Source organism: Tyto alba, unplaced genomic scaffold (genome assembly GCF_018691265.1).
Source record: "Tyto alba isolate M040663 unplaced genomic scaffold, T.alba_DEE_v4.0 Super-Scaffold_38, whole genome shotgun sequence".
NCBI lineage: Eukaryota > Metazoa > Chordata > Aves > Strigiformes > Tytonidae > Tyto > Tyto alba.
In genome coordinates this window covers 10,833,259-10,905,347 of record NW_024881313.1, presented here as the reverse complement: position 1 = coordinate 10,905,347, position 72,089 = coordinate 10,833,259, and the positions used below count along the sequence as shown (strand labels likewise).

General features: G+C 35.8%; 1 long non-coding RNA gene across 1 annotated transcript; it reads left to right on the top strand.

The window, feature by feature from the left end:
- The first annotated feature begins 27,092 nt into the window (after positions 1-27,092).
- LOC116961249 lies at positions 27,093-43,567 on the top strand. The gene is made up of 3 exons (XR_004406898.2): positions 27,093-27,177; positions 39,315-39,425; positions 43,485-43,567. It is a non-coding gene; the product is annotated as an uncharacterized LOC116961249 (long non-coding RNA).
- The last annotated feature ends 28,522 nt before the right edge of the window (positions 43,568-72,089 follow it).

Sequence of the window (72,089 nt, the reverse complement as noted above, 5' to 3'; positions counted from 1 at the left end):
GATGAGCTGGTATTGCAAGAAGATCTGGCAGCTATGGCCAACTGCCTGTGGGTGGCAGAGGGTCTCAACCCACTTCATAATGAGCTTTCTCAGATATTCTCAACTCCTTCACTATTGGCAATATTGGGAAGCTCAAAGTAAAAGGATGTTGATAGAACATACTCTCCCACATCAACTATTTCACCTACAAACCCCAACTGTCTTGAAGAGTTCTTTATACAGACACTCCAATAGAAAATCAAAGACAGAAGTAAAATATACAACATTTGAAAGGAGAAAAGGGACAAAATATTTTTCAATTGGTGTTTCTCAGAAAGCAGACTGCTCAGTCTTACATAGTGAGGTCATATACTTCTGCAGAATTGGTTAAATTAACAGGTACATTATAGGCAAAGTGGTGGTTGGGCTAGTACCAAAATTATTCTCTCATTGTGAGATATGGGAAGAGGTATCATTGATACAACTTGATGCATGAGAATATATCTACCACCAAGGACACAAGACAAGAGTCTATGGTGCCATTTTAGCTCTCTCTCATGTTAGATCTTGTGTTGCATCTGCCATTATTGTGCAGAAGTATCAAAAACCCTAGTTAGTCTAAAATGTAACTTAACTGCTGTGGAGTCTCTTCTATTAGAATTCCAGTAAGATGCTCTCTTGGACCAACTTTTGAGTTGTTGTCAGGTTAAATATCAATGACTCTAGCTATGGTAGCTGAAATACTTGCCATCTTTGACTGCCCCCATGGCCAATCTGGTAGATCAAAAGATAACAGAGACACCTCAATCACCCAAGACCAAAGTGGCTTGGCAAGTGTCGTTGGCAGCTTCAGTTAAGCAGCAAGGCTTTGCAAGAAGCACTGAGAGATGGATGTTCATTGCATTTCACTGGTATGCAACCTCAAGTAGTTGCCTTCAAAACTTCTATTTGTACCTGGATCATGTTCTGTTATAAAGAAGGCTGTTTCTTCATTTCATAGCACAATTTTCCTCTAATGAAGAGCATCTATTTACATTATCCTGAATGAACTGTAATTTGAACATGATATAATACAGAACAAAAAGCCTCCATTAGAGAGGGAAACTTGTTCTACTGGGCTTCTAAAAATGGCTCCACCGCCTGTTCATAGCAAAGATCCCTCACACTAATACAAAAGCCTTAATAAAATCCAAGATTAGTAACTGTAACAGAAACATGACAACTCTTCTTTCCTCTTTGAGTGAGGTTTAGTGTTTAAAATACAGCTGGCCTAATTTTGCTTGGAAAATCTCTTATTCTTTTTCCCTACATTTTCAAGCAAAAATTCTTTAAAATAAGTCTCTCCCATCCCAGTACAGGAATCTTTCCTTCCTCTTCCCTGTACTTTATCGGAGAGTGACATGTAACTTAACAGGTTCCATTCTGCCAAGATCTTTGGCTCTTATTCCACTATAGAAAATAAGGCAGCTGGGGTAAAATCAGGTAATAAAATGTGCTGAAGTCCAGTATTAAGTATAGTGTACGTGACTTCAGACAAATACAAGGCTTTCACTGTGATAAAGCTTGATTTTGCATCTGTTCATATTTTTATAGACAAAAAATGTTACTTGTAGATATCCATGATTTAAAACATTATTGGCTTATCAACTTTTACTTGAAATGAAACTTCTAATGTAAATGTAACCTTTCTCATGTGAAAGTTGCATATTATAGTTAATGAGCCAAATCCTAAATTCTTTGTGGGCCTTAGTTAAAGCTCCCACTGATCTCAGTGGAGGCTGAATTACTGGCTCATCAGTATTATTAATAGCAAACCTAAACAGTCTTTTAAGAAACTAATACAAACTCCCTGAATAAATTCATCATGTGAGCACATAATGCTGATGATTTGATGGACTGGGAAGTGCCAACCTTTTCTGCAAATGATCCTTGGTGTCACAGCCACTATTATGTAGGAGAAGAGACCTTTTAAGAAACTGAGTAAACTTGATGCATCCAAAATCATTAAACACCTGTTCCATTAATGACATGGAATTTGTCCTGTGTACAGTTGCAGCAGTTTCCATCTGACAGTTCATCTGAGAGAATTGGGCCTAATAAAGAGGGCAGAGGTTCTCAGCTAATGAGCAAGTCAAGGTTCTGATCTATTAGGTTAGATAGAAACTAACCTGTCTTTGAGACTTAAAATAAGACTGGGGGTTTGGCCTTGTTTTCAAACATTTATTAATCGTCAGTGGCTTAATCCTGCAGGACTATTCACCTGAAATCAGTGGAACTATTCACAGGAGTAAAAGTTGTACTATTGGGCCATAGAAGTACAGTATATTCCCTGTCTTCCTCCACTTCTCAGCCTCTCTTCCTTAACATGCTGGTTCATCATCATCCAGGGAGGATGAGTTCAGTCCTGCTTAGCCCTTGCTTAGCCTGCAAGAAATGTACTCATTGAAGGATGATTCTTTATAATCTGAATTCCTGACTAGTAGAAAAGCAAACTTTTTATATTTTTTTTTTTCTCAAAAAGTTCTGTTCTTACTAAAGTCATAGCTCAACATGCTCAACATGCTTAAGTGAATCTTTTTTTGACAAAAAAAAAATCAGTATTATTCAGTTTATAATTTATCTTTCTAGAAAACATTAATGAAAATATCTGTGAAGATCATTATTTTCATGGGAGAGCAAGTAAGTTCAGAGAGAAAAAAACGCCAGAAAGTATATTTTGCAGATATTTGTTGCCATGTAAAAAAAAAAAAACAAAACACCAAAAAAATAACAAAAAAACCCAAACGTGAATTAAAACTGCAGAATAATTTAACCCTGTGAAATAGTGACTAATGGAATTTGGACACTGTGCTGCAATGATGTCATCCTGGAGCTGCTTTGGTCACTGCTATTTTGTTCTCTGTGTCATGAGTCCTTTCATAATGTATACTGTCCCTGAGAAAGCCATGTTAAAATCTCATAAGCACTTATTTCCCCTCCACCTCTCTGAAATGCAGCCACTAAAACAATAACTGTTAATGTGAGTACCAGACTTTCTACTAATAGTTTCTTGAATGAGACTTGGTGATTTATTCTTATCATCTTCTAGAGAGGTGGTTGAGGTATGGTATACTTGGGATATCATAATACTTCGAAGTCATTATTGTAGAAAGAAGAGTGGAAAGAGGAAAATGAGCTGAAGCTGCACACATGTAGGAGGTAGTCATTGACAGAGTGCTGATGGGCCCACTGCAAAAAGAGACTCCAAAACTACAAGTTGAGCTGAAGACATGGACAATGTGGTTAGAAAGGCCTTTACAGACATCTCTTTTACGAGTCAGGCCTAGGAGGATTGTTGTGAAGTATAGTGTTTGGTAGGCTACATGTAACCTCTTGACCATTATTGAACAACGCCTGAACCTCCACTGATTGCACTATTGTAATGAGCTCTCCAGTCAAGGGAGCATATGAGATATTGCAGTTTTGTCACAGGTAGCAGATGTTCCCTGTATGAAATTACACTAATATGATCTGTAATTCTTTTAAAAAGTTGATGTAAACAAATAGAGCATTTTTTTTTCTCATTAATTCTTATGCATTTGCCTGTAGTATACATAGCCCTGTGCAAAAAGTAACAAGTCAACTGCGTTCCCTCCCACTGTCAGCATTGATCTTCAAGGAATACTCCTTTGGGTGGACATTCTTTGCCCTTAATCCAAGACCTAGTCAGTGTTAGAAAGGTCTGGCTGGCATAATGGTACAGGCATAGTTTCCTAATAGAAATACAGCTTCCATCTCCAGAAAGCATTTTGTCTGTACAGTTCATGCTGATAAAATAAGGTATACCACAAACAATATGCCACACTTGGTCAGTGTAACCGTCTAATTAAAGTGTTTGCTAGATAAAAAAATGTTGTTACATAATCTAAATAGAAGTTCTGAGTGTCAGCCTAGTTTAAGAGATTTAATTGCTGTTGGCCTGACTTAATATTTACCATTAATAAATACTGTGTCAGGTTGGTCTGTTAAAAGTAAGCAGAGTGGCACCAACTCCTGTATTCCTTAGATGGCACACTCTGAAGGCTAGCCTACCTTACAAATACTTAATCAGGTCAATTAAAGATAGCTAATATAGCGACAAAAGTTTGGTTTTATTTTCTATTGCATAGCTTGAATTCTAACCTGTTCAACGTGTGACAAAATAAATACTATTATGTGGCTACTAAGTCCAAGGAGTACAAATTTTGTTTTCACTTAATTTATTAAGCAAGTCTGGTTTTACAGTGTAAAACAGTATTATTCCAGATTGTGCTGATGTAGATAACTTTATTGCTACTGTCTACAAAATACTATGTATTTTCCATCTTGTCATCTTTACAAAAGTATAAGAAATTATTTGCAACCCTAGATCATATAGAGCCTTCTTTCAGAACCTGCTCACTGGTAGTTCTCCGACATCAACAGCAGCTTTGCTAAGGCAAAGTAAATGTCATAAAATGTTTTGTTCTACTGCAGACATTGGCAAATAATTGGCATCTGTTTTCTGTTGTCTAGCTGCCATTCTGTTTTCTGAAACAGAAGCTTCCATTTCTCATCTAATTCCTTGATGAATTCCATCTCTTATGGGATTGAATTGTTAGGAAAAAAATGTAAAACATTCTGTTAAAGGAAACATAAAAAGTTTCATAGTGATTTCCATGTAATTAATTGTTCAGACTGGTTGGGACTTCTTAAAATAATGCAAATAAAAATTCAAGAATGTTTATCTTGACAATTGGAAAATTCTTCAGCTGAATAATATAATTGTTTCTGGTTTTGTCTGGATGTTCTTGATAGATTTCATTGGAATTCAGTTACTTTTGTCATCAGCTTTACTATTTTACCAAAATACAACATGATATCTGTGTGTACAGTAGGTAGAGTTTTCAATTGTATCAAACTATTGGCTAACAGGCTATAAAATACTTACCAAAATATGTATTCAGCTCCTTACTACAAATGCTTTAAAGCACATAAAATATCACTCTGACTTCAGGAATTCTTTTGGCTAAGCATAACACATTAATACTCATTAACATGCTTTCAAATATATTGCCAGAATGGTAATAAAATCAACACCTTCTAATTTTTATAATGAAACTAAGCCAAAGTGCATTTGGTCTTGTTACTACATAGTGGTGTGCATGATACTTAAGATATCAACATAAACACTGAATAAAAACATAATTTCTTTATTAAGTGAAGACATGTTGCAATTTTATCATGAACTGCTATTGTCCAACTGCATAAGCAAAATGCACGATGAAGGACTGAGAGTCAGGCAAGAGGATAAGGAGTGAGGTCACCTTTTTTTTTTCACACTTAAATGTTTTCATAGTTTGTCACTGTTAGATACCAAATAACACCCAGAAAGTTAATTCCAGTCTTTATACTTGCTGCTTGCCATTTAGATATAATCTCAAATAGTCGCTTAAGTTTATAGGCTATATTTGCCTAGAGTAATGCATAAGCAGATACATTTTCTGCATTATTTCAGATCAGATCAACATACGTACATTAACAGTGGAATCTGCTCACAGCACACTTCATTTCAGTAAAATTCAAATTCTACAGCCTTATAAAATGAATTGCAGATTTCACCACTGCTTTGAAATGAAGAAGATTCAGTTTTAGATAATGTGAATCAGTGTTTATTTCTAAGTAGTATCACTAAACATTTTGAAGATAAAAATACATAAATGTAGACAGATATTTGTTTCCAGAGCCCTGAATCTGTAAGACTATATATCCAGGATAAGCTAAAATTTGTTGTGAGATCGTAGTCTTTTCATGTACAGTACATGTGAGACATTTCTGTCTCAATCTTATCCTGTGGCCTGTGTGAATTGCTGGGGGTTTTTTGTTTGTTTGTTTGTTTGTTTTTTGTTTGTTTGTTTGTTTTTCTGTCTAGTCCCTAGAAGGTTTAGAACCCAAATCACCGCAGATCTTTACCAGATACTTTACTACAATATCACAGTTGTGGTCTAGGACTGATAGGGCACTGACATGAAGAAAGAAAGCAGTGTTACTCTCTCAGAGAGCTTTGATGCTAGCAGGAAAACGTGGAGGAGTTTTGTTTTGCAGAGGCCTTATTAACTGCACCATTTATGAGATAAAATGGCAATAATTTCATTTACAGAATTATGAATCTGTACCATTGAAATAATGAGGTCTCGCTGAAGTAATTCTCTTGCTCCAAAACCTTGCTGTTTTGGTTTTGGTCAAGAATAATTGGCTGAGGCTTCATTTTAACTTTACAGTTAGTTACCCAGCATCCTCAGATTTGACCTTTTTCTTCAGTCTCAGTTACTGCTCCTAGTTTCACAGTATGCTTACCTCTCATTCTGTTTTACTTCCTCCTCCTTTAATCCTTCCATTACAAAATCTTTATGCTCTGTGCCAACTCTTCTGATATCAGAACGCGGACTGCAGCATTTCAAACTGATTTGATATTTTAAGAAATTTTCCTATGTTTTGTTATTCTGGTTCAATATTGAGAAAAACAAAGAAGAAAAAGAAGAGCAAACCCTGTGTTATAAAGGAAGAAAATGTGCTGCTTCTATTTTTTATAAAATTTTTTTGATATATTAAGCCTTGCTGCTGCTGTTTGTCTTTTAGCCCTCGTGACTGCAGCAGCACTATCACTGTGTTAGTGGTATTCACTTTTCTACTGTGATTTATAACAAACAGTTTTTGAACTCTTATCAAAGCATAAACATATTGTTACCATTCTCTTCATCAGGGAAACAGCTACATAAAAAGTTTACCCTGTAGCAGAATCTTATTCTGTGTGAACATTCTGGCCAATTGAAATTCAAACATTTTTCTGTGAAGTGCAAATCATGCAAGGAAACTGTTGCTATCCTGTGACTCAATAACCATTAAGCTGCAGTATGCACTTAAAGACATATAGTGGCATAGTATAATTCAGTGAAAAGGTAAAAGTTTGAGTAGTTCAGATTTCCCAGTTTATTGTAGCAGAATTGGTTCTAATAAATTTTGAGGTGTCACCTGAATTTTACTTTGTTAACAGTTGTAGGAAAGTTGTTTTCATGATACAGAACCTAAAACTTCTTCAATTTTTTATTTTGGAATATTATTCAGATGTATGCTTCAGTTTTCCTGCTATTCACTTTTTCCCACTGAAAAAGTTACGGCCCTACATTATCTAAGAAATTAATTATTTTAATTCCCCTAAAATTTCCTTTTTCAAATTAATTCCATGGAATTGTTATATAACATGGTACATTGTCTTAGAAGGTGCAGTTTGTTCATCCACCTTCAATCCTTTCAGTAGAGAGTCCATGCCATCTAAATCTCTCATAAGGTTTGTGGCCATATTTCTTCCCGAGTAGTAGGTTTATCTGTGGCATTCATATGAAATAGTAAGTTCATCAGGATCAGTAAAATTTCCGTGAGAAGTTTGCAGGTATGAGGAAATGTACCTTTAACATTTAAATAATTCAAGGCAAAGCATTTTTAGTGATTTTGATAAATCTGGAGAAAAAAAAATTCTGCACATTCACTCCCCAAAATTAAAGTAAAACATTTTATTTTTGAGGTTTATCCACTGTATTTTGGATGTTTTGACTTATTATTCTTTTATTATTTGACTTATTATTATTTCCTTCTTCCATCTGAAATGACTGATTTCTGTCCCCAAGTAAATTGCTTCCTTTTCTGATGTCTGTCTTTTCCTTGTAGATCAGAGTTCCAATATGGCCATGCTCTTGAAAGGGAAGCACTGAATACACAGCTCATTTATCAAGGCAAAAGTGTTTAACTATGACCTTAAGCACATGCTGCTGCTTGTTAGTTTAACTGAAGCTACACAAACACGATAAAAGGTAACTGACCTTTATTCTGTGCTCTAGGTATCTGTTTGATGATGATCTCACTTTGTCCAGTGGTTTAACAAGTGTTTACTTTTTAACTAACTCTCTGATTACATGATCCTCTTTTCCCTGACTCTCTTCCTTCATCATATGATACAGCTTTTTCTTAAGTCTCTGACATTTCAAGTGAGGGTCACTGTATTTATGCAGTGCCAAGAACTAGAAACAGTCTTACGTGCTGAGTGTGCTCTTCCCCATTGTTCTGCAAATTAGTCAACATGAAACCAAATAGTGATAATGTGTTGTTATGATTAAGGTTAATAAGCTACTGATTATCTCCATAGACTACAGTTTCAGACACATTATTTAAATGGATTGCTTTGTTGAGCTAGTTGATAAAAGATCCAAATTTCCCCTTGTGATAAAAGAAGTTATAAGCCTTTAGAGGGATAGGGAATGATTACACAACAGGAACAGTTTACCCTGTCCAGTACATTACAGATTTATCTTATGGTGACTATACACAGTATAGCTCCAGAAAACATTGTCTGGTAACAAAAGATGCTCCTCTATGTCTCTGAGACTGTCACCTGAAAAAAAAAAAAAAAAAAAAACAAACCAAACAAAAACAAACGAACAAACAAAAAAAAAAACAACAAAAAAAAACCGAAACAAAAGAAACTGTCTTAAGCAAACAATTATTAACTTTTTGGTGCACGCAACAAATTTAACAAATTATGGTGTTCAGTTAACCTTGCATTTTAAACTCGATCAACATTCAATGTCACTATTTGTACACAATCTGGTCTTTACCAGCAGTGATCTAAACATGAATTCAGTAGTTCAAGTCAACTATCTTTCAGTAAAACCACTGAAGAGAGGGGAGTTTATAAACTTCAAACAAACAAACAAAAACACCCCAAAGATAATTTTAACTGAGTCTTTGGCAAAACTACCAGCCTGCAAATACACTTCCTAACCTTCAAAATTAACAAAAGGTTTTAAAAGAACAAGGTTAAAAAACCCCTTATATATATGTTTATAGGATACGTAAATCTCAGAACAGAGACTATAGGTATAATTTTTTAAAATTATATATTTTTGACTAAATAGTAACTCTACAATTCATTTCAGATCATTTGTAACTTTGAAAGCATTGACCAGAATACCTTTTTCTTCTCTAGCTCTTGAAGAGGATAATTTCCTTTGAACTTAACAGTCAAATCTAGATTTCTCCTTATAACAATGCTTTGTGCTGTATTTTTCACTAGTCCCAGGAAGAAGAAGAAAAAAAAAAAAAACAGCACAGGAAGCTGGAAAAACTTTCTCTGTCTTTTTAGTCAACGGTTCTGAGCGCTACCAACTGGGTCATTACTGACAAGATTGTATCATGCTGGTTGACACATACCCCAAAGTAGAGTAGCTGAACATTGGGTTAAAAAAGGGCACTTGTTCTGCCAAAAAGGCAAGGTGTATTGTGCAAAAGTGCTTTGATAATCACTTATTAAGAATCCAGAGATGGCAACTCATATACATGTGTGTAAGTTGATAACCTTTGGGAACTTAATCCCCAGGGATCACAGCAGACAGTGGCAGAAAGGATCAAGGTCAGTGATAATGAAGTCAAAGGGATGGTGAAGACCAAATACAATCTAATCTAGACCTGAGAAAAAGAAGCTTGCAGTGGCTTCATTAAGCTATGTAGTGTACCGTACGACACCATATTAAAAAAGGTAAGTTAAATCTTCATCTTCCTCTCTTATATTTGCTTTAAGAAATCCTCCTTGCTTCTGTTTACCTTCTTGTTACAAAGCATGTACCTGAATTACTGAGTTCACAAGTGTCGAACATTTATTTTCAAATGTCTCCTGCTTATTTTATTCTTCCATAACCAACTCCACTAGACATAAATATGAAGTCATTAAAAAAAAAAAAAAAAGGAAAAAATGGAAGCCTGATACTAGATTGTAAGTATTTTTTAAGCATACAGGAAAATGCAGGTTACATGCCTGTATCACAGGGTGTTTATGTGAGAGAGAAGTAGTAAGATAATTAGTTCTCTTCTTGGGCATTTTTAAAGATGAGGTGAAAATTTTTTTTTTCTGAGTGAAATTGAAATAAAATATTTCACTGTTAGTAGCTGAATGCAAAATTAAAATTTAACAGTTGGTGCTGTAAATATTCAATTTTGCATGTGTAAGATAGGCACTTCAATAAATAATATGACACAATCTGTGTCTCAGCGTGTCCTTCCTACTTAGGCAACTTATTAAATCTATATATAACTACTTATATAGAATAATCAGCCCAACCACCCACTATGATCACTGAAATTATCATTATTACAGTTAGGATCAAGAAATTTCCCTTCTAAAAACTCTGGCCAAAATTCATAGGAGAAAATTAGGACTACAAAATTCACAGGTTGACAAGAATTCTGAAAATTATATACCGGGTGTACACAAGCTGCGGTTTTACTTGCAGTACTTTAAAAACTGTAGCCCATTACCATTTCACTATCTAGGTTAGGAGTAAAATCAGATCTTTAAATATATCAGACAGATATAAGCAAGTGATCTATCTTCTTCATTAAGATAATTCTCTCTTTCATTTCCTTTGAAAAAAAAAATCATAGAACAAATCTGAAAACTTGTTTAAAACCTCAGATGAAAAGGGTGAAGGACAGAGAAGTTCTGGCTCTTTTGTCATTTAGAGAATACAAAGAAACCACATTGTTTAAAAAGAGCCAAGAAGTGTTGTATCACTGCGAGAAGATTAAAGAAGATACTCTGTTTTGTGTTCTGTGCTATTGTAGGGTTGGAGCATTCTACCATGTCAGACAAGTCATGTGTTCTATGTATTGTGCAATACATCATGGGCCATTAAATATAAAGGCATGAACTTTCTATGAAAAATCATTACTTTCTATGAATCACTATGATCTAGGAGAATAATTTGGAGAGATATCATTACATGCTTGCCATGTTTTTACACTTTTTCTAACAGGCAATTACTATTAGTCACTGACAAAGTTGTGACATTGGACTACAGGGCTCTCTTTGAGTTCTTGATTGACTACAGCCTGTTTCTAGGACTTCTCACAGATCTTAGTACAAGTGGGACCTGGAGACACTGAGGCATCACTTTTGTTTGCATTGGCAGATTTTGAGTGTAGTTGTGGTGGGAATAGAAGGGCTGCCTCCTCTGCCAGCCCTCTTTCTGTAAGGAGTGGAAAGAGAATGGAAAAAGACAAGCCTACTGCTTGGGCACACTGGGGATATAAACTTCTCCTAAAGTATTTCAGAGTTGCTCCCTGGAACAAAAGGGGAGCAGGGAAAGGATGTCTCTTGGGAGTCATAATTCATGTTTCAGTCTGCTTATTGAATGGGGCAGCTCCTTGAAAGATTCATAGATTTTAAGATCATTTGTGATTGTCTTGCCTGGCTTGTGTGACACAAGGTATAGAATTTCATCCTTTCGGTGTTGCTTTCCAACCCATTAGGATTATATATTAGCCCATGTATATATGTACTTAATGATTCTCCAGTAATAAAAGAAATAAAAAATTAATGGCCATAAACACAATAAATTGTCTGGTGCTACTAAAGGCCAGAAAGTTCAGTGTTTCTTGTCAAGTTTTAAGTCATTTAAGAGGAAAAATAAATAAACTAAAAATACTTTGAATGCTCCTGATAGGCTTTCTTTCTGTAAATTGAAGGCAGTGAAGGGAAACAAAGCAGCCTATCCTATTATCTCTCTATTTGGGGGAACAGTATCCATTCCCCCATCTGTGCTGGCAGTGCCCTTTGCTGAGTTACTGCCACAGATGTAAGCAAAGGGGCACAGAGAAGAAGCAGAAGTGGCAGTATTATCATTGTAGAAGATGAATGTAGTGGCACTTCTAATTTATTTAGTATTCAGGATTTCGACTTTAATTAGGATTCTTTTGTCACATCATTCATCAAATGCACTTGAAAGAAATGGAAATTAACACCAAAGTTTCTTTTGCCTCAGGCATGCTTTTAGTACTTCTACTCGTTTGGTTTATTGTTGTTCAGTTCAGTGAAATGGTTTACTTATGATAGTTCACTTAGCTGTAACTGAATTTCAGAAGGCCTAGAGTGAATGCATGCTCTTTAAAAGTGCTGTTTTGTGAAGCCCCTGTAGCTACTAACATCTCTTTTATCGAAAAACAATTATTTCTCTCTCTCTCTCTCTCTCTCTTTTTTTTTTTTTTTTTTTTTTTTTCTTTGTGATGACTTACTTCTGTGTTGTATAATGTAACTTAGTATACCGGCTTTCACCCTAAGAAGTCACTATGAAGCTAGCTAGTAGATGAAGGCTTTGTGACTGCTGGAATGCTAGTAAGTCACAGACTGTCTATTACTTATAAATTGAACTTGTGTTTAGATAAAATAATATTTACTGAAATGATTCCTGTTTAAGATGAAGCTCGATATATCTACAATAATACTGTCTGCATGGGCAAAAGTTCCTACACTAATTATTACTCCAACACCATGCCTGCCACTGTAAAATTTACATTGTCCTGGCATAACAGCAGCTGTGTTGATAAACAGCAGTCCTTATATCCAGAGCTTCCAGCTCATATAGCAGAGGTCCAGTCAGATATTTAAACGCAAAGAATGTGAACCAATATTACAGCCTGAGGTTATTCATCGTATAAGCAAGGCTACTACTGTCATCACAAAAATGATTAGCTGGTGTCCAAAACTCATGCTTAGTTTTAAATCAAAGGTTTATTAAACAAGCATTTCGGAGAGCTCTGTGATTAATGAAGCCTGGTTTGTGGTGCTTGTGGAAATGGACTGCAGAGTTTAAGCAAGTGCAAATTCCGACTGTAGGTTTTCCTGCAGTTTTAGAATTTAAGGGTTTCTTCCTTCTGGATTCTCTGGTGTTCAGTGAGATGTGTAATTTTATGTAGCTTTTCCATAAGTAACATCGCTTTCTCACTCTCCCTCTTTTTAATGTTTTCTGGTTGCTGAATTTAAAAAAAAAACAATAGTGAAGTTCAAAGACACCTTGCCCTTTTTGCCATCATCTCATCTGTACCTGAAAGTTAAATGGACAAAGAAGTAGAAACATTTCTACGTATCCACTCCCACATCATTTTTCATAGGAAATGCTACTAATACCCAATGGTAATTTTCTGGACATATTTAAAACTTGCATAATAAGCCTTTTAAATAGGTCTAGAATATCTCTCCAGTTTTTGTCTATACTACAGAAGCTAGAAATTATACTTCAAAAGGGTAGACATTCTCTTAGAAAACATATGATGCTGCAAGTTGGATGTGCACTGAAAAGTTATAAGTATCACAAGGTTACAACACAGACAGTGCTTTGAAATTGGAGATAGTTTTATGCTCTAAGAAGTGTTTAGCACACTTTTCAAGGGAGCCATAAAATTATAAAAAAGAAACATTTGAGAAAACAAGAGTTACCTACAAGGTCATCTACATCCTGACTGAATCAACTGAACATTTAAACTAACATAAGTGGGAACAAGGCCAAACTCCTCACATGTTTTTGAACACTACCAAACAAACAAGACACTTTGTACACCATTGTTCAAATATAAGAAAGAAATGTGTTTCAGGACACTTTCTTTGTACTAACTGACTTCTGCAATATATTTATTCTCAAGTATAATGCACTATTTCTTACAACTTGAAATACATATTTTAAGTATAATGCAAATACAAATAATGGAGTATATGTGTTTGAGTAAATTCATCTAGTTATAGATTGTTTCAAATAAGTGGTACACTGAAGCACAAGTGTATTGGTGAAATTATTATGGAGAACAATTTAGTCTTAAGTAAAAAACCTGGCAGTAGAAACTGCAGTGGTGGCTGAAAGATTTCTTTTACAATAGGACATCATGAACACAGATTTTGTGGGTGCCTAAAGCCAGTTCTGAGTATAAATAAATTGTAGCTCTGAGAATATTATCTATGCCTTGTACTTCAGAGCTGTCAGTCAGTATTTTTGATCATTAGCCATCTGTGATTATTTTAATTTTTGCCAGCAGGAGAAGGAACTCTTTTCCACCAGGGAACTCTGTTATTACAATATAATTTATATGTAAAGAGCTCATTTCATTAGAGGAAAAAAAAAAAAAAAAAAGCACAAACTTTTTACGTGGTTTTTTTTTTAAAGTTTAAATAAAACTTGTAGCATTAAAATATTTATTTTGCATTCTTTTTGTATTGATATCATTGGTGTGGTCCATGTAAAAACAATTAACATCTTACTGGTGGGTTAACAACAATTCTGTCTTTGACTCAGTATTCATTTAGCATCCAGTATGGAAGATTTAGAAACTGAGTTAATCGTGGACCTGAAATATTTAACTAAAGAATTACTAATTTTCACTTCCACTTGGAATTAATGCATTTTAGACCCCAACTATATCTTTACCACATGCTAGTTAAAATCCTTACAGGGTCATTTTACATTTCCATCCCATCAGTCTGTTGAAAGCATGACTTTATAATGACCTTTGTTTTACTAGGAAAGACTTGCTGAAATTAAAATGTTGCATTACAAATTAAGTGAGTTAAACTGGTTCATAAGAATACTAACATAAATTAGTTTATAAACTTTAGTTGGCTAATTCTGACTTTTTTTTTTTCAAACTATCCCTTTTTGTCAATGGTGCCAAGTGTACCTGTTTCTGCTAATTTCAGCCTCGGGTGTTGGAGGTCTTAAAATTTGGAAGTATACAGGTGAACTTAAAACTAAATTCTGCATCAGTATGGCTGTCTACACACAATTCCTGCGTTTAATGTCCTCAAAAAGCGGTGGAGATCTGTGTATACCAAGAATAGTTCCTATGCTTTTATGTGTATACAGAAGCCTTCTGTTTCATGCACCATGACTGTGGTACAGATAATGTCTGTATTTTTAGCTCTTCTCTCACAGATCTGCAAGAAGCCAGTTCTAAAAGCAATGAAAATTGACTATTGCAGTTGAATTGCCTTTTCTTGGTATAACTAATCTTTGAGGCTGTAATTACAGTAAGTTCTGAAAATAACTTACATGTATTTGACTTCTGAATTTGAACCAATTCTATGACCTAACATACAAGGTCAGATGAATAGTCACTGTCAGCTGTATACATACTTCAACATTTACAAAGCATTTCTGTTTTATCCTACCTGTTCATATGGATTTATGACATACAGATATATTTCACATAACAGCTCTTCCAACATCTTTAATCAGTAAAATGAGGTGAATTTAATAAACAGTGTGAGAATTAGTTATAAAAGCTCTCTAATTAAGATAAAAATATTCACATTATGAGGACATGCAATTTTTTCCCTGTAATTACGTTTTGAGGCAAACAGCAAGAAGTAAAAAGATACATTTAAATAGAAAGAAAATTTAAATGTAATAATAGTTGCTAGTACTAGCAATTACATTTGGATTCAATATTCAAATATTGCATTCCCAGATACCTTGGGTTTGCACATATGTATCACCTTATTCTATTTATTGTGCCAACTGATTCTTCACAAGGAAATCTCTAAGCAGGAGTAGTACTGGAAAAGATTTCTAAGCAGGAGTAGTACTGGAAAAGATTTCTTCCCCTCCTCATTTAGTGACTTACACTATTAGTCCAACTCAGCAAGAGTAAATATGTGAGGCAAATGACCTGTCTTGGGAATCTGATGACCACACTACAAATAATGGAGCAGGATGTAGGGAGAACAGTTACCTCAGGTTAGGTCTTGTCCAATCATGAATTGAGAGCTCTCTTGGACCTCCATCTCTGAGTCAGTTTTGTTCAGGAGCCAAATCCATTACGAGACTCACAGCAAGGTAAAGAGGAACAGCTGGGACATTCACTCAAGAAATTCAGGGATGATCTAATATAAAACACTAATATAGACACACCTGCAACTCCCCTGAGATCTTTGCTTCTCTGTCATATTTATTGAACTTGGCCAATGAGTATGTTGGTAGAAGGATAGGAATAGCTCATGCATATTTACATCAGAAATGTATAGTCCACCTTCTTCTTAACAAACACCCCAAAAAGTGACAGTTAAAAGGTTTAATGAAGATAAAATTCCATAAGCATCTCTGAAGGTATGATAAGTTTTGGATAAAATAACTTTCAAAAAATGTGATATATTTCAATTTGTATAGTAAACAAAGTTATAGAAGAATTGATCAGAACAAAGGTTTCTACATTTTTGGCAAAACTGCCTTCATAAACTATCCTGGTTCTGTTAAACAAAAATATGACAAGCTGAAAGTAGTTCACTTTTTACCTCTTTATTGCCAAATTCGATTTGATTTGATTAAATCTATATTTATCCTCATGTGGCTCCTGTAGCACTCACAAACTTTCATAATTCCAGTCTATCAGGGCAAATCTGCAAGTAAAAAACCTCACTTTTATCAGCAGGTATTCAACGAATGGCAGGTGGCAAATAAAGCACTTAGTGAATTGTTTTAATTGCATTTCTCTCCCATCTCCCAGAACTTGAGAAAGTTTTAGAAAGCTGGAGAGGAGCAGAGAGGATTTATTTGCTACTTTCATTTTGTTCCAACACTGCTTGCTTTCTGAAAAGACTTGTTGATATAATTTCACTGTCTTTCATGTATAGATGGTATTTAAACTGGTACAACAAAGGGTATATTGTAGTGCAACAGAGATGTACATCACAACAAATATGAAAGCAAAGAGCTAAATTTGCTGCACCAACTCAAGAATATAAGGAATATTTAATCTGAGTCAGTTGACATGGAGTACAGAATAAAATCCCTTTTCCCTGGGACTTAAATAGAAATTAAGGTTAGCAGTTTTAGCTGTAGTTATGTTTTCTGCCATTGGTTCATTTCATAGAGTAACATTAATACAGTGTTAAAAGAAAATCATGGACTGGAAAATTCTGTGTTCAGCTCAAAACCACTTTGACTTACACCTCTGTTCTTACTATTTTTCCTTCTTTCATGAAACAAAGAGAGAACAGAAGATAATGCATACCCTGTATTAATGAGTATTTGAGTTTGGGCTGGAGATTCTTGAACAGAGTGAGCATTACTCAGTGAATGAAACTGCTGAAGTTCCCTACACATATTCTTTGTCTATGGCTGCAGCATTTTTAAAAAAAAAAAAACACACTTTTTTTCAGAATAATCATGTTTAATTTCTTTATTTTCAAGGCTTTTGACTGGGATCTCTAGATTTGGTAAATTTAGCCTGTGAAGCATCAACTGTATTTATGGGAAAATGTGAAGGAATCTTTTGTTGTATAGCTATAGCAAGAAGTTTTATCCTGTAATAATCTCATACTGTTGAAGTATCTCCATAGAGCCATAAAGAGTTAGTGTAGTCTGGAGATATGAGCAGACTGAGGATGAAGGGATGGCAATTATGTGCCATTCTTGTTTGATCTTTGCAAAGTGAGGTGAGTGGTACCTGCTTGTTCCAAAGAAAACCATGCAAAACCATAGGCAATAAGATTAATTGTGATAAGGGATAATGAAAGGAAAATATATGGATAAAGGGATCAATTTAAAAAAAGATTCACATGGAGACAGTGTGTCAGGCCTCTTTCATTTTTTTTTAATTGTCCAATATTACACAGTATGGATTTCTACAGGTAGTTGGCATTGGATGGCATTTGAGAGGCTTGAAAGGGTAATCAAGTGTCCTCTGCAAAACATGTCATCCAATACTAAAAAAAATTAAATATCTGAGAATACTCTTTCTAAAATCATAACTGAACTAACATTTCAGAACTTAGCTGATACTTCAGGGTAGTCACATCAACTTGGATATTTTCCATTAAAATAAGAATGGTGTCAGTTCTATTCTATATTATTTCCTTCCCTCCTTCCCCCAACCCAGCTTTGCAGCTCTTCTCCATGTCTGTTACTTTATAGAACATGTAGCCATACTATATTTTCTATCGGGAAAAGGACCACATTTGAGTATTTCTGAAGTGATATTAATAATTTATGCAGTTGTCTGAGATCTAACCGTTACATTTTCTAGCCTTTAGACTTTAAATCAAAATAAAAATGCTTAGAAAAATGCTTTTGCTACAACTTAGCTTGTCCACCCAATGTTCATTAGCTTCATACATGTGTGTTAACTGTCAGGTGCCTGGAAAGACCTGGAATTCCATAGCCTGAAAAAAAGCCACAAGAGAGAATTTCCTTGAGAATCTTGATGGAGTCCTCTTGCTCAGGTTCTGAGGGAGGTGGATGGTGTGTGAAGAGAAGAGGACTAATATGTTTTCCTCTCCATTTTCAATTAAAGGTATATTGCACTGAAGGTGGTGGCATTCTCCTCCTGTGGTTCAAATGCTAACCTAGGACTCAGAAGAGAAGGTTCAATATTCTACTGTGTTACAGTCTTCTTGAACAAGCAATCTTATGTTTCATTTCCCCATCTTTGAAAAAGGCATCTATTCACCTGTATTCTAGGGATTTTATTTGGGTAAATATACATAAATATTAATGTTCTTAAGAGGATTATGTTTAAGATATACATATATAAGAATTTCTCAAGATGTCTCTCTATTTAATACCTTTATCTAGACACTGTAGCCTATATTCAAATCTGAGTTTACAGTTTACTATATTAGGAATCTTGCTTGACTACGAATGAAAAAATAAGTTATTACTCTGAAACCTAACAAGATACTTTTATTCCTACTTTATGGTAAAGTAGGAAGTTTAGTTCCAAGGCCAGCTGCAACAGTATATATTATTTAAAAAGGAAACAAAATACAGCCTGCTGGGCATTCATTTTCTTAAAGGAGTTCTTTGTATTTACAGTTCTAGAAAAAAAAAAAAAATCCTTGTAAGAAATTCAGTAAACACTTTAAAGCATACAACATTCCTTCTTACTGAAGGGAGGCACCAGAGTGATTACTCAAAGGAAAACTGAAACAAGAAACAATAAGATATAATGGCAAAAGTTTCTGCCATCATAGTTCAAGAGGAGAGACAGTTACCTTTAAAAGATAAAGTACTTTGGGAGACTGAAATCACCTTCAAGGGACACTCTGGGATATTTGTTTTCTGAACTTGTGCTCCTCAATTTGGTATCTAAAGTAAGGTAGTTATGAGTTTGCCCATTTCCATCCCTGTTTTATTCTGCTATTTCTTGAAAAAGGTACCCACTGTGATATAATTCTATTAGCTGTGCTTCTCTTTTATCCCCCAAATCCTCATGCTTTCCTCCTCCAAGTTTGTTACTGATAGTTTCACTAATGAGTGGTTATGAAATTATTTCACAGAGATGTACCTTGAAATGCTCAGAGTACTCAAGAGCAGGACAATTATATGCATTTTATGGCATTGTAGGAACTTTTTAAAGGATTTAAATTAATTCTTACTTCTGTCTTTTCATTACCCTAATGAGATAACGAAAAAAAAAAAAAAAAAAAAGCAAAACAAACAAACCAAAAATAACCACTCTTTCCCACATTCCTACTTTCAATGTCTCCTCAGCAAGACTACAATTCTCTAGAGTTGATTTTCCTAATAGAGTCCTCCCTGAGTATGTTGGACAAATGTCATGTCCCCTGGCTCTCTCCATCTTGTAATGAAAATAGACCTATTGCCAGCTACACCTTGCTGATTGCTTCCTACCTGCTGCTAAAGATAATTTGTGCAGTGTAAATGAAGACTTCAGTAGTTGCTGTAGGGAGAAAAAAGCCACAAGAAAGGACTGTTATTCAGCATTTGCATAAAGCAGCCAATAAAGAAATGGTTCTGATTAGCTGAAAATGTGTAAAGTGTATAAAAGATCTTTAAGTTTTCACAATCTTAATTATACCAGACATCATAAATAAGTGTTTCAACCTGAAAAATGAATCACATCTGTTTGCATCTTTCCATTTGTTCAATCCCATATTGAAAATTTGTGTGCATTTGTTCTCTTTTTTATTCTTGCAATTACTGGATTGCTTTTTATTCTTTGAAAGTAAGTGATAAAGGAATTTGCCATTGTTACTCTGCAGTATATTGTGGCCATTTGAAATGCTGATGTTCATATTTGTTAGCTTTCCCCAAACATACTTCCATGTAACCTCGTAGCTCTGAAGGAATGAAGGAGACAACAGCATTACATGTAAATTACAGACAATGGTGAGTTGGAGTGGGAGACTGAAATACCTGCAGTTCCAGAGAGCAAAGCTATCCGCTGTGTACAGCTGCAGATCTAGCTGGTTTGCCCCATCCCTGCTATGAAAAAAGTCATACTGTTTTCTGTTTGTCCCATGCTATGAGAGCAATATGACATATGTGGGAGAAAGAGCCTTTATCTTTTACTTTTTCCCATTCGCTGTCTGTAGATAAAGGAAAACATATTATTTCTAGCTGCTGACAGACTGCTGATTATTTTACCTCCATTTTCTTGGCACAGCCTGGGATTTAATTGGAAGATACAGGAAGTAGAGGTGGAAACAGTCACTAAGACACTAACTACCACTAAGGAAATACATTGTCCTCGTACTGAAGAACTAGGTGGCAAATCCTAGATGAGACATTCCGTACATTTTCTAGACTAGCAATTCAGGTATATTTGGATAATTACCTAACCTTTTACCTGCAGACTATGCATACAGCTTTCATTTCTGTCTTCTGCAAAGAGAAAAGCAAAAGAACTGCATCAATAATCAGTGTATTTTATATACCTTATCTCTCAATCCCTTTCTTAGTCTCATGGGTTAGGGTCCTACACACACAGACACACACACACATTTTCCTTTTGTCTGTTCTGAGTAATGTTTGAAGCATCTGCTAACACTAGTTTAAAATACTTTCTGCAGTTTGACAGCTAGTTTTTCATCTTGATCCTCTCTAATTATCCTTCCAAATTTGTCTCGTTTCACACTTCTTACCAGCCTCCTCAACAAATATTTTAGACATTGTAAAATGCTGGTTCTGCTTCCAAATGATATTGCTCTTTAGCATGCCTAGACACTCTCTCTCCTTTGATTGTTTTAGCTCTTTTCAGCTCTAAAGACATAATAATATAATTCATAATGTTTTTTTTTTAAGGCTCAGAAAAAGACCCCTTTACACATACTACAAATCAAACTGTAAACCTTTTATTCACCTGAGTGCTTGGACAACAGTAGCAGCTCACCAAAATGAAAACAGATCCGCAAATTGGTCTGAAGTGCCCAAAACCTTAAAACAGACAACTGCAGTCTGCAGGAAGAGGAATGAAGCAAATGCTCCAGGTTATAACCACTGAAGGTTTTACTGAGCTCCCAGAGGACCTGAAAGGACCTAAAAGATCTGAAAGGCCCCAGCCTGCTTTGGGAATCTATAGACTTGCTCTCTTTTCAGGCTTCAGACCACTCAGCCAATAACACTGAAAGACTTAAGAAAATGAGACTCTCGGCTCCATCCTTCATCCATACTGCGGTAAGCCAAGCTATGTTTGCGGGTTTTTCCAGTTAACTCTTGACTTTTCAACACATCAGAACTCATCAAATGTTACTGAAGAATTTTGTTTTGTTAAAATAAGGGAACTTTTTATGGTTGTTGTTCAGAGTTTGCTGAGTTCTAGAAGGAGAACAAAGAACAGTTCAATTTGTTTCGTCTTTTTCCAATGAGCAGTGCCCAGGAAGGGCATCACTTCCAAAGCAGAGCTGTCAGCAGCATCACTCCTGCCCTGAATGGTGTAGTGGTTTACCATTGTTTTTGAGGTCCTTTTGAGGTTCCCATTGTCCAGAAGTCTTGGAATGTCCTTTCAGTGCACTGGATGTCATTTTTGTTCAGCTGTAATCACAGTTCTGGGAAGCTCTGGACCCCAGCAGAGGGGGATCGTGCTTCCATTCAAAACCATCTTCACTGGTTTATCTGCTGCTGGAGTGAAAACAGATCCAACACTTCAAAGTATTAATTGTTTTTCTTTTGGATTTACAGCAATTTTTATCTATGTCTTGAAGATGTTGTTAGGGAGACTTTTTAAAAAAGTAGTAATAATAATAATAATAATGAATCAGAACTAGTGAATTTTGCATGCACTGAGAAAAAAAAGAACAGCAGCTGTCACTGCCGTTAAGAATAATTCATATATTGCCTGCTTTATCCTTCTGGGGTTATAAATGTTGACAAGTTAACATCAGGGCAAAGGTAGATCAGGCTGTCAAGTTTCTATTTTCTGCTTCTTGCTCTTCCACAAAGTGCTACAGCAATTGATTGATTTGATTTTAAAGAGTTCAGTTACATCATGGTGACACAGTCTTCAATATGAATTAAAAGAGTAAAATTGTTTGTTTAACTTGTTTTCATGTTGACAGGATCTTTGCACTCTAGGCAATCACTTTGTTTTTCTTACAGCTTTGCTCTTTAGCCACTCAAATGTGGAATGTCACTCAACCTTGTCATACGTTTTTCTTGATGTTCCCTATTAGTCCCTACCACACTTTTCAGCACTCTAACGAATGTGGATACCCTATTGTCAGTCAGTTGCTCTGGCTGTTTGCCATTTTAAGCTGTCTCTCCTGATGCTACGTTAAGGAAATTTCTTAGTGGACATCAACTCTACTCTGTAAGATATTAGCCAAGACTTTGAGAGAGAAGTTACCACTAGTATGATCATTTAATTAAATTACTGTAGACATCCGAAATGAAAATTACACATTTGAACTGTCGCCTATAGTTTAATTTCTACCTAGCTCTAAACTTTTTGAGGGAATTAGGAAGTGATAATCCCATTAGGGGTCTTGCTGAGCTTGATCTCTTTCTGAAAATGAGATTTAAATGGTTTTGGAATAAAATTTAGGTAATCATCCAAAATTCTGAGCTTCTTTTACACACTGAAGTGTCCCATTGAACCTTTTCAATCTCATGTCTTGCACATGCATTTTTAATATGTTTCACTCCATCTTCTACATTCATTTTAGTATGGCATTCAAATTCACATGCATTTCAGATGTTATTTTATATATATACAGAGAACTGAGATGAAATTATCAAAAAGAATGCACAAATAAGAGGATCTAATCTGACACTGAAGACATCAGAAACCAAAAGGTTTCAGGCAAATTATGTATGATATGGGAAGGCTCTGACATGATGTGGTGACCTAGATTAGGCTTATGAAAAAAGTCAGGGCAAAGTTGTGTAGAGCAAAAATTATAGGGTTACTTAGGGAAATTTTAAGCAAGTGATGCTGTTTTTTTTTTCTTGAACTTAATGGCTTCTCGTGTAAAACCTTAAAAATGGCTTGTGAAGTCATCACAACTAAAAAAGTATAAAAAACTGTTGTGTATATATAGACCCTTATGAAATTATTTAACTGTGTTTAAATCTCAGTGATGTGAGTGAGTTTTAGCAAGTACTTAAGCATTAATGTAGACTGGTTAGTAGTAGAAATGCAGAGTTCATCATTGCCTTTTCTAAAAAATGGGATCTTAAAAGGCTAGGCCCTTTCAAAACTACATAGTTGGAAAGAAATTTTCATCCTAACAAAGTTCTACTCTTTGCAGCTGCATTTTTGCTGATTCTTTGAAGTCAGAGTTACTTGATAGACAATTTGGCCTGTGGACTTTAAATAACATACTGAAAATCTCTGTTTTGGGGAGAGGCGGGTTTAAAGTTAATTATTCCCCAAAGTGACTTTTTCAAACTGACTACTAGAGCTGGCAAAAATATTGCCATTGAATAAGACTTTATTTCTGTGGATTTTTTTTTTGGTTTTTTTTTTTTTTTTGTCTGGTGTCTAAGACACTGAAAGTTATAGTACTTTTCCTGGCATATGATACAGCTCTTGGCCGCAGTGAAATACAAGTCACTGATCAGTTCGTTGCCCTGGGTTTGAGTGAGTGGTGGGGTTTTTTGGTATCAGGGGAGGGGGATATAGGGGTGGCTCCCTGTGAGAAGGTTCTTGAAGATCCTCCAGCTCCAAGTCAGCTCCACCTCTGCACCAAAACTAAGCCAATCGGCTGCGCCTCTGTGATAACATATTTAAGAAGGGACATGGTGATGAGCAGTTGGACTTGTGAGGAGGAGTTGCAGCAACTGCGTGAACACCAAGGTCAGTGGAGGAACAGAGGAAGAAAGGAGGGGGGAGGTGTGCCGGAGCAGAGACCCCCCTGTATCCTGTAGTGAGATGGCAGGGAGGCCCCCCCTGCCACCCATGAAGATCTGCGGTGGAGCAGACACTGATTTATGGCCTGTGTTTTTTGCCTGGTTGATCAAGGTGCTGTGCCCAAAGAAGACTGGGGTCTTGTGGGAAAAGGCAACCCCTGCTGCTGTAATTCAGCACTGGGAGGACTGCAGCATGCGGGGGTGTCCCACGCCAGAGCAGCTCAGGAAGGGCTGCAGCCGTGGGAGGGAATCCAGTTGGAGAGAGTTGGTGACCCACAGTGGAGCAGTGTAAGGAAATGCTGCGGCCTGTGGGAGGGACTCATGTCAGAAGAAGTTTGTGGAGGACTGTCTTCTGTGAGAGGGGGACCATGATGGAGCAGGGGGAAGAAGTTCCAGAAACTCCCCCCACCAAAGATGGCAGAAGCAGCAACACTGACTGGACCCCCCCCCATTCCCTGCCCCTGTACTGCTGGGGGAAGGAGTTAGAGATATCGGGAGCAGAGCTGAGCCCGGGAAGAAGGGAGGGGTGGGGGAAGGTGTTCTCAAGATGTGGCAATGCTTCTCACTGTCCTACTCTGTTACATGTTGTTAGTGTCTGTAATAAACGTATGTTCTTATTTTCTTCCTCTAACAAGTCTGCCTTTTGCTTGTGACCATAAAGGGTGATTTTCCCCTCCTGGTCCTATCTCAAAACCCAAGACTGGCTCTCTGTCCCTTCTCAGTGCCGAAAGAGAAGGGGGAGAGAGTGGCTGCTTGGTGTTTGGCTGCTGACCAGGCTCATACCACAATATCATCCTTTTTATTTTGACTACCTTAGCTTCTCTAGTTCAATTTTCAAATACAGATTAGAAATCTAGGTTAAGTAGGCACAATTCTTAAATAGGAATAGCTAATTATGAGATTCTGGTTTTGATCCCAGACTTTTTAAGCTCTTCAGCATTTCTGATCTGTAATTTTATCTTTGGGTGTAAACAGCATTTTTATCCTCAGGTCTGCAACTCTCTTTTCTCTACTTTAAACTAGACTCCCTCTAAACTGTAAGGCAGGTTTCACTGAACACCTGAGACCCTCCACTCTGGTCTTCTAGTTAACTAAGTGATCTTTTAATGTTTTTTCCCCAGAGTGTCAACATTTATCTCTGATAACTTGCATTTTTTCCCATTAATTTTGGTTTTAATAATTCAATAATATCATGAACCAGATCAGAATCTCTTTTTGCATTTGCCTCTTATGGCAAATTATGTCCGTGTTTTGCATTAACAGCTGCTTCTTGCTTCAAGGCAAGATACAATTTCTATGGCAAATACCACAGCTTCCTGGAAATTTTTTTACCTTTTTTTTTTTTTTTTTCTCCACTGTGCTTAAGCTAGAAATTCATATCAGTTGTTCAATATGCCCTGAAAATAAATCTCTGTAGATTTTCTTCTGGTTCATCTGAGGCACCCTCTTTTTCCCCTCAACTATCTGATCATAAAAGAATAAATTCTGCAACACGCATGGATATAGGCTTTCTCGGGGTTACTAAAACCTTAGCTTCTTTGAATTTTTGCCATTTATTTGACCTATGAAGTTATATTGGTATTTCATTTGCTTTAAAATTAAGTGGAAATTTACAAATAGATGTTTCATGTGGTTGTCTTTAATGAAGGGCAGTGGTTAAGCCTACATGTGTCAAGATGCTTTAACAGAAGTTAAATATTAATTATCTAGTCTCTAATTTAGTCTGGTGATGACATAGCCCTAAATTTAAAAGATGCACCTATTTAAATATGTATGGATCTACTGAAATATGCTTAGTGTTGTACCATAAAATAGGAACAATTAATTAAATAATTCACATCAGAAGTTTAGAGGTAACAGTTATCTATCATACTTACCTATCATAATTTTATTCGAATTATGAATGACAAGTCATAAATGTTAACTCTTGCAGGAATGGTATACTATTATTTTCTAATTATTTTTCTTTCTTTTTGCTGTCCTTATGTAGATATTTTATTTATACATTAGAAAACATGTATATTCACTTTTGGATATTGACTGAATGTTTGCATTCAATTACAACTTTTAAAAGTGAGGATTTGTCATAAAATGGTTAGTTGGTTTTTACTTCTATTTGCAGGGAGGAAAAACCACTCTATAGCTTTATTGATAGTTTCCAAAGAGGGCAACATTATTGTTTTCAAATTCAAGAAGCTGTATTTAATTAGTGCACCCATTTCTGAAAATAAGGGGAAAGTCCAATTGTCTGCAGCAGTTTTGATTCCAGTATTTATTAAAAAGTAGCAATTCTAAATTAAGAATATGTTTTGATTGTGTTTACCAACAGAAATCATGTAAACAACTTGAGGACATGAGTTTTACATTTTGTATTTGTATACCCTCAAATTTTTGTAGTTTTGAGCCCATATGGATAATACAAGGCCTGACCTGTGAGCTCTCATTTCCCAGTGAGCCTGGGTTTTCCAAATCGGGTCTAAGTTTGGTAGAAAAATGCACATTTTGTTTTTCTTGTTTGCATTCATTTGCATCATATTTGCAATTTGTAATTAATTTGGTAGTCTATTTTTTCCTGAAGTACTTCTCAGTTTATTATTATTATTATTATTTAATATAGCCTGTGGAACACTGAACACTGATTAAGTGTTGTATGCTTTCTGTTATCTCTGAAGCATAACCGATAAAGTATTGTGAATTTGGCACTGTGTAATGTAGCATTTTGCTTGCTGTGCAGCACTAACAAACAACACATCAGTAGTCATGCCTGTCTCTCATTTAAATGCAACCTCAGAGTCACACTGCATGTTACAAATATCTGGGAGCTGTGTGATTAGTTAACATCTTGTGCATAGCCCTTAAAATTATATCAAGTTCTCAGGAGATAATTAGCTTTCTGGATACCTCTACTGAAATGAACTATGGCTTAGCAATAGTAGCTATGCTGTGTTCTAAGACTGCAAGGAATGGTGGCTTTAAAAAACAGCTTACGTGTCTTCTACATTATAAATAAATAAATAAACAAAGAAACAAACAAACAAATAAATGAGATAAATAAGTCCTTATTTTTTTTTTTTTTTATTCCTTGTTATCAGGATTGCCGTTGCTTCCTATATTCTAATTTTATGTTTTTTCCTCTTTTGGCAGCTCTTCTGGTGTAAATAAAGGGTGTTCAGCAGGCACCAGCCTCCCTTACTGAAGTCTGCTCACCTCTGCCCCAGAGTTCATGTTTCGTATGCTATGTGTGAGTAAATAGACAAAATACATTACAACTGAATAATCAGGAGGATATGACATGGTATTTTTCCTTAGCAAATGCTTGAGACTTCAGTTCTTTGTGTAGATTTAGGGAAAGCAGTGTTTTCCAACTATATTCCAAATGTTTTTTGTTTCATGAAATAATTTCCCAGCCATAACCATGTGCAACTTTTTAAAGCTTTTGATCCTGCTTTGAAAAAGCTATTCTAAGCCTTCAGTGTTCACAATATTCTCTTCTAGCACTGGAAGTATCTGTATAATAACCTCAAAATTAAAATGTTTTGGAAGCTTCTAAATATAAGTTATAGCTGCAGCTGTCAGGAAACAGCATTTTGACAAAATTGAACTTTTTAAAAGAAAGTATAAGTTTTGATTAAATTTGCTTGAAAGGTGTTTTTTAATTTGAAACAATGCATTTCAGTAGGCTCGCAGCATTCTCTACATTTATTGGAGTATAATATTTTTGTTCATTTCAAAATTATTTTTCATTTTGAAGTTCACTGGTAATTATGATATAATCTACACTCAAGAACTGAAGTCTTTTTGAAACATTTGCATATTATTTCTATTGACCTTTAAATGCTTTTCTTCTCCAAAAAACTGTCTTGTAAGAAACTTCAAATTTTATTTTCAATCTATTTGGTCAAAATTTTTTCTGAGAGGCCAAAATTTTCTATGCAATTCCAGATTTAATTGATTCTCTTCATAATTTTTCTGATACATGAACAGTTGGTCTAGCTGCACTAATTGTGCAAAAATGTAAGCCTGCACATATCTTTAACTGTATTAATCAAATTGAAAAGCTCCCACCAATTAAGTGAACTTTTATGAAGTTATCTTTTCCAGTGGTCATATTGCCCATCTGATTTGATCTTCAGACTTTAATTTTCTTAACCATCATCCTTCAAAAGGAAGAAGGTTTGATTAGGTTTCTAAAGGGTGTTAGTGATGAAAAAATCAGGTATATAGAGAGGTCCAAAGATCACTGAAAGCTTAAGATATACCATTGAAGAAGGCCTGAAGACATGGCTTGTGAGTGATGAAGGGAAGGGAGAAATGACACACAATCAATTTCTTACTGAGAGAGAGAGAGAGTAATAAACAATACTCTGATGAATAGTCTACTTTTCCAAAACAAGCAAACAGAAGGGATTTGCTTATTAATATCTAGATGTTTGACTGAAGATCCTAGAGGCATTCAAAGGATCACTCTGTTGTAGCCGTTGTTTTTCCCAAGGAATACAACTTTTCAAAGTTTCCCCCCTCTCTACAAATAACCATAAAGGAGGTTACTGGAATATACCAAGAAGCAGAAGACTGAGGATTTAGGTCACTATTTCACCTTTTCACCCACTGGTGACATCTAGTTTGGTGTGAAGCCAAATATACCTCCTGATGGCAGAATCCCTGGTTAGGCAGCCAGGCTCCTTCCCCAGGGTACACAGGAAGTCAGACACCTTAGAAAGTGAAAAAAAAAAATTGAAGATGTGTGAGGCTACCTGCAGATGCAGAATTAATGAATAGACAAGGACAAGTCTCCGAACTTTACAAAGCTTCAGGAGTGCACATCTGCTGTATTCTTCTGAGGCTCAAAATTCTCTCTTATAGGTAAGGTAAGGCCTATATTTGAGGTACCTAATATGTGCTCACTCATATCTGTTAAAATACAAGAAGATGGTGAAGAGAAGCATTGTCCTGTGTGTATGTAATTCTTAAGTGAAGAAAGAGTTGTTAGTTGAAATGTGAACAGGAGACCTGCATTAGGACTGCCAAGATCCACTCACCCAGGTCCTAGATTGGTACTCTAACCACTGACTTCTTCAGAGCACTTTCAAATGCTCCTCATAAAGCTCACATGCTCTGCAGAAGACAACTGAAGATTTACTGAGTATGAACAAAAGGGAAGAGGGGATTTAACTCTGTAGCTGAACACAGGCTTGTAAAGGGGAAGATCTGGTGTCAAGCCTTTTCCCCTGAGACTGTTTCCGTGTTTTGTAGGAGAGTGGGATAGATAATCCTATTAATGGGAACTTAAATCCAGAAATCTTTCTTTGTCACTGACACTCCCATTCTGCATTTCTGTAGCCTAAACAAATTATGTATTCATCTGGTTGTTACAAAAAATTCCTTTCTCTTTACCCCTACTTTGAATTAGATCGAACCAGCTAGAATGTATTAGAGTTATTAAATCATTCCTTATAGCACTTAGAAATTTTTAATTTAAAGAATTATAAATAAATAAATACACAAACCACAAGCAGTAACATAGGAGGAGACAGAATATTTTGATGCTCTTCAGGACAGAATAGGAGCTTCCAGCTTAATAGTTTTGCAATGAAGCAAGTGAATTCTACATAAATCCCATTTTTAATGTTTAAATATCTGTTGAGTCTGAACCTGAGGGTCAGCTTTCTAAAGTTTTCTGATTCTTGCCAAAATCAGTGTGTTGACCACTTCTGCTTTTTAGAAATGTAAACATTTGCCTCTTCTGCCTTACATCCTTGTGTGTAAAAGAGGAATAAAGTAATGCCTTTTCCTTTTCAGAGAGCTAGAGGTCATTACCTGTGGTAATGGAAGGTACCTAAAATCATTTTACTCGTATTCTTCACAGATGTCAGTAGGCAAGTTCTAAGTGCCAAAATAATTCTCTACTCTCCAAGCTGGAGCTGATTTGCTAAGCTGAATGTCACACTCTCTAGTCCATTACCCTGTCCTCCATATTTTACATCTTTGTCAATGAAAAATAATGTACAGCCAGAGTATGAAATTATCTTCTGTATGAAGGGCCAACAAAAGGCCCATGCCTCACCAGCCTTACAGGAGAGAATGACACCCTAACAGACCAGTCAGTGTTAATGGTTAAAAAATGAGACATTCAGAGCCTATGTGTCAAATATATAAGGCCAAATTCTTGACTCTGACTGACAGTCTTACCTGGCTGAAGAGGTCACACAGGGCAGAAAGCTGCCTTTGGCTGAGGCAGCTAAAGATGAATTCACCTTGGAGAGATGGCAAAGTTGATAAAGAGGTTGTTTACTCAGCCTGAAGTACCTTCCACTAAGATACTGAGATATTGTGATTTTCCTTTTTTCTTTTTTTTTTTTTTTTTTTTTTTTGTTTACCATCAGGATATTCACCACTGTGCAGCATGCTCTCAAATTCTCTTTGGACTAGTAAAGCTCATTCATATAATTACTTCCATCCTAATTCTTAAGGTGCAAGAGAAAAAAAGTAATCAGTAAAAATAGCTTGATACAGATGTTCTACTGTAATACCCAAAGTGTCCTAATGATCCCTCGGGCAGCTGTTATATTTTATAGTTTAGTTTCCTTGTTGCTTGAACTGGACTTTTGGTTAGAAAATGGAGTTAGCTGGTGGTTAAGTTTTCATGGGTTTGCCTGTGTGAGATGTCATATAAGTAGACTTCCTCAGTGATTTTATAATAGGTGGCCCTTCTTCATCTGAAGTTTATTTAAATTCTGTAGTCGGTGTTACACAGAATTTGCATATGGATGAGTCAGATCTCTAATTTATGTTAAGGAAAAAAAAAGCAACTAATAGATTCACAGATTAGCAATAGCACCATGCTTTAACCTGAAACTTGAGGGAGTTTCTTTGGAATAGTTATGACAGCAACAGAGTGTCCTGTCTTGAAGCAAAACCAGTAGTGTCCCATGTAGTCTAACCTGGTCACCAACTGCTCTTCCTGAACAGCACTTCTGCTGTTGTAATGGAGATGTTGTTTTGGCCACTTGTGGAGGAGATGATTCACTGCAAAATGCCATTTGTGGCTAATGATCACCTGCAGTGTTACAGGGTTTTCACAAAGGTAAAGCAAAGAGAAAAGAGCCACTGCTGAATGAAAATGTCCTCAATTTTTGCTCTTAAATCTGTAGTTCTGTTGTTTGGTTTTTCCTAAGTGATCTGACAGTTCAAAAAAAGTCACAATTAGTTCAACTTGCTGAATGGGTTTTTTAATAGAATGCCTTGAGTTTTTAAACTGCTCTTCCCCTTGCAGATCTCAGCTGTTTGAGAATTGGGCCCTAAGTTGTCTTTTCACAATGATCTTGTTTTGTAAATTAATGATCTAAGTGATTTATTATTCAGTTCTTCCACTGCTACTTTATTTCTATTGATCTTTGTTTTTCTGTTTAATTTCTATAAATTACTGTACAGTTTCCCATAAGGTATAATTAAGCAGAATTGCTAAAGTTTTAATTATTGTGTATTATAGATGTTGAAAGCAACATTAGCACTTAGCTTTTAAAAATGTGATAGTATATTTATAAGAGAGCATTTATAAACACATTTACATATAGTTAAGATGAAAAAGGTATTGGAATTGTAGTCATTAGCATTTCTTCAAACATATGGCATACCAGCAGAGGCCATGGGCCATGCCTTCATTAACTGAACACTGTTTCATCAGTATCTCAGCTTCCTGCTGTGCCACCCTGTGGCGTACCCTTCTGTCCCTGAGGTTTCAGTGACAAGGGACAATATGTCCCCAAGGTGAAAATCTGGGAAATAACTCAGATTAGCCCTTAGAGGAGTTCTTATGATTATTTAATCACACTTAGGAAAGAAGTACACTGTACCACAAAAGAAAAACATTAAAAATCCTACCAGCTCACTATTTTCTATGTTGCAGGGTATGATGGTCTCTTCAGAGCACCATCAACATAACTGCAGTGGAACATGACAGCTTTATGCTACCTATTATAAGGCTGGCCTGTTTCAAATCTGTTCATATAATGGTCAAAGCCTACATTGGTACTAATAGGTATCATGGGTCAATTATCATTCATTGGCCATAATGTTCAGTGTTCAGGTGATGGATCAAGATTTAACTTCTCTTAACCATCGCACATTCAGCTATTTAATTTTATTTCCTAATAAAAAATGGAAAAGGAATAAAAATATTCATATAAATGTCATGGTCATATTTTATTTGTGCATTTCTCAGGTGTATAAAGATAAGTTAATACGACAAGCAAAGACATTTCTCTTAAGTCATTAAGTTCTCTCATACTCTACCTGTAATATTATCTTCTTTCCTAGAAAAAAAAAATATCATGAAAAGCTCTTAGTAGAAATTTAAAAACAACTTATGTATTTTGTTTGACAAGATGACACTTTAGAAAGTAAGGTTAGTTTTGGGTTGTTTATTTGTTAGGTTTTTGGGAAGGGGGAGGAGTTGGTCGTTTTGCTTTTTAAGATGCATCTTTCCAGTATCTCCCAGACTTGCTTTCCTTCTTATTGTTACATAGAGCAGGAAGAAGCATCAATGTGGTAAATAATTGTCAGAAATATTTGCTCAGTTTGTTATGGACATTGATTTGCTTTCTTACATTTACATCTATTTTCTTCAAGAAGAGTTGGAGCTTTATAGATGTTAGTGAATGCCCTCTGTCTTTGGAATCCAGTCAGTGAATCCTGTTCTTGGATTAAGAGGGGGACAGATATCAACAAGGGTCAACATATTTAAACTCTAATTATAAAATCAGCTATTACAAGAATCTATTTTCTAATATTAAAACATCTATTATATTATAATCTGTCCTATTCTTCTACCTATAGAAAAAGCTACTCTTCAACATGCATGTAGGTAGAGGAATATAAAATCTATTACAGTTTAGACTAATACAGATGGAAAAAGTGTGGATTTATAAATCAAGCTTTATTTTATATCATTACAAGCATCTGATATAATTTATATAATTTTATATACTTTCTCACAGATTTTGTCAGGCCTAGATGTAATTATGACAAAGGTTTAGAAACGTTTCAGTAGGTAGTCAAAGTGTTTAAATTGGCATCAGTCCATTTTTACCTTCATTGTTTTTATATGGGAGGAATATGAAAATCTCTCGCTACAGTACCCACCATTAATCAATGGTGCAATGGAAAGCTCTCATTAACTTTAACCCTCCAACCCTGACATTAGTCTACTCATCACAGCAATCATTAACAAAATTAAAAAACAATCAACCAGGGTATCTACATTCTAATAATATTAATGCTTTCACTCTATTACACACAAATGTCAAATGTGACAAAAATCATTGAACTTCAAATATATACATAACAGATTTTGATATATATAAAGCACCAGTTTTTGTTATTCTCACTCAACAGCAAAATTAAAGATGCAGTGCCAAGGGGGCCCATACAATTTGCAATCTGTAGCATTTCCAATGTATTTTCAACAATATTGTAAATATTTATGGAGTTTTATAAAGACTCTATGCTTCCTTCTGTTTGTGATGCATCAACAAGACACAGTAGGATATCATAGGCAGATATTTACTTCTGGGAATTCCCTTTTGGACTCTTTTTGGTTGAAAACCGCTTCATGACATACAGTACCGCAAATCCCCAGAAATGTACCATGCTATTATTGCCAGCTGAGTTCTTCCAAGTAAAGATGACATCAGCCATCTGTCATGTTATACTAATCCTAGGAAAGAAAGCCAACCGAAGAGAAAATAAATACCTTTCATATCTATTAGCCAAATATTTGTATTAAAAAAATGAAATTATTAAAATCTTGCTAGCAAAGCTAATTATTGTAAATCAATAGTCCTTTCTGAGTAAACTACATACCTAAAACGTATTTGTCTTTTTCCCTACCTGAAGTAAATTATGTCATGAACATATGTTTGAAATGCTGGTCTCTTGCTACATATTGGTGGATAAGGAAATATCCCTCCAAGTAGTGATTTTCCTCCAGACCTGCTAGCTGAACTCTGCCAGGTGCCAGGTAGCTGAGTGAATGTTCTGTACTGCTCTGCTGAGGTAAATGGAAGTTTCCCAGGATCTAGCAGAGGAGAAATTACACTCTCCATCACAAGCAATGCTGCCAATCAAGGAGAGTGACTAAATTAACAGTAACATCATAATAAAATGTTTTAAAAGCCTAAACTGCGTCAGGTACCTTCTTCCCCACAGAGGAGGGGACGTGTCAATGAGGAATCCTTTTGGATAAGCTGTATGACTAACATACATGGAGGCTAGTTCTGTGGGTTTGTGTCATATTTCTTTGTCATGGGCAGTAACTCAATAGTATATACTCAAAGTTTAAACTGTCGTGGTGCTCATGAGATCTCATCACAATATAATTAAGGCTATAATTAATTTCTGAATAAATAAAAAAATTAACAGCCAGCTAGCCCATTCCCTGATAAGAGTATAGTATGGTACTGTCATAGAAAGTGATCCTAAAGCACATCTATGATTAGTTTAGTGGTATACTCATTAATGCTTCTGGCACTGTAAAAGTTCTTTTTGCTCTTTTAGAATTGTGGAATAAGCAGCACGGAAATAAGCATTCACACATAGAACTACAAAAATAAATAAATATAATATTTCCCATCTCCCTAAACTCTCTCTTTTGTTTTTCCACTGTTTTTACCACCTAACATTGTGAGGCTGTCCTTTTAAATCAAAAATGCATTTTGGGATGTGAATTCATACAAAATGGAAAATGAAAGCAATGGAAGTTTCAGAACTAAAAACATTTTTTTCTTGGGCTGTAAACCCTTTGACTTGTTTATAATTTCAAAATATATGGTAGTTGGAATTAAATCTTTTGTCAGATAATTTATTAATACAGAACTAAGAATCAGTAAATAAAGGATTTTCTTGCAAGTTCTTCTTTCTCACCTACTTGACTGGTTGGGTCTTCTAATGGTTCCACTTGGTGTCTAATACACCTACCTGTGGCCCTTGAAAACTGATTGAGGAGATATGAATGCTTTGCCACTTTCTTTAATTTTTGATTGTTTTGGCAACATTCCTTCAATCAAAGGTTTAAATTTTGTCATCCATAGGTGATATTTGGAATTTATAAAGGATGATCAAGTTTTATAAAGCCTAGTAGCAATACTGCCTTTCAGTATGTACTACTTGCCGTAACAACTCACAGTATCTCATCCATTCTGGAATCTGATAGTGTATTCAAATAACTGTCATCACTTTTGACACATGCTTGAAAATATACATAGCAAACTGTTTATGCTAAGTTAGATTTAAACATTTCAAACTGTGCAAAGCCATCAACATCAACCCAGAATTGAACCTGACTGGGATACTTCTGGTGAACAGTCTTTCTTAATACGTCTAATTGAATGTACTAATACCACTAAAAGATTTGGAGAAGGCTGTTCAGTGCCAAGATAACATTTTTAATGAATAATGGGAGAAGAATAAAAACCTATGTCACAATTTTACAATAGTTTGGCAGCTGATGTCAAATATCAGAAATCCATCTTCAAATCTCTGCTTTTCTCAAATTGCTAAAATGACCCTAAACACTGCATGTCTAGACTACCTAGAATAATTTTCTTTTATTTACTTTTTAGAAATAACTTAATATTTCAAATAAAATAACTTCATCTGGGGTGCAGGTGAATGACAGAAACCTTAGCTATCAGTTAGCTTCATCCTCCTTCACTTGTGTTAATGATGTTTTTTTCATGTATGTAGCATGTTGTTTATCTCAAAGAAAACAAAAAATGGTAAGTACACTTGTGATATTTGTAAATAATACAACGGAAAATTTACAAACCAGAGCTTATTTTTGTTTTGAAGCAAAGGTCGAATGCCAACCTCCTGAAGGGTAGTATAACTTATAGTTTCTGAGTAAGACAAGGCCTGAAGATGGATCAAAGGTAAAAGTTTTAGCTGTGCTTGATCACGTGATGTAATGACTAGAAGAAAACTACACCTTCAGGGATTATTTCTTCACATTGTCTAAAGATGTGAGTGTCTGAGTATTTGTTGTTGAGAAACAGTAGTTTTGAGATGATTTTGAATATCTGGGAAATTTACATGTGTGGAAATAAGTAGTTGTTTCATAGTGTGGTGTTTTGTTTTGTTTTTTTTTTTTTTCAACTATACAAAACTGAAAAGTTTCCCTGAGACAGATGGAAGTTGCAGGCTTCTTTTTCTAGTGCTTTGGATGTGTAACTTGGGTAGGAAAGCTTGGGGTTCATGTCAGAGCTCCAAGACAGGGAAACATCAGGAGTCAGAATCTACTGCTACCAACTTCCATTTTTTCCAGGATGCCTTGTTTACTTATTTTTATGATTTAAAGTTCAAAAAGCCTTGGGTTTGCCTTGATGCAAAAATGGGGATTTTTGAATTTGTGGCTGCTTATATAAAACTGAGGCAGTTAAAGTTTTACTTCCAAATAGTCAATCAGTTATGAAATTCCAGTTACCCAATCAGATATTTAAATACCCCCTATGCCTCTAAAAGAACTAAGATTTCTACTTTTTAGTATATTGTAGTCCCATCTCTGATACTGTCTGTCAGTATTTTTTTCAAGGGGCAGTTAACACCATGAAGTTAAATTTCATATATTCAGATTGTGTACCCCTAACAAAAGTTGCCCTTATGTTTGCTTTGAATGTGCCTTTAATTTCAGTGCCAGGAGAACAAATGATACTAACTTTAAAAAATGAACCTCTGCATTTATCGTCTCTCTGTAGTAAGTGAGTCTCTATTTAGGCAGGGTTCCAAAGGTACTTCTCCTGGGTGGACTGCCTGAATGCTGTTATGGAATACCATGGCGTTGAAATTTTGTACCCACATGTCCCACGAGGGTCTCTCTCCCTCTGTTGAAATTAAGCCTAAAATAATTTCCATTTGTTTCTGCTGCTATAAAAATCCTCACCTCCCCCTATCTTTTAATAAAAATGACTTCCAAGAGGATCAAAGTGTGATTTTTCTGCTCAATTGATTTTTTGGATGAGGGGAGGGAAAGCTAGTACAAGGTACTCGTTAATATGTCCATTATGGAGACATCTGATTAAACTAGAATGACTTTTTTTTTTTTTTTTTGTCCCCTGGTTTACATTTTGCTTTATTGCTTAGTTAAAAAAAAAAAAAAAAATCCCATTTAAATAATTATAGAAAATAATTTCTTAAAAAACACAACTCAGTCTCACAGTCTGCAGCAAAACATGTATGACCTTATGGAAGCACTGGGAGATGCTTGCTGTCACATGAAACAGTAACATGATCACCAGTGCTACACCTACAAAATCCCCAACCAGAAAAAAATTCTGCTCAAAAAGATGAAAATTATAGTAAACCACGTCCAGATCATTCTTCCAAGCAAATACATATTGTCTGCAGGAGGACCTTATAAGCACACATCAGCTAACAACCCAATCTGATTTTTTTTCCCAGGAGTGGGAAATGTGGAGAGAAGAGAAATTTGCTGCACTGCCACCTCTTCAGTTTTCCTATTCTGTTCCCAGAGTGTATAGGGGAGAGAGGACAGGGTAACATGGAGGTATATGCAGAGACTCTGATTATTTTAAGCCAGTGAATTTCTTGCCTTTTTGTAGGTTAAGAAATTATTTAATAAACAGTAACAGCATGACTGTTTTTTCATGTCTTTATTCTTTCTAAAATATTCAAGTGGAGGAAGAGGAGGAAGGAACAGAAGACAGTTACTTTGTTCTGACTATTTCCTCAAGATCTTAAAATCAGAAAAGGATCATCTGATATTTGGAGGCAAGATGTGTTTCAGAAAAAAAAAAAAAAAAAACAAAAAAAAAACCCAAACAACATAAAAATTGAATACACAGATTACATATATCTTTTGACACTCAAGAAGACAAAACACTCTTTCGTGTTCTGTGCAGAAAACAAGGGCAAGTTAAAATTCTGTATGTCAGTCATAGTAAAAGAATTTTTATTTCTTTTGGAGTGATTACTTCAGCTATTATATTTCTTTTTGAGTGATTACTTCAGCTAACTCCTTTTTTGGAGGATAAATGCCAACACGGATTACCACAATTCTATCTCCATATAGATCTAGAACTGTGATTTCTTAGTTGTCACCTGTCTCAATAAGAATGTACCTGCCTGCTTTGCAACCCTGTAAGAGCTGAAAAAAAGGTTTATTATCTCACATTATAAGAATTCATTAGCAATAAGCCATTTCTGAACCCAGAAGACCTTTAAGACTGTGTTTTGGTTTGAGCCCAGAGGGCAACTGAGCACCACAGTCGTTCACTCACCCCTATTCCCCCAGCACTGGGAAGGAGAAAATTAAACAAAAGGCTCACGAATCGAGATAAGGAGGGTTGAGTCATGCATTATGGTCACAGGCAAAAGACAGACTCATTAGGGGAAGGAAAAGAACATCACTTTAATTCGAACAGTAAAAGAAATAACACTTAGCAGGCAAGGTGGGACAGTGAGAAGCACTACCACATCCAAAAAACACCTTCCCCCACCCCTCCCTTCTTCCCAGGCTCAGCTCAGGGGACAGGGGATAGGGGTTACAGTCGGCTCAACACTCCTTCTCACTCAGGAGGTGAGGGGAACCCTGCACATTCTTCCCCTGCTCCGTGTGGCTGCCCTCTCACTGCAGACAGCCCTCCATAAACCTTCTCCACAGTGAGTCCTCCCCACAAGATGCAGCCGTTCCTGAGCTGCCCCAGCATGGGTCACCCCCATGTGTTGCAGTCCTCCCAGCACTGAATTACAACAGTGGGGCCTTCTTTAAGTGCAGCCACCTGCTCTGTTGTGGGCTCCTCCATAGGCTTCAGGTCGGCCTCTGCTCCGCCATGGACCTCCATGGGTGGCAGCGGGGGGTGACCCTGCTGTCTCACCATAGGGTACAGCGGCATCTCTGCTCTGATGCACCTCCCTCCCTTCCTCCTCCTTCCTTCCACTGACCTCAATGTTTGCATTGGCGTCCTTCTCCTAACTCCTCCTCACAAGTCCCAACCCCCTCCCAAGTTCCCTTTCTTAAATACGTTATCGCAGAGGCGCAGCCACCATCGCTGATTGGCTTGGCCTTGGTGCAGAGGTGGATCTGACTTGGAGCCAGGGGAGCTTCGAGAAGCTTCTCACAGGGGCCACTGCTGTATCCCCCTCCCCTGCTACCAAAAATCCTGCCACACCGACCCAGCACAGACTGACTCCTCTAATGTAACAACTCAATTGAATGCAGAAGCTGGGAAAAAAGCTGAACTTTTATTAAAGATAATCACAATAAATAAGATTTTTGATTCTTTGATTTCCAAATAAAATTTATGCCTTATTTTAAGTAAAAAGTTTTAGATTAAAAGAAATATTTTCTTTACATTTTAATTTTAGGTGTCTCCATTTACCAATGAGGAAAAGGTGAAAAATAGAGATTTCATCACTCCTTTTCTCCTGGGAAGTTAAATAAAAAAGAAGGACCAGCAGCTTGAAATTTAAACAGGGGTAAGAGAAATTTAAAATAATAATAATAATAATAATAATAATAATAATAATAATAATAATAATAATAATAATAATAATAATGATAATAATGATAATAATAACAAAATAAATATTTGCTATTTTTTTCAATTAAATTTTAAGATCTTTGTATCATTGTTTTAAACCTTGTCATAAAAGAGATGGGTCACTAGTTTTAGCGTGATCCTTCTCCATTCTGAAGTACTTCTAACTCTGCATATACTGCATGTGTATGATTTGAGCATGTGGTAACACTGTGCTTTTTCAATAACATGAAGGTATACCTGAAGACTGGAGGCTGACTGAATTAGTCCAGTCATTCCCTGAAAATCAGGATTTGAGGATGGTCTCATTCTTTCTTCATGCTTACTCAAGTCTGGAACACCATAAGTCTTGAGCTGATTTTTAAATTACCATGGTGAGGTTTCTCACAGTAACTTTAGGATGCTGCAGCTTCAGAATATCTGCCCAATCCTAGTGCCCCACAAAAACCTTAGTCTTCATCTGGTGCAAATGCCACTTACTTAATAGTTCCATATGTACCTGAAATTATTGTCCAGGTAAAGATAGCTATTGAATCTGTTTTCAAAAAAAGATAAAATGAGGTATGCTTAAAAAGACTGACATACTTTGATTATTTTTAAAATATTTTCTCCCGTTAGTTCAGTGCAATGATTTATATCCTAAGAGTCTGTCTGGATTCTATACTGCTGCTGCATGATCAAATTGGTATGAGAGGAAATAGCTGATGGTCTTCTGTGACTGGATAGAAGGCAATTTCCAGACTGTTCAGATAACCCATTCAGCTAACTTGGGCACAGTGATCTTCACTTTCTGGCTTCCAGTTGGATTGTTACATTTTCAGCTATTTCAGTAGAAAAATGCAAAAGTCTAGTTTGTGCAGAGAGCAACAACTATTCAAAGCAGTCTATTGGTATAGGAAATTTAAACCATCATATGTATGACTGTTTTCAAAATGAAAGAAAAAGTTTATTTCTGATTTATTTTTTACAGTCCCCTAGAAAGTAAATAAAATTAAGAATAAGGAAGTAAGAAACATGTACGAGTGAATTCATTTAGAAAAAGAGTTGAGAAAAAGAATTATTGGGTAGATACGGAAAGAAGGAAGAGGAGAGAAGGTTAAATCAACTGAGAGAAAGTAGAGGGAAGGATATATCATCATCCCAGTGTGATTTTGGCTATTTACTCATTAGGAGGCACTCATATACTAAAAAAGCTCACTAGACAGATAAACAGCAATGTGCGAATATACACTGCAGCATAAATTTAAGAGGAAAAAAGACATTACTGAAACCTGAATTTCTTTATTGAATAATTTACTTTGTCATCATAAATGTGATGCTATATTGCCTTGCAGTGTAACTACTGGAGAGACGTGTTGGTTAAGCCCAGTCCCAATAGGGATGGCTGAAGAATGATCAAAAGCTTGGATTAAATTTATCTTTTTTTTTTTTTTTTTTTACTTAGGTTGTTTTTATCATTTTGTTTTGGTTCCTGGAATTTCTTATTAATTTTACAAAGACTGTCATAGACTGTTTTTTTGGACTTTCTTCCTGTTAATTTATTTTAATGGATGAATAAAACTTCTCCACAGAAATTATGATAGTAGGAAAAATTTGTAAAACCATAAGCAGCAGACTGAAAATACCCATTGCTCTAATGGGTCTGTGATAAATTCTGACATTTGTGGGTCTTCTAATACAGAAGTCACCTGATGTTCTTACCCTGTATTGAGAATGTTTCATATAGGTAATTCTTGACTACTGGGGCCCTGTTTGATGGTGTCAAACTCCTGTGCATTTATTAACTGAGGCATAGAAAATACACTGGAGAAAAAGCATCTGGGGAAAAATCGGATTCCTTCTCTGAGTTTGGTGAACTTCCATATCTCAGTGTTTTACATGACCAATTCTTCCTGCTTGCTGCGTCGTTAATCAGTACAAAAAAACTTGGAAATTGTGTTCACTAATTTTCCTGAATGGTAAGACTTTAATGTTGACTGTACTCTACTTGGGCCAGTTTAAGAAAAATGAATGAGGCCATACTCAGTTTCCACACTCCAGAGAATACATCTAAGAACGCGAGACTGTTCTTGGTAACTAATCTGTATTTCAGCAAAATGAGATGACTTTTAGTAATATGGTGATGGCACATGCATCAGGATGCAAAGATTTGATCTCAAAATATAAAGTTAAAAAAGCTGTAGCTCTGGTCCAAAGTTTTCCCACAATTAGCCTGGCATAAATTGATCATAATTGAGGTCAGACTAAAGCACATAATATGAACCAGTTCTGGACTATTTATTCTCAAATTGGCAGAAATTAAGATAGCTGGCTCACAGAAGAACTGGGATTTAAGCCTAAATGTATTTCCTCACCCTAATCTGCATGCCAGTCCCTTTGCTAACATGGATAATTGACTAACTCCACATGATTTCTCTTTTGTATGCCAATATTAATATGTTAATTTATAGTCAAATACTAGTATATACCCATAAAAGAACAAAAATATTATCTCTGAGTTTCAGAAAGGACAACAATTTTTACTTCAGGTAGAAATGATAGTCCACTAAATCTCACCACAACTCAAGTGCAAAGCATCCCACAACAGATTGACTGTACAGGTGATCTGCAGAAACTGTTGAAGACTTTCAAATTTTTTTGTGTGAGGGGAGGATCACATCATGATTACTCTTCCAGTAATACCAATTATTGGGTTTTTTTGTGTTGGATTAATTTCCAGACATCTAACATTTCATCATATATGAAAGTGGACTCTGATCAAACACCTCGAATCTCTGAGCTGTTGGGATGAAACCTGCAAGCAGGGATATCCTATTTGAAGTGACAGAGAAGATTTTATTTTATTCTCAGTTAACCAGAGTACATTTCTTGATTGCAAACAAAGCACTGTACTAAATATGAGTGGAGTCATTTTTCAAAACCTTTTCCCCAAACTTGTATTCATTTGTTTCCCTCAGCTGAAATCATATTAGATACAATAATATTGCACAGTTATGCGTAAAATATGTTTTAATTTTCCCAAATGAAAGAAAAATTTATGAGAATTGCTTTTGATAAATGCAGCGTATTTATATATTGTAAAATAAAATATGCTTCTTTGTATGGGATCATATAACAGCATATATTAAAAAGTGTATTTCTTGAGAACAGAGGAAAAAACACTGAACATCTGCATATTTTAATAAAGAGATAGAGGTGTTCCAATTTTCTTTCAGCATCTGAGGGAGCTACCTTCATGAAAATCATTCTTCTGTAAGGATTTTTTAAAAAATATCTTTTTATCTCTTGCATGCATGAACAAGAGGTTTTAAATATGTAATGCAGCTTTAAGGTGGGGAATCATATAAGAAGTGTGTTTGTAATTGAGTACTGTAGGACAGTGCAATAACCATTACAGATAAAATTTCGAAAGTGCTTTCATTCTAATCTTAAATTTTCAACCCTAACTTTCTAAGGTCTTTAAAGGGATGTTTTTAGATGCAGTCTCCCTTGTTGTTTACTTTCTGTTTAGCGCACTGTTTTAATTTTGCTATTATGTATGTTTGATTTTACTAGTTTTTAGTTAGGACAGTTAAAGGGAAAAATCACTCTCTTTAGAGATAGAAAATAATCATGTAGCATTGTTTTTCTAAGCATGAAAAACTGCTAGTGACAGAAATTGAAATGCATTATGTTATTGCAAAGAGAAGCACCTTGGAGTGTTCTGATGAGAACTGATGTTGATTTGACAGAGTTCTCAGCTATTCAGAGCTGCTTTCTCCATCTGAACAGCGTGGTTTTTTACAAAAGTGTTCAGCTTTGTTCATATTTTCTTTGCAATGGAAATTTAATTGCTGCTATTTCAGTTGGGATAACACTGTGTTAGCACTGAGCATTTTGGAAAGACTTCACTGTGAGAGTAGGTTATAGAGACGCATGCTACACGGGTGTCTGGAGTTATCAGCAGGCAGTGCCTTTTGTCTACTAATGATGTGCTTTTCCTATGTGTCCATGCCAGGATTTGTTGAATCAGTGAAACAAATATTCAGAGAAGTGGATTTCTCCTCCAAGAACCAGGTGAACCCTTTCAAGGTTGACTTATCATAGGTAAGATCGCTTGAGTGAGTAAACTGAATGTGTTATATGTCAAATCTATTCTTAAAGAATGTTATAGAGTAAAAATAAGCAGGCCAGGATCATTGCAATAGAAGTTGTAATTAAGACCAACCTTCTTGTATAATTAGACTGTGCAACTGTGTGAGAAAATCTATTATAGAGAGAAGATAGAACTTAACTGTATGACAAAAAACATAAGCATTTTACAAAAAGGTCCAAGAAGGAGTCTGCTCTTATTTTATTTTACTCTGGCTTACTAATGGCATACACTCACTAAATAACTGGTGAGCCTCCTAATGGTTCTCCCTTTCATGCTGCTGGAACCATAAAACCCTGCTAGAGATCTGAGTCCATCTTCAGTTAAACTTTACAAAACTAGTAAGCACATTTCGAGGATTTCTTGTCCACTCCCACGTAGTTTGATCTCTAGAGACTGAAAGGAATAGCAACTAAAAATCATGTTCTTTTTATTTGCTTGTGTAAAAGCAGATTTAAATAAAAACTGTCAGAACTGAGAACTGTTGTATGAAAATTTGGCAAGCATTTTTCTTGGAACATTTACTATATCCTGTTTCTGAAGAAAATCAAGCCTTTGTGCATATCTGTTGTGAACTTCAACAGATTATCAACAGAAGGACGTAATTTCAAAGCAATGATGTACTGACAATCATTTTCAAAAACAAAAAATTAGGCTTTTATTTCTATATACCTTTTTTTGTAGAGTCATGCACCATTTAAAATTGTGTTGCAGTTTTAAGTATGAACTACAATGGTATACCAAATATGTTATTTGTTTCTCTGCTCCATTTTCACTATAGCTGACCAGATGCTTCAAGTAATTATATGTCTGACACAGACAAGTAATAAATGGGTGATCCTATCTCCTTTTGACTCTAAAGGATTGTCAAGACATTAGTCGATACATCGAAGCTGAATTAAAAAAAAAAAAAAAAAAAGAAATCCTGTCCTGTGTAGTGTATGGACCAGGACATTTGGTATTAATCTGCCTTTTGCAAGATGAACCAATCACAACTTTTGGGAAGATGTCCACATTAAACAGAGATACTCTGTGGAAGCCACAGTGCACAGCTACAGCCAGCTTGGGTTCAAGCCCAAATGTTAAAGTGTTCTTTATCTAGCTAAAAGGGTGACTTTTTAATAAATTCTGGAACATTTTCCTGCAATAATCTCCACATGTACTTTTATAAATGTAAACATTAGCTGTTGCTATGCCCTGATTTTATTTTAACCTGAACTGTATTTACTATACCTAAGGATAATTCACATGGAGCAAAGAGCCCTAATATTTGTATTTTAGAATAAATATTATGAAAATCTCTCTCAGGGGAAGAAAATGTTTAGATAACCTGCCTTTCACACAGAAAAGCTGGCTGCTGAACCTTCAAGCCAACAGTTCTTCCCTGTCTTTCTAACTGAGAGACAGTACTACATATGAAAATTCAGTGCCTCGTGGCCATACTTAAGCAACCCTATTTCTTTGTGAAAGAGGGAGAACGTATGGAAGCTGTAAATAAATTATGATTGCCAAAGATCAGAGGAATTTTTACACAAGACCAAAGCAACTTAAGCTCATTCTTTGATACAAACCTTTAATAATTCAACACAGTGATAATTTTGGTATTGCTAGAATTCCTAACAATTGAACCGATCTCCAGGTTGTTAGCAGATGATTAAAAATTAAGTTTTTAGCAGCTGACCTCTGCAGAAGTCATACAATTCAATGTTTAATTTAAGCAATAGATATGACTTTCTTTCTAAGAAGCCCTGGAAAACTCCATGAAAACACCACAATACTCATTTAAGAACAACACACTGTTCAGCTCTTTAGTGAATATTTCTTGTTCAGATGGCAAAGACAATCACTCTGAGCTACTCTTATTCAAGTAATTGAGAAGCATGATTTAAAATATGATGCTTTAATGAAACAGCATGCTGGATATTAGAAAGAAGAATCAGCAAATCTTCTGCCTCCTTCTACTTCCTTTCCAACAGGAATATCTGGAATAAACACATACTCAGTGAGTTTAAGCTCATCTGCTTAAAAACATAAAAATTTCAATCCTATATTAATGAGGACTCACACTTAGAGTCCTACTTCAAACAAATATAGCTTATAAAACATGAACACTAATTTCTCCTTTGCAGGAAGACTACTTTTCTATACACCGATCTTCTAAGAGTCAGCCATTTGAGTTAGACCTATTAGAGAGGATCCTTATCCCTCTCATGCCTGGACCTCACACATTTGCAGGGCAGCACCCCAGCACCCAGCCTCCAGTAGCACCTGTGTCAGCACACAAAGCACTACTGACCCCTTCCCCATGAAGTAGGAGGGAACACGTAGAATTTAACAAAAACAGGATTGTGTCCTTCCTAATGGGGTACAGAGACCAGGGAACATCATTCATCTTACCCTCTCTCTTCCTGTTTTAGAGATTTAAATCCACAGCCCTTCCTCTGCGATGGGGCTCTCCCACCAGATAAGGTAAACCCCAACACCTTTCTTAGGCAATCAACCTGCCACATGTGTGTCCTTGTCTTTGGATCAGAGAATGGGTGTTTCACCCATTCTGAGAGGTCCTGCTATGTGGGGTGAGTAAACGATCTAATCAATGTAATAAAGCTTTCACATAGGAATATAACAGTACTCAGTTCAGAGTGTTATTAAGGCAAAATATTGAACCTGAAAAGTCAGTAAAACTATGATCAGTTCCTGGTAACAATCCAATCTTCCTTACTGTAGATAATGTTCTTTTACTGGGCTTTTTCCTCAGTTGATGTAAACGGAAGAGCTCCGTCGAAGCCAGTGGAGTACTTGATTCCTACCAGCTGAAGATCTGTCCCCACAGAATAGCATGCTTCCCTTCCAAAATACTTTCTTTTATTTTTAATTCTATTCACCTAATGCTAATAATAGTCTGCAACTTTTGAATAAGTAGTGTGTAGGCAAATTAACTTTTATAAACAAGCAAACGATTAAAATTAAAACTGCTTGGTTTAAAAAATGAAAAGAAAGAATTAAAGAAAGAGAGAGAGAGAGAGAGAAAGCCAGCATAAACAGTAGTGAGCTGGCAAACCAGTGAACTTCCAGATGTGCATTAGTTTTTTTTTCAGGCAGGGTCAGTTAGCATATTTCTGTTCTGGCATGTGCATTCATCTTCTGAACAGGGTGGAAATTCAACATAATGAGCACCTGATCATTCATTACTAATGATCCAGATATGCCCTGTTATTTAATTTGTTCTTCCATAATTTCATACACCTTATATTGCTTAACACTATACCAGTCAGTCTAATGGAGAAAGCTTGTCTTCATCCTTTTCACTCTCCCTGCTAGTAAATGGATTTAAAAAAGGAATGTAGTCTATTATTCAAAGATGGTTTCTAAGGTGGTTCACAACAGGTTAATGAATGATATCTAATACTCATATTAGACCAATCATATTAATAACAGAGAAGAGCACATGAGGGTCATAGTGCTAATTGCATAGGAGGTCCAGCCAGAAGGCATCTTTATCTTAGAATTCAAGACGCACCAAGTTTGACTAATCACCCACAGTGTGTTTGCAATTAAAATAACACTGTATTAACCCTGCCAATGTGAGGTATCGATATTTTATGTGTGGCTTGACAGTTCTAAGCTGAACATTTGCGGTGCTTGATATCGTGCTCACATTGAAAGCACACAGCTCTTGCTCTGCTTAGGATTGCAACCAGAACATTACAAAGAGGAAAATTTAAAGGAGATTTTTTTTCCCAGAAATTTAATTTTCTTCTATTATTTTTTACAGCGGTGCTACTATCATCAAAAAGAGGTATTTTGTAACAAGTTGTTTTATACATCACAACACAAAATCTGGGATGTTTTGAAATCAATGGAAAGACGCCTCTGACTCTTTTAGCTCCACCCTGAATTGAAAGAAATTAAGAGTAATGTTTTTATTTTAATATGAAACTGACTGATTGTCACACAAAGTTCAAACTAAGTACAAGGTGAGTTGCATTAACAATAGTGCCATGTATGAGGCAGAATTTCACCTGGTTTAAATCGGCATAGGGGTCAGAGTATGTGTATTCTGTTAATCATGTGACCCTCTGGTTTACACATGTAAAACATATGAAGCAGTTTAGCTTACAGACTGAGCTCCATTTCCCAAATCTGATTGTCAAAGATTAAAGCATTGGCCCTTCCATCTTAGCCCACATCCCCTAGTTCTCCCCGAGACTCTCCTGTAGATCTGGTTTTCATTTGCACCACTGCTGTTATACTTGTGATAGCTCATATGTAGCAAACACAGCCATCATTGTCCAAAAACTCACTCAACCTTCATCATTTACAACTTAAAAAAATAAAGAACCCCCATTCCCCTCCTCCAGATGGTGAGTGTTGAGGGTTCTCCAAATTCCCAGATCACACACCCACAATCATTGCATAACTTTCTAGATTTTCTTTAAAAGAAGCATTTATCTGAGTGCCAGGTGCTTTTTTGAATTCCACTAAGCATGTTACAAAACAAAGTAAAAACTGCAAGACTTTTGAAAATATCTGTTCACAATGAACCAGCACTAGCTTCTTTGTTAGATCTCAGGTGTTTTATGATATGTTTTTGTGCCAACGGATTTTTTTTTTTTTATATATATTATTCTTGTTGGTAGTCTGAACACTTTCAAATGTTTGTCAATTGATGGTCTCTACATAATGGGTACAATCCATATCTGGGTCAGACCTTCCAGTTCAGGTACAATAGCTGAGCTCCCTGGAGCTGTGATTTTTTTCATGTAATAGATTTGTAAAGAAATGAAATGATGCCAAGTAGACTTAAATTTTTTTCCTTAACTTTTGCAAACAGTTGTACTTCTGCTTGGATCTTCTGCAGACAAAATTATATAAAGTTATTTCAAGTTTTAGAGAACATATTGAGAGAGGCCTGTGAGACACAAAACTAGTAACAGATTTTCTTTCTAGACCCCTATATTCTTGAATATTATAGCTATCTTCTTCAGAAATGCCTTCCTGAAGATTCCTGCATATGTCACAGACAGCACATCATAATGTAAACTTTTCAGTGAAAGAAACAAAGTCAACAAACAAACCTCATATAGATCAGTAGCTGCTAGGTCATGCTGGACAAAAAAAATAAGGTCCCAATTAAAATCTGACAGAAACTATTTAATTTTGTATAGACATTTTGAAAACCACTTGTTTTTTTTTAGTGTCCCAAATCAAAACCCTTTCATAATGAAAACTGGATTATGAATCTTCAGTTTCCAAAAGACTATGATCATGTTTGTTTATTTGGTTGTTTTTTTAATTCAGACATCTGGGATTGACCAGAAGAAGTCATTCCTTTGACTTCGGAGAGACTTTCAGCAAAGGTATCAATTAAATTTTCATGCATCCACAATAGATGTCAAACACAAGAAAAGTCAAGCACTGCTCAATAAGGGAAAAAAATATACTGGTGAGGTTGGGTACCCAGACCGCAAAGTGGCCTGAGTGGGCCTGAGTTCTGGGGGAGCAGTGAGCATCTCTGATCATGTCATCCATCTTCAGAAACCCAAGTCAGATCATGACCTTATCAGTGGGACCCAATTCTCTGTCAGACTGGTCTTTGGGTGTTTTAACAAACTGAAAACTCTTCAAATTAATACAGTGACAGAAAGGTGTTAAAATATTTTCACATAGGAAGTTGTAAATTGTACAGGTATAGATATAAAGATATGTTTATATGTATCTTATATACCCAGACAGGCCAGACAGGTTCTAAACTCTCCTGTCCATCTCATGGGAAGCACTTCCACATAGTGTCAGATACCCTTTTATATTAAGAAGGAGAGGAGGGGCAGCAAGCTAGGAGTATCTTTGACCTCAAATCTTCCCTTGTCCATCAGTGCTAAACAGCAAAGTATGAACATCAGAGGTGGATCTGCACCCTGAGAGAAGTGTGTATCCTAACATTCATCCCCAATCCAGCTGCAGCCGTGCTGTTCTTGAAAGCCACAACAGCAACAAAGGATATATTAGTCTTCTACTATGGAGTAGGAGCATGTCAGGAAAAACTTAAGAAGCAAGGACTTAATGCAATTCATACAGATAAAGTTGGTGGTGTCTTGTGAGGGTTATGGGGGGCGGGGGGATGGGGTGGGGTGTTGCTTTTTTTGCAGGACAGGGATAGTATTTTATGAGATTTGCCCTAGATTTGTTCCCTTTTTTTGATAAGCACTTTGCTGAACTGCAAAATCCAAATGTAAATCCAAAGTTTCTTACTGTACTTCAAGAAATCATTGGACAGTCTACAGGACACACAACTGGGATAATTTCTATTTCTAGGCATATATTGGTTTTACTGCTGATCAGATTAGTTTCCTAATGCAGATTGACAATATATATTGCCCATTTGTGCTTTAATGTCTTATTCCCTAATGAGTGGTTACTAAAGTTTGCTAATCATGACAAGAGACTGAATCACCAAATGAAATGTTTAAGCCTCCAAAATTCAATGAGAAGATTCAAGGACTAATATAGTAATATGTGAGATCTAAAGCCAGTAGGTGAAGGAGAACCGAGGGAAAATTTGTTCTCCTCCAGTGTGTATGTGTGCATGTGTATGTGTGCATTTGTCAGCACCTTCAGCCTGTTGCTGATGGTGAGTCTCTTCCCAAAGAATCTCAGAGAGTCAGAGCATAGCAGACAGCAAACTAGTAGGTACTAGGTTGCAAGAATAATAAGATGGACAGGAGGGAATGGACATATGCAGTCACAATGGTAGCATACTCAAAACATTCCAGAAAAATAAGAAAGGGTTCAGGAAATCTGTCATTATCTTAAATTCATTGAAATAGATACAACAGGAGAGATTATTTTTCTAAAAAATGTTTATCAGGACATGGAAGTATTTCAAATTTCCTCCTTTTTGTTTTTGTTTATTTGCTTGTTTTCTCTTTTTTAACTTCAATGTTGTTAGTATCGGAAGAGTCTAGCAGGCGGTGGGTCAGCGAGCAGGGGTGTTGATAACATTTAGTCTATCAACATATGCTTCATCTGCAGTCTCTTTAACCACAGTTGTGCACAGAAAAGAGAGCATACGCCAGCCTTGAGCTAAAAAATTCACTGTGTGGCTGTTGATGAGTTGATCGCTCTTTAAAGTGCCTGATGAATTAGGCATAAAGAGCTGCATGATGAGGAAGGTTCATTAGCACAAGCTCCCCTCTCACCGTCGCAAATCATGCATCCTCAGACTGCAGGATGACTAAGGGGAGAGGGAAGGCGGCCAGACAACCCCTTGCCAAATGGGTGGCAAAGTCAAGGAGCAGAGCTGTGCTCCCACCGTGACCTTTGCAGGGTGGCAGGCCATGGCATGCTGCAGACCAGTTAAGCCCTTTGTCATTAACCCTGCATGGAACTAACTGAGTAGTGTAAATATACAGAGAGGCTCACAGAAATTGTTTATCATTAAAAGTTCACTTGTTTTCCTTCAAAGTATTTTTTGAAAATTTATTTAAACTTCTGTGGTCTGGAAAAAAAAAATCCATATGTGATTGTGGGTACTTCCTGGTTTCTTCTGGACAACAAATACTGCAATACAAGAACAAGCTTTGGACTTGCTTGCCCCCTGCAAATACTGGGTGTGTGTATAGTGGACCTTGCAGGACTTCATCTTGTGTAATCTCCACCAGTAGTCCCTTCTGGAAGTAAATCATGAAAAGTGCATCCCCAGAGACCCTGATTATATTCCTTTTCCAAGGAGCATCAGACTGTCTAAACATGAGTTGATACTGTTTTCTGCTGCTGTAATCCAATGTCAACACTTCTGGAAAGAGAACAGATATTGCTGGGGGTCTTGTATGCTAGGGTAAAGTAGAATCAAGCCCTGTGTTTCTTACTTCCCCTTTCTGTCTAAAAATACAAGTTGTCTAGAGGAGCTACTTTGCAATCTTGTCAGAAGTGTATACATTCTATTTATTCACTGTAGTGGTTTATTACATTAAAATTTTGTGCCTAGTCAGTATGAATAAAAATTTCCCAAACTGTCTGGTAAGGTATAAGAAAGTAACCTGTATCTGAGCTTCATCTAAGGTATATGAAGGGGAATTTTGGATTTAAAAGTACACAGAACAGAGGTGTCGAACAGCAGGCACTTAAAATGTACACAATTCCTTTAGGGAAGGAAGATTTGTAACCATTTATTTTATTAAGAGAACTTAATAAAAATTAGTTGCCTTTTTAGAACTGAACTGTCATTCATTGTAAACAGTTTGAAATAGTGTATTCTATGCAAACAACATTAGGCTTAAGTTTTGTGGGAAGACAGATTGTTCTTTTGTCCTAGTCAACTTGCAGTTTTGAATGAGAAATCAGAGGGAGCAAAAATGTTCTTTGGGGTTAAATAAAACATTATGTTTTGATACTACTTTGTTTTTTTTTTTTTTTTTTTCCTTTTTAAAAAATGCCTTTAAAAATAATATGGAAGGAAACTAAAATTTAGGTCAGTTTGAACTGAAAATTAATGTTTGTTTTGAAAATAGTGAGGAGAAACTTTTCAACTGCATTTCCATTATGAGGAGATGTCTTGTAAAGTAACGATAATGTGAGTATTGCCATGCCTTGCAGAATAGGATAAAGATCAAAAGGGAAGTTTTTAACAATTGTTATTTCTTTTTAAAATATTATAAAGGTCAGTCTTAAAAGGTATGACACACAAACATGTAAATAGGCACTTTGAAGATATTTTCAGTGTATCTGAGAATTGAGGAAAGACACAGAAACAGCTAGGAATTTCTCAGTAGGTACCTATCAGCATTTTAGATCCTTCTGTCTCCTCTTCCATTTTTCTAAGTGACTTAGAAACCACATTTGCTTGAATTTCAGCAAGTGTCTTATGTCTGTGTTGAATACCTTGATTTTTAAGAATTAAATTCAAAGTATTACTCTGTCCACATTGTCTTGAAATAGCTAGAAAGTTCAAAGTATATCTAATAGATATTATATATGTTTAGTACCTAATTAGAGTATCTAACATATACTTAATAGCCCCTCTGAAGAACTAACGGGAGCCAAGAGACATAGGAAATCTTGATCTCTAAATGTAAGCAGTCACTACAGTGTACACCTTCTGCTTTGCTTTCTTCAACTTTATAAGTATTTTAAGGTCATAGTGCTCCTGCCTTCCTCCACACATTCTTGCCTTTCTGTGCCTCAGACAAACTGAAAAATAATCCCCTACAAAAAAAAAAAAAATGTGTTTTGCTTAGTTCTAGCATAAGAAAGATACAATAAAACATATGGCCATGAGGTAGTGGGAAGTCAGGAATAGGCTTTTTGGCAGAAGAACAATCTTAAATTGTCTTACACAGGTTACAAAACCACACTTATCTATCAGTGGTACAATTCTGCCTATCTCTTTTCAGAGGCTTTCGAAATCTTCCCAAGATTTTAACATAGTATATCATCTCAGGTGCTGACTTTGCCCAGAGTTAGACATTTAACTATCTGTTGTTCCTTTGAAAATAGTTCTTTTTTATTTTAGCATAAACTTAGAAACAACTCAGTAGAAAACTTCAGGATCCAGGGGTGCTTTTTGTCATGATGACACAGTTTATATGTACTGAATGAGACTCATGTTTCCAAGAGCAATTAGGATGTTCTGAGTTATATCAATCTGTGTTTACATTTGGATATTTTTATTCATGGATTTATTTTAGAATTATACACTGCATTTCAAAACATAATTGGCCTTTTTCCATCCAATTTAAATTCATTTGATGAATATATAAACTTAGCAACTGAGGTTTTTCAAAGTTACCTTTTGAATTTTGACCCCATGGGAAATAGTCATGTAATCTAATGTAGTTGTTCTGAATAACATCCTATTTAGAATCCTAAAGTAGTCTAAAGTTAGGTGTCTACACTAAACAGAGATACATAAACATTTCCAGAATATTATTCACACAAAATTAAGTTAGATGTCTGAAAAGAGTTTGGACAAATATTTTCTCACCATTTAGCATTACTGTTCATTTTGGATATTCACATATCTAAGTAAATTTGCGAGAAAACATAGCAAAAAGCTTAATTCTTCTTTATTACCTTCAGAGGGCTAGCAGTGTAAGTCTACCTTACATTTCCTTACCTGTGCTTTTAGACACTGTATTTCGCAGGATTTCACATGTAGTTTACCGTGGCTCTCTATTTCAGTCCCTTATGTAAGAACATTGTGGTGCTGAAATGGCTTGCTGATATAAATGTTCTGGCACTACCTATAGCCAAATGCACTGGTAGTTTTAGGATCAGAATATTTGGTACGTCATTACTCGGAAAGAACGTGTAGCTGTTGGTAACACTGAGACTGAAAGAGAAAGGGTCCTTCCCAGAGGACTGATTTCTCTTCCGCCCTTGGGCCACAACAGTGCATTTGATGAACCAGATCCATAGGACAGTTCTGTAGGTTGTAAGCAAATTCCTGCTCTCTCTCCCAGCTGTATGCAAAGTATAGTGAAACTTACTCAGGGAAGACTCAAAACTCTTACCAACCAGAAGCCTTAATCTGTTTTGTTATTTATTTGTTTTACCACCTATGGAACACATGGGAAGTCTGTGGATGGAGCAGGATGGACTCTATACCGAATTTTGAGCCGAGGACAAAATAGCATTACTTTTCAGATCCCTTTTTCTTCAGAGAGACTGTAAGTCGTTGTGCCAAGCTGTGATTTTTATAAAGATTTAAGATACTTGCCTTCAAAGAAACAGCATTAAGAACTGATTGAATGGTTAATACTGTTTCAATTAAATCTTAAAATCCTGTAAATCTGTATTCATATTTTTACTGATAAAATGTATAGTGATTTAATTGCCTGGATGAGATTTTTGCATTCCTTTCCAGAAGACATACTTGTAGTATGGCAAAGGTGAGTCTATATGGCAGAACAATATCCTAAGCTCACTTTTAATATAACAACGTCATACATGAGGACCTAGTAATAGGAAGTTTAGTGAAAAGTGGATAATATTTTTATGTAAAACTTTTTAGTCCAATAGTAAAAATATTTATCATTTTGCTGAGATGAAGGAAGGAATAATAATACTCCTCTTTCTTTGGACAAACACAGGATTCTGAATCAAGTTTTTGGAAGAGAATATTTCAAAGTAGTTTTCTTAATCTCTTCTATTGAAATAATTTTACAAAGTATTCAAATATTCCTGAATGCAGGACCTGGAATTCAGGTTTACACTTCTAGAGGACTGCTCAGAGTGCCAACAGAATCTTTCTACATCTTTTTATTTTTTTTTAGCCAAAACAAATTACCTGGTTCACTAAAAATGATACTTGTTTTAGGTCTGGTCATCAATATGAAAATTCAGTTATTCATGCAGTCCCAGTCATCCTGAAAAAAGTTTTGTCACACCATAATGATATTAAAACAGTAGAATTTATATGCTGTCTCATTATATGTATATAAAATACAGGATTCCTCAGCTCTTTCCAGAAATAACTGGCAGTGGTACCACAAATTCATTTTCATGTGTGAAGACTTTACATTAGTCTGTATCTGAAAAATCAGAAAGGGAATAGGAAACTGTGATTACAGAAGAGAACTCAAATAGCATATTAAATCTTGGAAAGAATGTTTCTTTTTTATTGTGTCTAATACTAGTCTGAGAGAAAGAGTAGGTTACCTTTATTAAACTAAAATAAAGCAGCATTCATCCATAATTCTGAATTTAATGCAATGATTTCAAAGTGCTGCAAAGGCTATCTTAAGTATTATTCTGAGCTATCTTTTAAAGCATAGTGTTAGTAACGTTTCTGTCTGATTCCATAGTTTTAACAAGAGTAGCTGCTTGCTACAATATCTGATAACTACCTATACTGTCAAAACACCCTCAGCAGGCACTTCTTCCCAACACACTTCACAACACATTATTATCACAGCATTTTCCTAGTATTTTCCCTTTCTGCCCTTATTGAAAAATAAAGTAGGGCAATATTCTATTTCAATTGTCCAGTACAAAAAAAAGCTATTGTATCTGCCACTACAGTGGTAATCCAGTAGCCCTGTGAACAGCTGTTGCTGAAGAGACACAGCTGGGAATTTTCTTAAGAATGTTTTCCTCAGAATACACTGGTTTGTTGAAAATGAAACATTTTTTTTTTTTCCAGGTGGTATGTACCTGTTTTAATAAGGCAAAGATTTCTGATCAGGGAAAAACAGAAAGATGCCTGATCCACTATTCAGTTGGTTTATTTGGGATACTTAAATCCATGAACTGAGTCCAGTGATACATCAATATTTGATGTGCATTTATTTCACTAAGTATTGTAGAATGCTTTAAACTTGTACCTATAATTCATAGTTTAATGGATGACACATGGAGGCCCTCTGTATGTCTACGTGTAGAGCAGACCATGACACTGCCAGACTACAGAGTAGCATGGACTAATCAAAATCTGGAAGAAGTATGGTTGTGTCAGTCTGCTGCTGGACCTGAACGGTTTACCTGTGCTGAGGACTACTGTATGCTGGATCACCAGCACTGCCACTCTCATGCCTACATTAGTTTGGGATAGTGTCACTGTACTGTGCACATCAGTCAGATCTGCTATAGCTGAGTATCTCTTCAGTGGTATAGAAAAACTCCTGCTGTGGACTATACCTTACTGCTCTGATTTTCTTTTCCTACTCCCCACTCTTTTTAGTTCTTTCTTTTTTTTTTTTTATTTTTTTTTTTATTTGAATTTTTACTGTTGTTGTTCTGCTGGTTCAGAGCAAGGAAACTTAAAGAATCTTGTAAAACTTCCCTTGGGTGAGAAAACAGTTTTCCAGCTCTTCTGAACATTACAGTATTTGGAGCAGTATAGAGAAGTTAGGAAATCGCTAAGGGGTCTGCAATGTATATTTATAACCCAGGTCTGTTAATCATAGATAGAAGTTTGATTGAAAGGATGGTTTGAACACAAGAACTGCAGAGTGAAATCCTTAAAGCAGGATATTCTTATCTTCTATATGTTGATACAAACACATGGTGCCTCTAAACTTTGCCGATCTTGCATCTGTAGTACACAGTGGTTAGTAAAGACAGAAAGTAACAAGATAACAGATAGCAAGTGGTGTATTCATCTGTACTCCACAGAATTTAAAAACTAACAAAAACTCTTAAGATCTAAGCTTGAGGTTGATGCTGAGATGTCCTTTGCTTTTGAGGCTATGCCTCCTTTTACTAGAGTACAGTCCAGCAACATCTTCCTTTGAAGACATACATGATAGAAATACAGCCCCAAGGCAAAAAGGTGTAAAGCACAATGGAAGTACTGATACACCAAATATGCTGTCAGCTCACCCAAGAATTAAAGAAACTTTACAATGTCCAGTTCTTTCCATCTAGACTAGCAAAGTCAGAAGATCTGTTTTGAGCTGTTTAAGTTTTAAAGCAAAGTCAAAACGGTTGTTTGCTAGTTTGGCTCAACTTTGACTTGACTGCTGTTTTTAAAGAATTATTGTTTTAGATATCTATTAGACAAAGCACACACAAGTTAAGTAACTCTCTTAAGGACATACAATATATTCATGACACAGCTGGGAAGGGAATCTGAATCACCTGATTTTCAGAAGTAATCTGTAAGCATTAAATAAGTTCTTAACATCCAAGATCTAAGCCAAGGCTTCATCTTCTTGCCTCTGGGTACTTCTAAGAAGTGACTCTATATATTGTTAAATTTCCCCTATCTTGGCTGCTGGATGTGCTTTTTAGGCAGGACCCCAGAAGTATTTTTCCAACTTGCAACTGGTTTAATAAACCTAAAGAACAATTTGCACATTTTTTTTTTCCTCACTTGTTATGTCCTTCTACCTAGTAGCAGAATAGTATTCTACTTATCCTAGTATTTAGTTCAGTGTCATTAGTATTTGCTTATTTCTCCATACCTTGCTAGAGAGTCAAGTCCCAAGAACATTCCTGACTCACTCGTTGACTGTTTTTCTCTTTTGTAAAACCCAGCCTTCTTATGCCAAATGAAAACTCTCTGCATAGGCATTCACAGACTTCAATTTTCCACCTCCTTCTCAAAAATATGCTATTTTCTAAGCTTTCAAATGTGTCTTTCAAAGAGTCAAGCTCTTTAAAGTGAAATGGGGAGAAAAAGGACATGGACCCACCAACAAAACCACTGACTTGTTTTCTTTTGCTGGATTTTACCTACAAGTTGAAATCTTAGTTTTGTGTTTCCTTCATTGATGCTTTGGCATGAAACATCCATGTATGTAGATTGCTGGACTTGTTCATGGCATTTCATAGAGCACATCATTTGGGCCATACATTAGCAAGCAGGCGAAAAATTAATAACAACACGCGTGGAAGCAAATGAATGTTTTGCTTGTTGAAAGAGAATGAGAAAGTCAGACAAAGGCTTGGGCTCTATGTCCTTGCCCTCTACAGCAGCAGAAGAAATAATGTTATGAATAGCATTTAACTTGAATTTGTAGCAAACTGCTGCTTTTATCATAAACAATTGCCAGATGGTATACATTATCTTCCTTTTTTCTCCTTTCACAAAAGCAGCATTAATTGCAGAGCAGCCCAGGGCTCCACTCAGCTCATCAGTGTGATAACACTTCATGACCCTGATTAGCCGTCAGTCTACTCAATTAAAAAGATCATTTAGACATTCACCCAATCATTTGCCTATCGAGCCACCTGGGCCTCAACCAGGGGCTCCATTTTTAACATTCTCCTGCCCTCTCTCATCTCGCCTAGCTTTTTTACATATCTCCAAAAGACGTAATTGAATTAAATAAAGCGTCTCAGGGGCAGCTGCAACATCTGCTGTTTGTGGTATGTCAAGCCTTCAGCATTAAAAACAGTTACATATGCTCCAAATTAGCAGGTCGCAGAGATGAAACAGTCGATGATAGTGTTTTTGTGCCAGCGTGAGAAGCAGCTCACAGCTGTGTGCAATTTACAATTAAAGGCTTTATCAGAGCTCAATTGTACTAGTGAATCAAGTGGTGAGAGGTCAGTTAGTGAATTAGACCAATTAGAGCTTGTACAGTTAAATTATCTGTCTTATTACCTACTGATAAACAGCCTTGTCATATCTTTACTCAGATGATGAAGCTTGGAAGTGCTTTGTGAGGTGATACTGTACTTTTGTCTGTGTAATGGAACTCAGTAGCTCGGCAAAGTTAGCCTGATGCAACAAGCATACAGCAGACAACTTCTTAAAAAGGGAGAGGAAAAAAACCCAAACGCCTACAGTTAGAACCTTTAAACAAAATTAAGTTAGAATATGAGTTAAAATTAAAAATGTTGGATATATTTCTAGATGTATTTTTCAGCTTGGTAAAGTCTAAATTCATAAAGTTAACTAAGGGTAGTGTTATGCTTTTGATTTCTAGGAGGTTTTTAATTACTGTCTCCTCTCCCACTTTGAAGGAGGGATGGGAGGCAAAGGACAGAATCTAATAAAGTCAGGCTCTGATTTCATACTGTAAAATATTGCAGTAATAATGGACAAAGACAGAAACTGCTGCTTCTTAGTTTCAGGATTTACACAGTTCTGGAGAGTATCACTTGGAAGTCTGGACGCTGATACCTGAAGATGGGTGAACTGAACTAAGGCCAGCCACTAAAACATTTTCAAAAGTATTATACATACAAGTGTATCAGTTTATAGCTGGGTAGTATTAAGCATCTGTTATTGCCATGTCATCCTACAGTATGAATGAGACACGAGCTGCATCAGATAATGTAATGCCAAATTTACAGGCATGTGTCCCTAAGAATGAGGAGCTTGCTGTCAGGAGCCCTATACAATTTGGCGGGATAATGGGTGATGGGGATTAAGATTAACCAGCATGCCAAAAAATGACCCAACCCTTCACCGAGTTGCACGGAAACTCGACAGTGCTGCATGACAAACTCTGCCTTTCTAAGACAATGCTGTCTGAAGACGAGAAGTCTCAGAAACCTTCTCTTGAAAGGGGCTATCTGTGCTTTGCTCTTGAAAATTAAGGTTTGTACCTTTCTTTTAAAGTACAATCAAACACTGATAACATGGTGGTGCCATTCTTTTTTTAGAGAGAGTCCTAAAGATTAGATTATTTGCTCAATTCTCTTTCTGCAGAAGATAATCAGTGATGTGTTAGGCCATAGGAATGGACTAAAAGCATGCCTGATGGTATAACCCAGCAGTCAGGGAATTTGTCTTAAAGAAGCAGCATTGAGTCCATTCCCAAAGTCATATTTCAGTCCTTCACATCATCGTGTCACTGGATAAAAGATATAAAAGTTAGGCATCCCCAGTAAATCAGTGTCCTGAACCACTGTTCTTTTCATTCTTCACAGCTTTGGCAGGAAAGGCGGTGAACACCCTTGTAGGAGTTTGCCTACAAAGTGAACAAGCTGCCTTGTAGGCCACCAGAGAGTGAGATAGTTAAGGCACTTCAGGGAGAGACAGGGTTAAATCTCTGTGAGCAAAGGAGGATGTTTTATTTCAAGGTCTGTGACCAGAGACTGCTCTTATTCTTCTGTGTCGTGTGGAGCTGGGCTGTTTAAGCATGTTCAGGGGATATCTAGCAGACCCAAGTTTAAACTGAGATTAAATGCTAGTCAGTTACTAAATGGAGATTTGGTGTGTTTGTGTGTGTGTGTTCTTTGGTTCCATTCTAATATTTTGTTGGTGCAAGCATACATTTCTGGAATGGGCTTTTGATCATGTTTAGTGCATAACTTCTACGTATTCAAGCATACGGATTTTGCAAAATGAAGAGAACAAGTTTCAAACAGATGTCTTGAGATGTCTTATTAAAGATTGCATTTGAAATAAATTAAGAAGGTTGTGATGATAACGTTGGAGGGGGGTGTCCCAACCAGTTTCTGCCAGTGTATAATATTGACTTATTTTCCACAATTTTGGGACTTGCATTTAAAGAAAATTTAATCATCATGGAAATGACCCTCTTTGAAATAGAAGATTTAACATTTTAGTATTTTCCTTAAGTGCACCGACCTTATTGCCAACCTTCAAATGTTTAAAAAAAGTAGTTGAAAGAAAGAGAAGTTTTTGAGCTTGTGGATGAAAAAGGAGAGAAAAATAATGTTTTTGGAGTGCAAATGAACACATTTTTCAATACTCTTATCCTTACAAGTAGTAGAAGGTATTTAGTTCATTCCTCGAGGGGAGGAGAGAAACATGGCCTAAGTATTCTCAAAAAAGCTCAGATTTGAATGTACAGTGTACACTTGGTTAGGACCCTGATCTCTCCTGCAGTCTACATGTTTCTGGCAGTTATCAAAATTATTCAGCCTCTCCTCCTGATGCAGTCTTCCAACATCGGAGTGACATTTGCCCTCCATAAGTCCAAAGTGAAAGTCAAGCTCCAGTCATCATAATATTCTGTTTTTAAATGCTAAGTTGTACCTGACTGCATTTACATTAAAATTATTTTTACCATGAACGTGAGAAATAATGTCTCACAGTAGACACTGAAACAACGAATTAGAGTTCTTTTTTTTAATTATTCTTGCCTTCATTGCATGACAATCAATAAATTACTTCAGTCCCATTTTTAAAAGATGTAGGAGTTTCTGTAGCCTTCTAAATAGGGATTTTGAATTTTAAGTGTCTTTTGCCTTCCAACAGAGGTTAAGTCCCTGTGTATCTAACTCATTATTAAGCATAAAACCAACATTACTTACATAACTCAGTCTTCATCTAAAATAGGGAAAAAAACAGGAAAGTTTGTTAGAAGCGAAGATATTACAATAACAAGACCATATTATGTTGGCAGACTGATTTCTTGAAAATTCTATTGTGAGTACAAAATCAGTTTATGGAGGATACAAGATCTAAAAGGAGACGCACTCAGAGTTATCAGCAAATGATGATTACTATTTATCATCTGTTTGCTGAGAAAACGGAAGCAGTAAGGGCCTGTGAGCCATGGTACATGCCTGTGTACCTGAAAGAGTCAATGGAAGTGCTCTCTTCCTGGCTGATTCAATTTAGCCAGCATCTGCCACTGCAGCACAGCTTCCCTGCCCTGTCACAGAGCCACAGGACTAAAGCTGCTCTGAATTGCTCATGAGCAGCAGCTGACTTGACTCACTGGCCAGGTATCTCCCCCCTGTGCAACCCAGCCACAGCCCTTCTCAAGTGTGTATTACAGAAACTTGTCTGGGACAGTTGAACATTTAAGGACTAGTATATGGTGATGAATATAAATGTTTAACTCATAAATATAAATGCTTGAAGAAGTGGAACACAAATTGCATAGATCATCTGAATATTATGTAGTAAAATGTTCAATAAAATACAATAAGAGTCTGAAGTAATTTGGTTCTGATGCATGGATTTCTCTGGAATGTTAAACAATTTGGTTTTCAAGTCTCTTTTCACTCATTACACTTCACCAGAAGTATGCATTCATTAAAGCTCAGCGATAGTATTTTTTTCTAATTCCCCTCCTCATACACATATATTCCAAATATCCTTACTTTTTCTCTAGCATAAAATTCTTTCATTTGTATAGCAAATATGAGCTGTTTGAGGTGTTGTTAGAGCAAAGTCTTATTCTTTACTACCTATAGGCATTGGCTCATGACTATGAATATCTTTCCTTTTCAGATAGCCATAGTAGTTCCTTCTTTTGTCCACTCTATCTTCAGAGTTTCCTGCCTTGTCTTAGCTGTTAATATAGAGGCAGATAAATCACCACAATTTACAATTCAGCTCATTCAGTTAAATTAACAATTTAATTGGTTTATTTAAGACACAGGCCACAATCTCTGTTGTTTCACTGTCTGCTAAATGAGCATTTTACCTATCCTTGCATAACAGACAGGGGCAAGAACCACAGTTGTCCTGAAGTAATTATTCCCAGCGATGGATTAGAGACCTTAATTTCAGTCTCCAAGACTGCTTCCTCTTGTTTTTTCTTAAACATCTCAAGGCACAGGAAAATCTCATGCCCTTTTTGTGTCTATATTATTCTTGTTATTGGTTCCCTGTCTTTGTATTGCTACCTACTCATCTGTTGTTTGTACATTTCTAGTAACACACAGTTTGTGTCAAGGATGAATAAATACAGGAGCTAGTGAGGGAATGAAGTTGTATGGAAATTTCTTCAGAGCAGAATTTCTTGGTAAGCTTTTGGAAATAGTTGGCTGGTAGTCAGCACCAAAGGTCTGGCAGAAGTGGTGAGTTTCCACTGGAATGGTTTGGAGGGGCACTGCAGGAGCTCACAAAGACACTGGAAGTAGTAATAGATGTACTATTTAATTAAATGTAAATATAGCAGTATTTCTAAACTACATCACTGGTATAACAAACCAAGCAGATGCCAAGTGCTTCCTCTGAAATAGAAGCGTTACCTACTTCTGTGGAAGCAGCATAGAGTGTTTCAGTCTTGATGAGGCAGGTAGAAGCATATCAGGTCTGAACTTCCAAACTGACTTTATGGTTTCTTCTTAGTTATCTCTGTTTCTTATTCCATGAAAAAATACAGAAAAAATCACCTGCCGATACTAAAACAGTCCCACCAAATCAATCTGTGTTAACTGAAATAGTTTCACAAGGCATGAAAGTAGGGGAGTTGCTTAAAAATCTTGCAGCTTTATTGTCTTTCTGATTTGTAAACCTCTATGTAACTTTCAGCATCTTTTTCCCTGGACATTACAGAATACAGAAGGTGCATCAGAGGGTGATACAGTTTATTAGAACAAGTTGTAGGTCCCAGGGTAACTAGATCAATAGTGTAACTTTTCTGACTAATGGATAGATTATTTGGGGAATAATTTCCTATACATTTGTAAAGTGCATTTGGATATACTAAATAAAGTGTGATTTTTACAGCCAGTCTTTTACTCCAACTTAAGACCCTGTCCAGTTATTAAAAGTAAGCATAAAAGACAAATGGGAGAATGAATCAAAAGACATCTTTGGACTTACATCATACTTTTTAGATCTAATAACTCAATTTTCAGAATGCTTCGATTAGTTTAATCCTGTAAAAATCATAACTATTCAGTACTATTTACTGTATTTACTGTCACAGTGAAATAGCTTCATATTTTATAATGATTTTCCTTTTCCTAGTTATTTGCTTGAGAAGGAAATCTCCAACACTCTTTGCTAATTTAGATTGTCCTGGGTTTGTTTTTTTTTTTTTTGTTTTTTTTTTTTTTTTTGTTGTTGTTGTTTTTTTTTTTTTTTTAATACACAACACCAGACCTTCATATTGCTCATGAAAGTTTAATTCTCGATCCATTATTATTTTTACTCTCTGTTAATAATGTATTAGATGTGCTTATTGCATATCTGTGGATGTATAGATGGGTACACTTTGGTTAGACCAGTCAGAAGTGTTGCTGAGATCACCCTCACTCCAAAAGGATTCTAATGCTTATTGGTTTCATGTTTTAAGAAAAATGAGTCAGTGCATGAAGGAATTTTATTCAAGATGTACTTATTAGATGTGTTGCCTTAGTGAAGATTATACTTTCCGTATTGATCAAACCACTCTCCCCTGGTGTACAAATGATTAATTCTCTATTAACTCCTAAGATATGACTAACCCAAAGAGTACATTTTAACAAGTGGTACTGCTTCCTTCAAAGTGCACACAACCCCCCCTATATTAAAAGTAACTCCCCAAAAGCCCTTTGTGTGCATTTCTTACCTGCTTACCTTGATGTATTGTTTCTCCTGACATAACGCTTTTTCCTGATTTTGCTGAATAACTCTACTTTATTCTTGCTTTAAGTGGTACCAGATATGTGCTCTTTGCATTTTTTATATCCCTTCTTATAGTGGTATCTTTAGAGCTGGTTTTAAAAGGTAGATGAAATATTTTAATTTAAAAAAAAATGGTGATTCTGCAAAACTTTGCTGATGTTGGAAATTTCTACCTAACTGACCTGGATTAATTAGTAGCCAGTGGGTACAACATGTATATAAATACCACAAGTGCTTGCACTGACCAAGTCAAACAAACTTGTGAACCTGTGTTTGTGATTCTCGAAGCAAAGTATCTTGACTGATGGCTATTCTGAGTGAGACTCTTTCAGTTGCACCTATTGGAGATTTCTATTATGTATACGAAACCAAGAGGAAAAGCTGTTCTCTAGCCAAGTGATTTAACACTTCATGTAATCTTTGAAGGACCCAGGGTGGCCCAAATACCAGCACCAGTGAGAATTTTGTCATGCAGATTTCTAGCAGGAGAATCAGACGGACTTGATTCTAAGTAGTTTACTGCTCAGTGACCTTGTCTTGCTGAGGGAGTGACAGAGTGGCAAAGCTGGAACCTCAGCCTTTGTGCAAGTGGCTTTATGTATGTATGGGAAATTTCAGAAAGGTCATGACTTCATCCTTCTGTAGCATAGGAAAATATAAACCTGAAAATATCATCAAATATGAAGACTAATACTTTCAGCTACAGTCACATTTCCCAGTTGCTCATCAGTTTGCCACACATTAGCTGCTGTCTGTAAAGCCATTCCTGCAAGATGTGTGTTTAGAAGAAAATTTGATCACATGAGTAAATCTCTGACACAATACACAACTTGATTAGTGCTATGATTAAAATTCTTTGTGTGCCAGTCTCTGTAAGATTTATTTTTTAATTACATAACTTCTCTAAAAGGTATCTAAACTTGACATTTCTCTACTATTGGCCACGATCATGTCTTCACAAATTACTGTTATTTGTGAATCTTACAAACATGCACTTTCATCTTTTCTTACAGAACATGAATGAAGCTGTGAGGTAGTCTGAATTTATTACTGATCCCTGTGACATCTCACGAGATGCTAACACATTACACATCAGGCTGATTACTAAGTCAAGCCTCCTTCTGTGGACATTTCTTTGTAAGGGTTCTAGCTAGGATTAATTGAGGGCATCAATGGATTGGTGCATCCTGCATCAAGAATTAAGTAGGCACAAATCAATATGGGTATACAGTGACATTACAGAGAAGTAGGGGAGTGTCTTTTACTTACATCTTGGTTTTAAATTTTGCAGTATCTCACCTTTTTCTGACAAGCTCTTTACCATATCTTATTGTTTTAAAATATCAGGGCTGAGTAGCATTGCAAGTTTTAAATAGTATTTTTCTTGAGTTAGTAAAACCCTATCTTGTGTGTGGAATATTTTTAGTTTGGGTCAAAATTAAGTAAGTCATACATTTAATGACAAACATTTTGAACAGTGTCAGTTTCCTCTATTCAAAACTTTTTTAAAGCAAGAAGTTTAGAACTCAATTCATAATCCATGACGAATAAATTGGGAGACAGAATGTAAATGTTTACTGGTTTTGAACTGCGTCTGTCTTCTGAATATTGTGCTCTGGTTTTAGCCAAACAATTTCTATAAATAACAAAAATGTGGATTGTTTAAAAACATTTCAAATTAACTTTAAACATTCAGATTATCTTGACTAGACAACACTATTCTGGTTTTTAGTAATCTGAATATAACCTTTAGAAGCAGGCTTCTAGAGCAAAAATGTGTAATTACAAATTGCAGATAAACTTCCTGAAATATTCCAAATGCTTGCTTAAAGTATTACAGATTGACAATAATTTTTTAACATATTGTGAACATAAAACATGGAAAATTAATATGAAAGGGCAAAATAATAGTCAAAAAGGGGATACATTAGAAATTTTATATTTTATATATATATTTCAGCATTCATGTAATTTATTTGTCATTTTAATGGTAGAAAATAACCCAAAATATCTTTAAAGTTTGCTTACGCATGGTTTATATTCACTTCAAGAAATTTAGTAAAGATTAATTTATTATTTTTTTGAGAGGAAACACAAATATTTGTATAAACTTTTCCACAATTAAGGAGGATCTTCATGGCGGTAACATGACCCCTGCTTTATCTGTAAAATAGCTCAAAGAAACGTGTTCTTTGACCAGAACTGTTGTGTAAATCCATCTTTCTCATCATTCAGCAATGGCAGTAGGAGAAGCGCATGATCCTGGTCACTAACTATCATGTGTTCCCCTAATATCCAAAATCAACAGATGAGGGACAATAGAGGATGTGTCCCCACCTATTTTCTGTAGTATTTTCAACCTTGTTGTCCATCGGTTACTTTAATCTCTTCTTGAATGTGCTATTTGCTCCAAATCTATCTTGGACACCAAATTACACAATCATTACCCTTTGTATAAAGAAATACTTTATTGGTTTAATCCAAGGTGCTACAAGTTTCAGCAAGGAACCCTGGCTCTAGATAGTTACGCTGTCTCTCTGTCAAGACGGCTGCACTATGGCATTAATCATTTTACTTGTTCTTTTCTATACTTTTTCTGACTCCACCGTGTCCTGCAGGCATGGAGACCAGTACTTCATCCTGTTATACAGCGACAGTATTATGTTTTCTGTCCATTCTCAATTATGTTCTTGATGATGCCCACCACTTAATTGTTGAGTTTTCTTTTTGGAACTTGTTGGACTTTGAGCAGATGATTTTATACAACTGTCCATAATGGTTCTGTCATCTTTCTACTGAGTGGCAAGTCTCTGTTATGAGCTTTTAATGTACCTGATAGAGAGCAGAGGGCTTAAAGAAGCTAAAATATAGAACTCTTTTGTAGGGAAAGTCTAATGACTGCAAGGCATATTTCAACAGTTTATTTGGAGTGGGGTTTACAAAGGAAGTAAAATTGCACCCTCAGCAAATAACACTTTTCCTTCTATCAGAGGGTATTATTTACATGGCTAACATACAAGTGTTTATAGATATAAGGCTCTTCCCTGAGGAACCTGCACAAAAATATTTGATATTTTATCCTATCAATTTTTCAAGATATTAATGCAGAAGACTTCTATTTTCTTTCTGCACAGGATGAATGACACTTGCTGCGGCCAGATTATATCATAATACAGGATTGGGCCACTGATCTGTGTTTTGAAACTGCAGGATCAATTCAATGCAAATATCACAGAATAATTGCTTAACCTATCTTCCCCCTTGTTCAGAACACTTCAGTGTTAAGTATAAAATGAGCTGGGGTTATGATTTCTGGCAAATCAATAAAAGCAAAGGATTTGTGACCAAAGCCTTAATTGTCCTAACAAGAGCACATATGCCTCTCAAATTAATTAATCATCAAGTATTATTGGCTTCTTTTCCCCTTAAGCATTTTGAATACTTCAGATTTTTAAGTAGGAGAGTAAATGTTATGCATGTTAACAGCTTTACAAATTAGCCGTGACTTTGTACTTTGGACTATGATATTCATTACTGGACTTGTGTCCTGTCATTTTCATTCATCTGTGATAAATGTGTCTAGATCAACTGATTCTGCATTTTTGGTGGGTTGCTGTTTGGGGGTTTTTTATAACTTCAGTGTGTACAATAGAAGAGATTAAGTCAGCATTATTAATGGCATCCACCATATAGATAAACATATCTTTCCTAATACTAATCTCAGACACTTGACCAGTGATGAGTTTATTCAGATGAAGGGTAAAACTTAAGAGTTGGGGTAAACATATCTGTGTCTGGGACTCTTGTAAGAGCATCTATGTTGTGTGGAAACTGGTCCTCCAAAAAGAAGTATGGCCTTTATGATCAGAAAAGCATATTCACACCCACCCAAGACTTCTAACAGGATTGTCAGTGATCCTTCTGGTTACTACTGAGCTGTAGAGGAGGGCAAAGGAGGGAGACGAGGAGAAGATAATTTTACAACAAACAAAGAATTCAAATATTCTTTCCAAATTTGATGATGGAGGTGATAGCATGTTTCTTCTACATGGTATTTTCATTTGCAGCTTTAATTTCCCTGGGCCCAATTAAAAAATGCAACCATACCTTTATTTTTCTTTAAACAAGTGCTTAAATCTCATTTAGTAGGATTTTCCATTTTTACCAAAAATAGAATCATGGGCTTATGTGCTTTGATAAGTAAATGCAGACTGCCAGGCCAAGGCCTCAATGTGTACTCTTGCCTTCAAGAAACATTCTCTTCTTAAACCTACATAAAATGTTGGGTTTAACTGATTTCCAGTTGGACTGTATCTAGCATAATATCAAAATATGTGCTAAGGTTTTCAGCAAAGTATTTAAGTCCATGAGCAGTTACATCTCTAGGGACACTACAGAGGATGTAATATGAAATGCTTGATATGTAGAGATGCAAGACTTAGAATTCATTACACCGATGAACTTAGAAGCAGTGCAGAGAATAAAGCATAGCAGTCATATGATTGGCTCATTTAGTTTACCTAGAAGACTAGTTTGCTTTCAGAATCGCTGAAGGAAATCCGGAGCACTTACAAGAAGCATGGCATAAAGGGTATCAGGACAATAAAACCTGCATGTGAAAATTGCCTAGATGAAGATCTTAGCGCTAGTGTTAGCTGAACACTCGTAAAGGCAACAATTTTGAAGTGACTTTAGGAAAGATATGATCCAACAGCTTTACAAACATTATCTGGAATGAAATCTGTGTTTCTAGGACAGCAACATAGGTATTTTTTTTTATATATAGATTTTCTTCTTAATCCACATGTCTGCAAGAAGCTACTCAGTTATTTAATTGTGCAGACAAGTAACTTTCAGCTGGTAGATCTGCCCAAGTTTTATTGATGCAAGACTTATATCCATTTTCTCCGATGTGGATAGAACAATACCGTTCTACCTAATAAGCTAGAAAGTAAGATCATCTTATTATCTTTACTGACATGAATCATGTCATTAATTTCGTTGAGGGTTTTTGCTCAAGGAAGTATCATTCTTCAATTTATAGTGTAAGTTTAAACAGTATTAAAAATCCCAGATGAAATTCCAAATGCAATTAACACTATACATAATCTGAAACACTAATGACAAATAGTTCATATTTTATCAACTGTTGAAATTCAAAGCTCATAAAGGTCTCATCCTGCCATAAACTGTTCATGCTTGATTCTTTTCAGTATCTACTAGAAACATTCAATTTCAGGCAGATAATACATAATCCAGCAGATTCCCTTCATTCATTAAGGACCTCATAGTACAGTGATATGATCCAGACATGGCAAAGATCATTCATTATTGGTTTGATTCTGCAGGACAGCAGACAATGTGAATGACAATGTAAACTGACACTGGAAATATATCTAGAAATGTTTCTCTAAAAGTCCAGGCCAGCCTCCTATTATTTATTGCAGAATTTATTGCAGTGGAGCCTTCAAATTTATAAGGTATTTGTAGAACTAAGAAATTTTGTAAAGAACTACACTAAAATACCATTGCTAAAATAAGGAACAACATAACCTCCTAATGATAAATAAACCATGAAGGTCATGGTCAACACACAGATGACAGAATGCAACTGAAGGACCACTTCAGTCAACTCAGCCTCAGGTACTGGAGAAAAATTGGACTTAAGTGTACTGATATGTCAGAAGGCAATAAAGAACCAGAAATACCATCAACTTCAGGATGACATTCGCAGAAACCTGAATTCTAAGACCATTGATCTTATGTGTAAAGGCAAGCAGAAAATGACTGTAGTTGACAGAAACTGTGAATTTGAAAGACAAATCTTAATCCTAAATCAGAAATAATGAAACTAATAGTGTTTGTGAGCAATGTACTGTAGGTACATATAGCATCATTGAATACATAACACCAGTGCAACAGAGAGTTTTAAAATAGACTGAAAATAATCTGATGGAAGAGGTTAGTAAAAGATTTGGTATGAATCATATACTTTCAGTGGGAGAAGTAAAATATTTAAAAGAGAATAGCTTGAACTGCTGAATGGCATCCAGATTGTTGTGCATCTGGAAGTGTCATTGCTAGTCCCACTAAAACAATCTTTTAAAAGGGGTTAAAAGACATCTTTCATATTTCATCTATAACCAGATAATCTATACATATAAATGACATTTTAAAAATATAATTATCTGGGAAGATCTTTACCACATTTTCATCTGGTGAAAACTGACATATTCTTGTTCCAAGTCAGTTGATTACAGTGACATACATTGGCGATTCATCTGGCACTTTCATTTTACCACTTTCATCTTCAAACTGTTTCCACTGAGGATTTCAGGTACAGGAAAACAGGACCAGTTTTTCCAAAATGAGTTTCTAATATTTAAATTGTAGTATGCATTTTCTGTAAGAGTTGCAGAAACACTGCATTGCTTATATATTAATCTCAGAACAACCACTGAGGGGGGAAAAAAAAAAAAAAAGTAAAACATCACCTATGGTGGCAGCAAGCTTGAATTTTCACTCCCTGATAGCCATTATATTTACAGCAGGACAGTGTGTCCTGACATCTCTGAAACAAAGACCTTTGTTGTTCCTGTATGCAATATCCAGAATTTATATCTTCTTTCACTTATATTTCTTGCAATCAGATGCATGCAACCTTTGATTTGGCAACACAAATAAAATAAGCATTTAGGAAAATTTAGAAACCAGTAAACACAATTCAGATTTTTTTTTTTAATAACTACATTTAACTATAACATCATACTTTTCAGAGATTGATGATTAAATGGACTTTAGGTCTATCTCTTTTCATCTCTACATTTTAATGAATCTAGATAGAAAGTATTCATGTTTTAATTTTATGTAGTTCATACAGTTACAATTTCACCATTAGAATTGTATGCCTCAAAAAAAAGGTAGAGAAAAGTGAAAAGTATGAGCTTTAACTGCTGCATATTTTGTCTTACACATGCACGAGTATTTTTTTCATGGATTTTGTGCTAGTTCTCTCCGCAATATTTTAAAATGTATCTTTGCTTTGGTAGCTGAATTCTAATTTCCTATCCATTGATGTTTTAAGCACATATAGTAGCAAAAAATTCAAACTGAGCTTGCATATATAAGTGACTTACTGTTTTACTACTAGAGATTTGATAGAATTATTAAGTGTACTGTTTTAACATTACTTTAACTAAACAGGGTCGATTTTTTTTTTTTTAATTGCTGTAAATAATTAAGCTATAAAGAATACTTCCCAAATGTTGAATGAAAGGTGATTGTAGAAGCAAAATACAAAGGAACTGCAGAAAATTTATGCTTGGCATCAAAAGCCAAGACCAGCAGATTAAAAGCTGTGACTCCAACAATACACTTCGTCAGGTGTTTCTCATAACAATAAAAAAAAATGTTGTTTGGTACGAGCTGTGTAGAATGATTGCAGAACCATTGTCAAGTCACATACTGAAAGCTAATCAACACAGTTCAGTCAACAATCACTAGATGGAAGAAAAGCTGAAAGTCCAGAAATTATGCAATTGTTTTATATACTGAAAGAACTACTGTCCTATACAGAAACAGAAAATTAACAGTGCATTTGCAATGGACAAAACCAGCTGTTCTTCATTTTACAAATGTGGTGTCTTTCCACATTTCCATTTTTTCCTGGTGTAGGTTTCTTATTACGTTCCTGGTGTCTTGGTGTGCAAGACTAGTTTCATGGGGAAAAAAAAATATCAGAAATATTAATGGATTGT